Source organism: Halichoerus grypus, chromosome 5 (genome assembly GCF_964656455.1).
Source record: "Halichoerus grypus chromosome 5, mHalGry1.hap1.1, whole genome shotgun sequence".
NCBI classification, from domain to species: Eukaryota; Metazoa; Chordata; class Mammalia; order Carnivora; family Phocidae; genus Halichoerus; species Halichoerus grypus.
In genome coordinates, this window is record NC_135716.1 from 70,378,538 (window position 1) to 70,450,626 (window position 72,089).

General features: G+C 36.5%; 1 pseudogene; it reads right to left on the reverse strand.

Moving 5' to 3' along the window:
• Window positions 1-11,719: 11,719 nt before the first annotated feature.
• LOC118522378 (ragulator complex protein LAMTOR1 pseudogene) lies at window positions 11,720-42,666 on the reverse strand (annotated as a pseudogene).
• Between the last annotated feature and the right edge of the window lie 29,423 nt (window positions 42,667-72,089).

A 72,089-nucleotide genomic window follows, 5' to 3' on the forward strand; every position in this document is an offset into this window, starting at 1 on the left:
GTGTTACCCAAAGCAATCTACAGATCTAATGCAATTCCTGTCAAAATGCTAACAGCATTTTTCACAGAGCTAGAACAAAGAATCCTAAAATTTGTATGGAACCACAAGAGACCCTGAATAGCCAAAGCAACCTTGAAAAAGAAAAGCAAAGCCGGAGGCATCACAGTTCTGGACTTCAAGTTATATTACAAAGCTGTAGTGCTAAAAAGAGTATGATACTAGCACAAAACTAGATACATAGAACAATGGAACAGAATAGAAAGCCCAGAAATGAATCCACACTACATGATCAATTAATCTTCAACAAAACAGGAAAGAATATACAATGGGAAAAAGACAGTTTCTTCAACAAACGGTGTTGGGAAAACTGGACAGCCACATGCAAAAGAATGATAATGGACCACTTTCTTTCACCATACACAAAAATCAACTCAAAATGGGTAAAAGACTAAAATGTGAGACCTGAAACCTTAAAAACCTTGAAGAGAGCATAGGCAGTAACCTCTCTGACGTTGGCCATAGCAGCATTTTTCTAGATATGTCTCCTGAGGCAAACGAAATAAAAACAAAAATAAACTATTGAGACTACATCAAAATAAAATGTTTCTGCACAGTGAAAGATACAATCAACAAAATTAAAAGGCAACCGATGGAACTGAAGAAGATTTTGCAAATGACATATCTGTTAAAGGGTTAGTATCCAAAATATATAAAGAACTGATACAACTCAACACCCAGAAAACAAATAATCCAATTAAAAATCAGCAGAAGACATGAACAGACATTTCTCCAAAGAAGACATACAGATGGCCAACAGACACATGAAAAAAATGCTCAACGTCACTCATGATCAGGGAAATGCAAATCAAAACTACAATGAGATATCACCTCACATTTGTCAGAATGACTAAAATCAAAACCACAAGAAACAATAGGTGTTGGCGAGGATGTGGGGAAAGGGGAGCCCTCTTGCACTGTTGGTAGAAATGCAAACCAGTACAGCCACTGTGGAAAACAGTATGGAGATTCATCGAAAAGTTAAAAATAGAACTACCTTATGATCCAGTAATCACACTACTGGGTATTTACCCCAAAAATACAAAACATTAATTCAAAAGGATACATACACCCTTATGATTATTGCAGCATTATTTACAATAACTGAACTATGGAAGCAGACCAAGTGTCTGTTGATAGATGACTGGATAAAGATGTGGCATATATATACAATGGACTATTATTCAGCCATAAAAAAAGAATAAAATCTTGCCATGGATAGAGCTAGAGAATATAACAATGTTAAGCGAAATCAGTCAAAGAAAGACAAATATATGCTCTCACTCATATGTGAAATTTAAGAAACAAAACAAATGAGCAAAGAAAGAGAGAGAGGGGGAGAGAGAGAGAGAGAGAGAAATCAAGAAACAAGACTCTTAACTATAGAAAACAAATTGATGGTTACCAGAGGGGAGGTGGCTTGGGGGGGATGGGGGAAACAGGGAATGAAGATTAAAGATTACACTTACATGATGGAAAAAAAAAGTAAAGGAAAATAAATACATAAAATAAAAATGTTTTAAATCTATTTTGAATTATTTTTATATATATTATGAGATGGAATTCATTTACCATTTCTTCATGAAACAACTTGTGGCAGTTTATCCTTTCTTTTTAAAGATTTTATTTATTTATTTGAGAGAGAGAGATAGCTAGAGAGAGCAAGAGCAGGGGTGGGGGTGGGTAGGGGCAGAGGGAGAAACAGGCTAAGCAGGGAGCCTGATGCAGGGCTCGATCCCAGGACCATGGAATCATTGACCTGAGCCAAAAGCAGGTGCTTAACCCACTAAGCCACCCAGGTGCCCCAGTTATCCTTTTCTTCCAAATGTTTTTAATATGTGCATTTTTTATGTCAAGGATCTCATTCTGAATTCTGTATTTGCCTGATATATTTATCTGTTCCTATATTAATTCCATATTGCCTTGATGGATATATAGTATCTTCTAATATCTGGTAAGCAAGTATTTCTTCATAATCTTATTATTTTTTTTCTAAGATACTTAACTGTTCACTGTAAATTTTAACCATTTTATGCACTTTCAAATGAGTCTCTTGAATTGCTCATTTGAACTTATATATAACTGTGAGAATATGATATTTTTAAGATATTAGATTTTCCCATTCAAGAACATATGGTTTTTGATTTATTCAGATTCACTTTATGTTTTTTATCTGGCATAGTTTTTCCATGTAGATAGTTATTTTTTTGGGAGATATATTTCTTAATTTTTAGAAGTTTTTTGGTCCCCATTGTAAATAGCATACCATTTTCAATTTTCACTTTTAGGCATTTATTGTTAAAGTGTAGAAAAGCTGTTAATTTTGGATATTTATCTTGTATTTGTTCCCATTATGAAACTGTCCTAAGAATCACAATATTTTCCAGAGGATTTTTTTTATTTTCTAGGTATGCAATAATATCATCAGGAAGAAGAAATAAAACTATCCCTTCTTTTTAAACATGCCATTTATTGTTTTTTTGTTATATTGCATTTCCTAAATCCTCAAAGGCAATGATAATTAGTATTATCTTAATAGGAATTCCAGTATATTTCCTAATTTTAATTAAAATGATTTTGGCAATCACCGTTTTAGATATTTGTCTTTAATTTTTGATTGGTAGCCTTTATTACATATAAATTGTTCTCTTTTATTTCTTTTTACTAAAGTTTTCATTAACAGTAGTGGCAGGATTTAATACATGTATTTTTTTGAAATGCATCTCTTGATATGTTGTATTTTTTCTCTTAATTTATTAATACAATTGATTATATGGATAGATTTCCTGATATCAAACCACCCTTGCATTTTTAAAAATAAACCTTACTTGCTCATAACATATTATTCTTGTAATACATTGTGAGATTCCATTTTCTAAGTGTTACTTAGAATTTTTATAGCTTTATTAATAAATGGGGTTGATATATAGTATCATAGTTGTTTTTCCTTTCCAGATTTTTTTTTAACTTTCAAATATGTGCTATTATTATTATTTTAACTGAAGTGTAGTTGATATATCCAGGTGTGTGTATGTGTGTTTTAAAATTTTTATTTATTTATTTATTTGAGAGACAGAGATAGCAAGAGCCAGGAGGAGAGGGAGAAGCAGGATCCCTGCTGAGCAGGGAACCCGAATGCAGGACTCGATCCAATGACCCTGGGATCATGACCTGAGCTGAAGGCAGATGCTTAACCAAATGAGCCATTCAGGGGCCCCTCCAGGTGTGTTTTTAATGCTGATTTTAGCCACCACAGGGTCTTCCATCTGCAATAATTTGAACAATCTTAGGATCAGTTGTTCCTTAAAGGTTAGATAAAACTCAACTTTGAAACCATCTGTCTTATGACCTTTTCTAAATAATAACTTTAACCACATTTCTAACTTCTGCAGTGGTAATGAGCCTACTCAAATTTTCCATTTGTTGTAACATCACACTTGATACCCTGACAATATGTTGACAGGCAAATGCAATTTCTCCCAAATTTTCATTTCTTTCAATGAGATGTGTTAGTTGTCTCTAATGGCTCTTTGCTTTCTCATTTCCAGTCTTCTATTTTTGCTCTCTATTTTTTCTATTTTCAAGATTGCCAAGATTTAATCTATTTTATTAGTCTTCTCTTTTCTTTTCTCTATGAATACAGGCATTTTAAATTATAGTCTTCCTGATACACCACTTTCACTGTGTTCCATGTTTTTTTTGTTTTTTGTTTTACTGAGTATTCTATCCATCAGGCTTTTTTTTTTAGGATTTTATTTATTTATTTGAGAGAGAGAGAGCATGAGAAAGAGAACATGAGCAGGGGGAGGGGGAGTCTCAGAGGGAGAGGGAGAAGCAGACCCCGGGATCATGACCTGAGCCAAATGCAGATGCTTAACTGACTTGGCCACCCAGGCACCCCTATCCATCAGTTTTTAAATAATGAGTAATTTTTGCATTTATTGTTTCATAGGAAAATGTTTAATTTCTAAGTATTTAATATATTTCAGTCACCTTTTGTATTCATTTTTAAAATTTTTATTCTATTAGGACAGAGAAAGTGTTCTTAAACTTTTACTTCAAAAACTAGTTTTCATGATCAAAAACAGATTTTTCTTTTTTAATTAATTTTAACTTTTATCTTTATTAATCATGATGATATTCTGATATCAGAGATCAAAATATTAGAAAATATGTATTAGAACCAATACTTCATCTATGTGGATTATTTGTTAAAATTATTTTTCTTTACCCGTTTTTTTAACTGACTTGATCATAGTTGCTCTTCATTTCCTTTTAAGCCTTGAAAACTTTTTTTTTCTTATGATTTTATTTATTTATTTAAGAGAGAGAGAGCGTGTGTGAGCACACGAGCAGGGAGAGGTTCAGAGGCAGAAGGAGAGGCAGACTCTCCTGCTGAGCAGGAGCCCCGGGCTCCATTCAAGACCCTGGGATCATGATCTGATCTGACCTGAAGCCACTTAACTGACTGAGCCACCCGGGAGCCCGCCCTTGAAAACTTTTGAAATGATTTTTTAAATAGCTACCCATAGGATAGTGTTATAATGAACTTCTTTCCTATCCTTTTTATAACATAGACTATTTTCCCTTTTATTATTCTTCTCCCCTACTTTTTTCCCTCTTTTCAGTGAGAAATTTGGAAAGGTTTCACCCAGTTTTCTCCCTCATTGCAATTCCTATGTTTGCTAGGACAAATCTGCACTTAATAGAACTTACCTTGATATATGTCTCTTCCATTTCAAAATACATTAAACTCATACATTTCCAGAAAGTCTATACTTATTAAGTCATATATATTCATTGCTCACAACTTTTTCCTCTTCTGAGGATTTGCACTGGTCTTAGGATCCCTGATGTGTGGCCTCATTTGCTGTTTGATTAAAGTCAATTGTTTGTCCTCAGATGGGTAACTTAGCAGTCAAAATTCTTGAATATTTTTAAATATAGATAGATAATAGGTAGATAGAAAGAGTCAATTATTTGATCTTAAATAAGCACTTGGTAGTATAGTCTCAAAGTTCTTGAATAATTTTAAATAGATGATAGTTAAGAGGCATAAATAATTATAGCAGCATTGATACACAGGGAAGCATAGACCTATCATCTATCTATCATCTATCTATCTATCTATCATCTATCAAAATTTACCATTCATCAAAAATCAACCTTTATTTCAGTTAATATACTAAAATTTTTAATTCAACAGTCATAGTTTTTAGACTTAAGAGGTCTTTTTAGTGCTTTTTTAGGTCCCCTTGAGTGCTCTTCTTTTGTTTATTTGTACCTATGTTCTTGCTCTAGTTCTTACAGAAGTTCAATTTCATTAAGTATGACGTATGATTCTTCAACCTACTTCACCTCCACCCACACCACAGCTCTATCCACAAGAATGTGGTCTAGCTCCATGTTCAATAAGACAGCCACACACTGGTTTGATTTCTCTTCATTTTCTAAAGTCTTGGGTTTTTCAATCTCAGATAACATCATATGTGAGACAACATCCCAGGACATAACTGTGCTGCCCATCCTTAATCCACCTTCTTTTTAGTCAGTTATCATAAAGGGTTCAAAACACCAAGGGTTCCAGTTCCAACGGGGTTGCCATACTGTATGAGGGCTAAATGGGACATTTAGAACAATATTTATGAAGGTTTCATCACCATGCCTGGCACAGAAATGTGTGAAGCAAATGTTCTCTCTCTCTCCCAACATTCTTTCCTCTAAAAAAAGATTGATTTTATCAGTAGGTCATGAAATGTTTTAATCTGTGGAATGACTAGCTCAAATTTATTTTTTAAAAGGTTACTCAAGTAGAAGTGTGAAGAGCAAGATTCTGCCTAGGTACCACTCACTTAAAAGGGGGAGAGTGGTAGAGGAGCATGAGGCTGTAGACATAGAGGCCAAAATGTAAGCTACAAATAAATATTACATGTTTTTGAAAATGATTATATAGATAACAAAGAAGTAGTGAAGTTCTTTAAGTTTGGAGGAAAATGATCAAAACTGTGTTTTAAGGGCATGCTGCTAAGTTAATATAAGGAAGATACCAAAGAATTGGAACTAGAGCAGTGAGATGTTAGAATTTAAATGTTTAGGTGATAAATGCTTAAAGCCTGATTTATGTAATGAAATTGGCAGTGATAACAATGGTATTTAGAAGAGTTAACCTTATCGAACACTTGCTCTGTGCCACAATGCCAGGCACTGCTCTAAAAATTCATTTATTTTATTTTAATTTATTTTATATTTTATTTATTTGAGAGAGAGAGAGAGAGAGCACGAGAGAGGTGAGGGGCAGAGGGAGAAGCAGACTCCTCACTGAGCAGGAAGCCCAACGAGAGGCTAGATCCCAGGACCCTGGGATCATGACCTGAGCCAAAGGCAGACGCTTAACCCACTGAGCCACCCTGGTGCCCCTAAATATACATTTAATTTTCACAACAGTACTGAGTACTGCTCTTATCCTCATTTGGCAGAAGTTAAATAATAAAGTTAAATGTCTAAGTTGACAAGTACCAGAGCAGCCAGGCTGGATTCAAATCCAGGCTAGCTCCAAACCCTGTGCTTAGTAACTCTACACCTGGTAAAACATTGCAAAGAGAGAATGACTGACTGGCTGCCAGTGGTCCAAGACCGGGGAAGTGTGACCCAGAGGTTTCTAGTCTAGGGGGAGCTGGAAAGAAGTCCTCAGGATTTTGATTCTTAGAATTATGATACATTCTCCTTCTTCTCTTAGCTTGAGCTTTATTTCTCACAGTATGGACCTTTTAACTTTTCTCTGTACTGTCATAGCACTTCATGTAAAAGATATGTCTTATTTCTTTTAAAATATTCTGATTGAGTTCAGTCTGGCTGAGTCCCTGCACTTGCTGGGGTTTGCGAGAACTCCATTGTCAATCATTTTTGGAACACCCGCTCCTCCACTGCATCATGCAAGTCCCAGGAAAATGAAGAAGGGACCTGTTTTCCAGTCCACAGTGGACTCCTTTGGCCGATCTTTGTGGCTTCCATCCTTAGTCACCATCAATCAGACTCTATTTGATGCTCACAGCCAGCACTGATACTGAAGGCCACCAACGTACCCAAAACAAAAGCATGGAAGAGTAACATGTTTTTATTGTGTCCATACCACTATTCCCACAGAAGTTTTACTTCTGGGTCCCTGAATTTGAGGGGGACCTACTATTCTTCCACTTGGGGAATCTCCAAGTACCCTGTTCTCTTTTCCAGGGAAACTAGTTTTCTTTTCTTTAGCTCTCAGTCTGTGGCCTCCCCATCAGCTTCCTTTCTCTGAGCATGCAGCTTAATCTTCCCACAGGCCTTGGGCAAACAATTAAACACCAGAGTCAACAGGGCAGATCTAGCTCACTGATGTGCTTTGTTGGTCAATAAAGTGCCGACCACCTTGTTATCAATTGCCCACAATTACAAATGTGAATATTTCATATAAAAATCTAGAGCCCATGTTCACAATTAGAAACTCAGACTGGTGATTTCATGGTTATCATTCTTGCATATGGAGTTTGCACAGCCTACACAACCCTCCTTACTGCCCTGACAGGATCAGTCAGTTCTCTTTTTCATCTAATCCCTGAAGATAATCAGTGTATCTTCAGTTCTAAAGCCACTCTGAGTGAATGAAGCTCAGACTGTTAGGATATAAAGCCCCTCCCTAGTCTCTCGAGAAAATATCTCTTATTTTTTTCTAATGAGCTTGCAACTAAGAAAATATAAGCACATTTATTTTCTCATTCAGGTTATTCTGCCATATTAACTTCTTAGTGGAATCCTTCTGCAATGATCATGTTCTGTCATCTCAACCACTGATGCTTATACAATAAACTAGAGTGATGAAGTTGTTACTTACAACACCCCAGTGAGCAAGCATTACATCCCATAGGTCAGAAGAGCTGTCCATCAAGTTGGCTGTGCATTGTCCTCAGAAGACTGACTAGACAGGCATCTGCTCCAAGAGGTAAGATGCTAATGTGATTAATTGGATTCAAATAGAATTCATCATTACTCAGGCAAAGCTGAAATGTCCATATTACTGAGGGAATATTTTTCGTACAGTAATCTCATAACAGGTTCTAAATTGACCACACTATCTCCAGTAGATCTTGAAAATACACTTGAAATACGTTTTCTGATAGGGAACTTATATTTACAATTCAGTAATTGGCGAGAAGGAAAAATAATTGAGAGGAATGAAGCAAGAATGAAGAAGCTTCAGTGGCGACAGCTCTTTGGTATGGGGTTCATGTCCTCTGTAAGGTCCACATGGCCTGTTTCCTATAGTAGAGTAACCGATACTTTGCTATATGAACGCTGGTTTCTCATGTCTTCCAGCTAATTATATTGAGCTCTTCTTGTTTTTGTCAAGTGATGCTTTGAAAGTGGAATCTTGGAAAATTGCAGTATAGATGTTTTAAAAGATAGTAAGTATATCATCATTAGCATTGACTTTATTCAAAGAAGTTGCAGGTTTCTCAACTCATTATGTTACAAAACAGCAACAAATTGAAATATGATCATTATGCCTGCCATGACTAATGATGTCTACATTGGTTGTTCTGAATTTATGGGAGTATGACAAACTCCCTGTAAATCAAAGAATTTTCTTCACCCCCACAATAACATAATTATAATTTTAGTATTCATTGATAGAGAAAATATATAATAATAAGGAGCCATTATTAATTCATTAATATTTGAGATTTTTGTAATTTGTAATTAGGTGTTACCTCATTGGTCAAATAATGTTTGAAAATAAGTCATCAGACACTGTTTGGTGTACATATACACTTTTAGAACTCTCGCAGTAATTTTGTGACATCCTCCCTTTCACCAGGAGTCCCTAAATCATAAATTGGTAGCCAATGACTTACACAAAGCATACTTCGAGAGTTGAACTGTGTAAATGAGTCTTATTACCCAAATCAGAGTATGTGTGTGTGTGGGTGTAACCCTATTACACGATGCCCAACTCTGGAAGAACCCTTCAAGAAGCTAGCCATTACTTGTCAGTTTTGAGCAAATTTGGCAAATTGTCAGTAATCCACCAAAGCTCTCTTCTTGACATATTTCCAATCTGAACAGATTGTGAGTAGAGTTGCTTTAATTCAGCCTGTCACAGGGCTCACTAATGTAAATCAAAGAGATGCACAGCCTGAGATCACACGTGGGGGAAAAAATGACGTACTTTATAAAGGCATGCTGCCTCCAAAATCTATCATATCATTTGTTTTACAGACCTACCACCACCATTACAATCCAGAGGTACTAAAAGCAGGAAACTAACACACAAAAAAATGTCACTGTTTCTATTAGTGTCAAAAGTACATTTATAAAAGTTTCTTGTCAGATCAAGGAGAAGCAGTGGTTGGGTTTTTTTTTAAGAGATTCCTGCCAAACAAACTAATTAACACCCAAAACATCTCTATGTATGTACTTTACTCTCTGATTTTTAGCTGAGGTATTTTTTCTCCTTTTTAAAAAATTGACATATAGTTGACATATTTTGTTACATCAGTTTCAGGTGTACAACATCGTGATTCGACAAGTCTATGTCATGCTATGCTCACCACAAATGTAGCTACCATCTGTCACCATACAGAACTATGATAGTTACATTGACTATATTCCCTGTGCTGTATACCATGACTTATTCATTCCGTAACTGGAAGCCTGTACCTCCCACTCCCCTTCACCCGTTTTGCCCCTCCCTCCACCCTCCTCTCCTCTGGCAATCACCAGTTCATTTTCTGTATTTATGGGTCTGTTTCTGCCTTTTGTATTTGTTGTTCATTTGTTTTGTTAGCTGACATCTTATAATGTTAGTATTTTAAAAATAATTTTATCCTCTTTATTGCAGATTTATAACTTCTCTTCTTAGTTTGGAATTATTAGATTGTGGATCTAGACCTGGGGTAAAAACTTTTAGTAACACACAGAAAGTATCTGGGTTTATTTTATTTTTTAAAGATTTTATTTATTTATTTGACAGAGAGCGAGAGAGCACAAGTAGGAGAAGCAGCAGAAGGAGAGGGAGTAGCAGGCTCCCCACTGAGCAGGGAGCCTGATGGGCGGGGCTTGATCCCAGGATCTCAGGATCGTGACCTGAGCCAAAGGCAGACGCTTAACTGACTGAGCCACCCAGGCACCCCAGTATCTGGGTTTTTAAAAAATTGTTAAGAATACTACTTTATTGTGCACAGCTATTTGATAATTAGATTTATTTTCATTTACATTAAAAATCAGTAGTTGGGTGTAGATTTCAATACACACATAGATTTGCATAACAACAACCACAAACAGGACTGGACAAGTTCCATCACCCCATAAAACTTCATTGTGCTTTCCTCTTGTGGTCAAACCCTCTTGCACCCCAATGCTGGCAACTACTAATCTATTTTCAGTTTCTACAGCTTTTACCTCTCCAGAATGTTATATAAATGGAATCCTACAGGAAGCAAAACTTTCAAGATTGGATTTTTTTCATCTGGCATATGCATTTAACATCCATTCATGTTGTTGCAGGTAGCAGTAGGTCATTCTTTTTCATTGCTAAATAGTATTCCGTTGCATTGATGTACCACATTTATCCGTTCACCCACTGAAGTGCTTTTTGGTTGTTTCTATTTCTAGTGATTATGAATAAGATGCTATAAATATTCACACATAAGATTTAGTGTGAAGATTAATTTTTATTTCTCTAGAGTAATTACCTAGGAATGAGATTGCTATATGCTATGGTAGCATGTTTAACATCCTATGAAACTGCCAAACTGTTTTGCACAGTGACGATAGCATTTTGCAAACTGATAAGCAAAGAATGAGAGTTTCTGCTGCTCTGCATCCTTGCCATCATGTGGTATTGTCACATTTTATTTTTCATTCCCATTTTAGTAAGTGTAGAGTGGTATCTCCTTGTGGTTCTGATTTGCTTTTCCGTAATTGCTAATGATGGTGATCATCTTTGATGTGCTTATTTTCCCTTTGAATAGTTTCTTTGATGAAGAGTCTGTTCTAACTTTTGCCCATTTTTAAAGTGGGTTCTTTGCTTCCTTCTTGTTGCGTTTTCAGAGCATTTTTAATATATTATGGATGGAAGTCCTTTGTCAAATATAAATTTTTTATTTTTTATTTTATTTTATTTTTTTCAGATGAATACACTTCGTTTATCGAGGGCAACAAACCAAAACAAAACCCCCAAACCCCAAACATGTAAAAACCCAGGGTGCTAGAAATACAAACTCAATTCATTCAAAATCAAGCTCATCCAGACTCTGGTCACAAACCCTAGTGAGGTGCATGTGAGCACCAAATAGGAGAGAGGGGGACAGGAGTTGAGACCAAGAGAAAGGGTGGGAAGGGGGCTCCCACAGGCCCCCTAGGGATCACCCTCACAGTGGTACCTCCACCTTTCCAGTGAAGACCTACTAGACCCTAACCTTTTGACCCCCACCCCATCCCTGGCCAGGGCTTTGAAGGCCAGTCCCAAATGGTTCTGCCCTCCCTTGCTCCATCTTCATTTGCTCAGGCTTCCAGCCTCACTCTTCTCTTCCTTCATACTCTTCTCTGTGATTAGTAGCAGGTTAGGGTTCTGTGTGAGCTGTGGCGAGGCTGGGGGTTAGGGGAGGCAAGGTGGAGTCGGGGTGAAGAGAGGAGAAGAAGAGCTGTGCAAGGATCCCTCTTTTCATGGGATCCCAAACTGTACAACCAGCTCCTCTTTTGCATCCACTCAGATCTGAGAAAGTACACTGTGGCATAAGCAGCTATCCTGGAGACATGCTGTAAGTTGGAGAGGGGGATGGACTTGCTGGCCAGCACTTGGTGGGGCTGGCTGGTGAGAGATGGCAGCGGGGGCAGCTTCTTCCAGTAGATCAGGCTGCTGCTCAGCACAGCCGAGCGGGTGCTGTACTGCCTTGCGCAGTCCATGTACTCATGCTGCTCCATGCCCTGGGAGTCTGCAGCTGCAGACACACCAGTGATGTTGCTGGCTGTCTTAGCAAAGCTGGAGGAGAGCAGGGCCTGCTCATCTGTGTGAGTGGGAGGCAGGCTGTGGTAGTTGGGCTCACTCCATTGAGAGCTTTGGTGGGGGTCTGCTAGGGTCCAGCAGCAGCTTCTGTTCCTCTCAGTCCTGGTTCAAGTCCTTGTTCTGGCTGCTGTAGCAGCACCCATGGCCAGGGTGGGGCCGGGCACTGAGGACCTGCCGAGGAGGAACAATGTCTGTGGGGAGCCCTTCTGGTCACATGACCCGTGGCTACATCCAGCAAGCAGTCACTTAACTCAAATATATTATTTTTTAAAATTATTTATTTATTTGAGAGAAAGAGAGAGAGTTGGGGGGAGGGCCAAAAGGAGAGGGAGAGAAACAGACTCCCAGCTGAGTGGGGAGCCCAATTCCCGGCTCAATTTCAAGACCTGGAGGTCATGACCTGAGTGGAAACTAAGAGTCCAACACTAAACCAACTAAGCCATCTGAGCACTCCATCAAATATATAATTTTTGCAAATACTTTTTCCCAGTTGGTGAGAGGGTTGGCTCTTGGTTTTCATAACAATGCCTTTAGCAAAGAAAAATTATTTTAATTTTAATGAAATCCAATTTGTCCTTTTTTACTTTTATGGAATTAGGTATTATTTTTATGAATTTTTGACTATCCTAAATTTCCAAAGATTTTTCTCCCAGATGTTTTATGAATTTTATATATCTTTTACATTTAAGTCAATCACCAGTTGTGACTAAATTTTTATATACACTGTGAAGTATAAGTCTATGTTCAATTTTTGCATCTGAATATCCAACTGTGACTGCACCATTTGTTGAAAAAACTTTCATATCTCCATTGATTTGCCCTTGAATTTGCTTTGTTAAAAAATATCAGTTGATCATATTTGTATAGGTCTATTTCTAAAATTTCTGTTCTCTTCTTTCATCAAGGTGACTTTATTTTTAATCAACATCACCCCCTTGATTACTGGAACTTTATGGTAACTTTTAAATTTTGGTTGTGGGAGTCCCCCCATCTTTTTCTTTTTCCATTTGCTTTGAGTATTCTAGTGTTCTTTCTTTTTTTTTTTTTTTTTTGCCTTTTCATATAAATCATGGAGTCAGCTTATCTATATATATAAATCTCCTACCAGAATTTTGATTTGGAATGTATTGTCTATACTTAAATTGAGGAGATATTAACTATATTGATTATCCCAATAATGAACACAGTATTCTCTCCATTTATTTAGGTCTTCTTTGACGTTTTTAATCAATGTTTTGCACTATATAAATCCCATACATATTTTGTTAGATTTATATGTATTTTTTTTGTTGGTTTGTTTTTTGAAGGAGGGACTATTGTAAAAGGTGCTTTTTCAAGGTTAGGTTTACAATTGTTGTTAGTTTATAGATATACAGTTGATTTTTGTAATTTGACTTTGTACCTTGCAACTTTTCTAACCTCCCTTACTAGTTCAAATAGGCTTCTTTTTGTAGATTTGATGGGGTTTATTGCATAGACAATCATGTTGCTTGCAAATAGGAATAACTTCATTTCTAATTTGTATGGCAGTTATTTCTTTTCCTTACTTTATTTCATTGGCTAAAACTTCTAGTAAAATGTTAAATAAGAGTGGTGAAAATGGACATTCTTGACTTTTTTCCTGATTCTGAGGGGAAAGAATTCAGTTTTTCAAAAGGAAGCCTAATGCTACCTGTAGATTTTTTGTAGATGTCCTTATTCAGACTGACAATGTCTCCTGTCATTCCTAGTTTGCTAACAGTTTGTATAATGAACTGATAATGACTTTTGCCTGATATGTTTTCTACATCTATTGATATGTTCATGTACTTTTTCTGTTAGGTCTTAAGCAGATTGGTAGAAGATGTAAAGAATCTCTTAAATGCACTTCGCAAATGTCAATTCTCTGTAAAATCTGATGGTAGAAAGCCAAAAACAATTCAACAAATATATTTCTATGTAGTTAAGATAATTAGGTTCATATGTGTAAGTCTTCTCATTATCAATTTAATAGATATTTGGCACAGACTATCTATGATAGTTCTAATCTTCTGGACTATAGGCCAAATCTTATCCAAAATGTTTTTGTCTTGGTCTATAAAATATTTCTTAAAAGTTCACTTAGAGTCTGGTATTTAAGCTTCAGAAGATTTCATTTCCTTTTCTGGATTTCTAGTTTCCCTTGGAAGATTTCACAAAACTAGACCTCATTGCTTTATGGCACCATCAGCTGGAGTTGAGTAGCAACTATCCCTGTTTTACAAAGGTGATAAAAGTCTCTATTTTACTATAGTACCCAGAATTCCCTGAACTGTTTTGCTCATTTATGTTATCTGTCTCACAGCTATAGGCTATGGAATTTGCAATTGCTGACTAGAAAACTGGGTAGAAACTGGTTAATTTGTATGTTTTTAATGAAAAATGAGTAGACTCTACAAAGTGAGATACTATTTTGTGCAATAGAATGTCTATTTTTTAAAAAAATGAATATATGTGGGTACCTGGGTAGCTCAGTCGTTAAGCATCTGCCTTCAGCTCAGGTCATGCTCCCAGGGTCCTGGGATCGAGTCCCACATCAGGCTCCCTGCTCGGCAGGAAGCCTGCTTCTCCCTCTCCCTCTCCCCCTGCTTGTGTTCCTGCTCTTGCTATCTCTCTCTCTGTCAAATAAATAAATAAAATCTTTAAAAAAAAATGAATATATGCTATTGAAATTAACAATTCTAAATATTTTGGGAGAGAGTAGAAATTGACATGGGCAGTTGGTGTTATTATGGCCATGTGTATCAAAAATCTTAAAAATATCTTTGAACAATTAGTTCTATTTCTTGAGATTTACCTTAGGGAGATGATTATAGACATATGTAAAATTTTATTAATGATTAAATTAATGACTATCACTGGGACCTAGAAAAAAATGGGGAAATGATGTTATCAGGCTAGCAAAATATCAATGACATAAAATCCTCCTACAAATTCCAGCCATTTTCAAATGCCCAGGAAATGGCCTTTATCACATTGCCAAAGCCTTGATATAAAATAAAACAAAAAATAAAACCTCTTGACCATGCATATTCCTTGAGTAAAACCAAACAATAGGCATAGATGGACACAAAGAAGATGCAAAAACTGCTTCCCATCAGATCACTCTCTGCCCCATGATTCAGGTCATAGGGTCTGTGCTATCCAGGAAACTCAGCACCTGCCCTCTTTGAATGGAATCTATATAGGGAATTAGCAAGAACTGAGGCCCTTTTGTTTCTACCTTCAAACCTATTCCGAGACAATAAATACAGAAGAAAACATGGTTGAATGCATATTTTCAAAAGAAAAAGCATAATGTGCATAACTGGAGATAGGACAAGCCTGGTGAGGAGTGCAGGCCTGTGGTTATACATCCATTATGTGCAAATTTCTGTAGTGGAGAACTCTATATCCTACCTCTCAAGAATAAGGGAAGATCCATAACACCAGAGCCAAAGAACCCAATGAAGTCCAACAGACCCAATCTGGATAAATGTCAGCTGCATACAAGAAATTAAGTTGGGGTTATAGTCATCAACTTCAATTCTGTGTCTAGTTTTGAGAAGGCCAGTTGGAACAATCCTTAAATCTTGTCTTTCAGAAAACCTCAGGCCCAGCTTCCTTTTTAGTCAAAGAAAACTAATCCAAACAGAAAAAGGTAACAGCATGGGGACTATAAAAAATTCTGAACCAGAAAGTAACAGAAAAGCATAGCCTTGAATATTCAAAAGAGCATAATTTTAGAAGTAATTTGCATAACATTTATGTTCAATAATTTTTTTTAATTAACAAAAGTGTTTAGGCCTTTGGAGGTTGTTTTCAAGTTTTTCACATTAGAGATCATTTCTAAATGCTGACATTTCAATCTTGGTTTACTCTTTGACCCAAGAATTGAATAAAGGAAAATTCCTTTTTGTTAGATTATTGTGGCCTTTATTTATTTGTTATTATGTGTTTTTGTTGTTTGTACTGCATTGTGGTCAGATTTGGAGTCTCTAAAATATCTATTTCCTTTTGTCATTTAAACTTTTTTTATGTACTACTACCTGATTCTTTTTCTAAATAATATACAGTTATTTGAAAAACATGCCTTTTTTGCTTAAAAGAAACCAAGTGATAGTGCATTATTTAATCCTCTATATTCATTTTAATGTTTCTACTTATGTCAGTAGTAGTGTATCATACTACAAACACATGAAAATTTCTTACTGTTACTTAATATTCAATCTTTCTGCATCATCTTAATAGTATATCTCCCAGAATTTAATTTCAGCAAATATATGTTGATCACTGATATGCTTGTCTTACCCATTTGACTTTAATGCCTTGTGTTTATTATACTTTCTTATATTTGCCTTCATTTACTTTTCTTATTTTATAATATTGACCAAGTTTTTGTTTACTTTTCATTTCAATGATATGTTACCAGTCATTATTTTTAATTTTATTACATATTTGAACATGTATTTTTCTGAAGTCATAGATAAACATTACGTAAATTCTTTCCCCAAATAAAACAAACCTGTGCTTGTGCCTTTTTTATTTGAAAAATTTAGGTATTTGCCGTATTTCTTCTCTCTTATCCTCTTTCTTTTTTTCCTTCTAAAACTCCTACTATACTTGTCTTAAATATCTTTTTTCTTATTCTTTCTTAGATTTTATCACATAATAGTCATCTCTGTGTTTGCCAATGTTTTTTGAGAGAATTAATTGTTTCTAGTTTATCTAATTACAAATGCAATTTCCATCCTGTTTTTTAAAATTTCTACAATCGTGCTTTTTTAGTTCCAAGAGAATACTCTTTCTTTTTAGGATATTCAGAGCAGCTTGATATATATTTTTTACTTAAATTTTTTTCTTGTCACGTTATTAAGGTTTAATTTACATATAAAATTCACCCTTTAAAAATACATAGTTTGACCAATAACCACCACTACCATCAAGATATTGAATGTTTCCATCACACCAAAAAGTTCCTTCATATCTACGTGCTGTCAAGTCTCTTCCCTCACCAGTTGGCGGGGGCAACCACCAACCCAATTTCTCTCCTCACAGACTGGAGTTCCCAAAATGTCATATAAATTGAGTCAGACAGTATGTAGGCTTTTGTGAAAGGCTTCTTTCCCCTCATATAATGCTTTGAAGAATTATCCATGTTGTTGCATGTGTCAGAAGTTCAGGCCATTTATTGCTGAGTAGTATTCCATTGTATGGAGATACCACAATTTTTTTAATCCATTCACAGGTTATAGGACATCATTTAGAATTTTGTCTAGATTTTGACTATTATCTGTAAAGCTGCTGGTCATGTACTGGTGTTTGTATAAACATAAGTTTTCATTTATCTTGACTAAATTTCTAGGGAGGGATTGCTGGGTTCCGTAGTAAGTATATGACCAACTTTATAAGAAACATGGCTGTAGTATTTTGCATTCCTACTGGAAATATAACTGATTTTGTGTTGCTCTACATATTCATTAGCACTTGCATTGTCAGGGTTTTGTTTTGTTTTTGTTTCATTTTTAGCCATTGCAGTGGATGGTGAGTAATATGTCCTTTTGTTTATAATTCATGTTTTAACAATAACTAATAAACAATGTTAAGCATCTTTTCATGTGTATGTGTGCTATTCATGAAACTACTTTGGTGATGTGTCCTCATGAAAGTCTAATATAAGGTAAGATCAATCCTTCCATCCCATTTGTTGAAAACACTATCTTTTTCATATTGAATAGCCATTGCCCCTTTGTAAAAATCAATTGATAATATTTCTATAGGTCTATTAGTGGATTCTTCATTCTGTTACATTGTTTTAACTATCCTACTCAAAAGCTTACTGTTGTGATTACTATAGTTTTCTTTGGGCCATACTTTCCGGTTTCTTTGTATGCCTTATGATTTTTCATTGAAAACTAGATATTTAAATATTATTATGTGTTAACTCTGGAAATCAGGTTTTCCCCATCCCCCTGGGTTTGCCATTCTTGCTCGTTGAAGGCCGTTATTTGTTTGTTTCATTGTTTTTCCATTACATTCGTTTATTTCAATGGTTTTCCGAACCATCTTTGCAGACTTTTCTCCTACTTGTGTGTAGTCACTGTATTCTTTCCCCCTTTCGCTTGTTTTCAGCTAATGTTTTGACAGAGATTTCCTCGAAAGCTAGGAGCTACAACACACACATGCGCGTGTGCACACACACACATGCATACAAAGAAACACAAGGAAACAAACAAAAACAAAAAAAGTCTCCCAGTCTTTGCAGATTGGCTTTGAGCTGGAACACCATTTTAACACTTAGCCCAGACATTTATAATTCCAACTCAGTCTTTACTTCCTTTTTGCACTGACCCAAGAGATCAGCCAGAAGTGAAAGCTTGTGGTCTTCTCACATCCTTTCTGAGCAAGTGTCTTGCCCTGTACCGGTGTGTGGCATACACAGGGAATGAATACCTTCATTTCCCAAAGAAACTCTTTCCCCAGCTTTTCTTTCTCTCTTTGGCTGATCTACTGTATTTTTAAAAATTTGGTGTTTTATATTTTATTCATGCTTCAAGTTCTCTGAAATTCTTGAATCTGTGGTTTGTTGTCTTTCTTAATTTTGAAAATTTCTTAGCCATTTCCTCTTCAAGTATCTTTCTCTTTTCTTTCTGGGATTTCAATTACACCTATGTTAGACCACTTTATATTTTCCCATGGCTCTTGTGCTGTCTGTTCTAGTTTTTTACTCTTCATCTTTTTGTATTTTAGTAAAGATAATTTCTATTAAAATGAGATTATTTTAAAAGACATATGGTTCTAGGAATCCTTTGAAAGTAGAAGCCAAGGAAGGCACCTGGGTGGCTCAGTTGGTTAAGTGTCTGTCTTTCGCTCAGGTTATGGTCTTGGCTCAGGTCATGATCCCAGAGCTCTGGGATTGAGCCCCGCGTCAGGCTCCTGCTCAGCAGGGAGTCTGCTACTCCCTCTGCCCCTCCCACTGCTCATGCTTTCTCTCTCTCAAATAAATAAATAAAATCTTTAAAAAAAAATAAAGTAGAAGCCATGGAAGAAGGATCACCATATGAATCCTAATTTTAGGAACCACCGCCACAGAATCAATGTAACAATGCAGGGAGGAAGAAGCAAAAAAATGCCTCAACAACTCTCTCCTCTAGCCCTCCAATCTTCTGTCAGTACCTGCTGGTGGCTAAATCCAACTAAAGCCTTATGCAAAAGATGACTGAGTAATGTATGCTACAGATCATGCTCCAGGGATACGGAGCACCACAGAAAAGGATAAGCAGTAGATGGAGGAGAGAATAGAAATTGCCATCATTCTTGTCAATCTGAAGATACAAAATAATGTATCATCATAGTTTAATTTTTAATACTTCTGTTATGCAGGAGGTTGACATCCTATATGTATATGGTCGTATTTACTTACTTTCCTGAGGCTGTTATTTGCCAAGATTTTCTTTGTAGCTGAAACAATGTTCTATTTTTATAAAAATATCTATGATTACTTAGAAAAAATATTGTAATATCTACTTTCACATAAAAATGGGTAGAAGCAGATATGAATATAGATAAAAAAAGAGGGATACACACACACACATTTTTCTAAGTTTGTTGTGGCAAATTACCACATACTTCGTGGCTTAGAGCAACTGAAATTTATTCTCTTGTCATTGCCAATAACCGTTGACATTCCTTGGCTTATAGCTTCATCACAGAGTATCTGCCTTCATCTTCACATGGCCTTATGCTCTGTGTGTTTTTCTAAATAAAGTAACATTAGCAGAGATTTGGTATGAATATCTTTTGGGAACCATTTTTCAGCCTGTCATTTATCATATATACATCTCAAACAGGCCCACCTTAATAATTATGCTATTCAGTTCTTTTATTCCTACCCATATTTTTATCTACTTGATGTATCATAGCATGAGGTAGGTGAATTAAAATCATGTATTTTAATATTTTGCAATTTGTCCTTGAATCTCCTGTAATTTCTGCCTTATGGATATTGCCACTAAGTTATTTGGTGTAGAAAAATGTATAATTATATCTTCATTATGGATTCCACATGTCATTGTTATAAAATGTCCTTCTTATGATTTTTATATAGTGTTCAAATTTCTTATAGTGATATTGTGACTCCCTGCATTATTATTTGAATTTATCTGTTTTATCATTGCCCCATCTTTAATTTTCAAATATTTTGAATCACTTTGTTTTAGATTTAGTTTTTTGACATACAGCATATAATTTTATATTCTGGGCAATTGAAAAAGTTTTCAAGAGGTGAGTGTGAGTTTCATTTATTTATGTAACAGGTAGATTTTATCATAATTATAATATTTTATGTTATATATTTTTTATTTTTTTTTTCAAGTATCAGGCACCTCTCACATAACCTCATATCTTTAAACTCACCTGCCTCTTGCTCTAGCTGCTGCTGTACCTAGGCACAAGCCCATGTGCCTTAGCCCATCTCCAACACTGCACCACTTGCCCGTTACTGCAAAGTTTCACTGCTAATTCCACCATGGGACCTTGCTGGAAACTTATGTGTCAGAAACCTAGAGCCATTTGGTTTCTGTTGATTTTTTAAAAAATATTTCTTAGCATTCACAGTTGTATTGTTAAATATAATTTACCTGGTGTCTTTTTACCTGTGCAACTACTAAAGCTGAGGAAATTATTACATGTGTACCACCTCTCACCTTCTTTTCCATTTTCCTTCATATCTATTTTTAAGGAACTCTTTTCAAAGAAGTCAAAATTTAATATGCCTACTTCCTGTTTTGTCACCATAATCTTCCCTTTCGTTTTGGTCTTGCTTCTACATTTAAGTAGAGTCATTGTTCACAGCCAAGCCCCTCTCTGTAATGTTCAGTCATCTTTACTTTGGCTGAAGGTTGTCCTCAGTAGATTCCCCAAAAGGGGATCAAGAAATGTATTTCTCATGTGTGAATGTTTACAAGTGTATACAGCTTTTACATTTGCATTACAGATTTCATGTTATATAAAATTCTTGAGTCCCTCTTTCCCCTGGGGATTGTGTATGTTTTGCTCTAATATATTTCTGTGAAAGTCTTCATATATATATTTTTCCTTATAAGTCATTTATTCTTTTTGCTTAAATGCTTAAATAATTCACTTAAAATTTCTGATAGCTAGAAATTTTTCCCCTAAAAAGTTTTTTTTTTTTCAAATTTAAGAAACTTTTCTTCAATTGTATGTTCTGTGGGTCTGTTATATTACATCTCCTTTGTTATCCTGTTTCTATAATTATCTCTCTAACTCAGATTAAGGTTTTAGTCATTTCTATTTTATTTTTCCAGGCTTTCCCATTTCTATTCTCTATAGTCCTAAATCTGTATTCTACAGTGATTTTTTTTGGTCTGAGTTCTTTCTATGCTCATCCATGTTTCTTTATGTTTAAGTTTTCCCCACCACATATTTCCTGACCTCTTCCAGTTAGCATTTCATTTCTGCCAATTATTCCACTATTTCCTCTTTGAGCTCTTGTAAATTTTATTTATACTTTCGCTTCATAGAGGCAGTTGACTCACTAAGGGTTTTTGTATTGTTGTTGTTGTTGTTGTTGTTTTAATTCATTGAAAAAATATTAGGTCACAATTTTCTTCTTTGTGACATTTTTTCTGGTATTTTTCTTCTGCTCTCCAGCTTCTCGATTCATTTGAATATGTCCTGTGCTGTTTTATTTTTGATTCCCCATCTTTGAAGAAGAAGAGTTATTTCTGAACCACCTATTTATAGGAGTTTCTGGGGAAAAGGTCTATGGTTGTGTTTCATGCTGGCAGCAATTTTCCTTAAGATGAAGGATTTGGTGCATGAATCCTTTAAACTTTCCCTTTTCCCTATCCAGCGGATATATGAAGCTGTAGATTTGTCTGCATAACAAAGTCTCCTTATCCCCTGCGTCACATAAATTGGCTGCTTCCAGAAAATGTGGCTTACCTGTGTTGGAGTTCCCATACATCCTCACCTCCCCTCCTTTTCAGTCCTGAAATTGATCCAGAGAAGCTTCCTCCTAGGGTCTGCAACTTCAACTCTTTTCTTCTGTGGTAAACACACTTTGTTCAGTGTTTTATAGGCTAAACCAAAATTTATCATTTAAATGTAGACAAGTTTTGATTAATCGAAATTCAAGTGGATGCCAGCACTATCGAGCTGGAAGGTTCTGCTTTGGATCTACCAAGTGCTCCCCATCCTCATTATCCACCAACAAAAGAAACAATACAGCAGTGGAGGGCCAACGAAGGCCACCCTTCAAATCACTGCAGTGTGAACTGCTTAGATGGTGTGAATAATATTTCATTGTGATCCAATCTTCAAATTTTCACCATCTTCCTTCTTCTGTTCAAACTGTTGAGATGTGAGACATAGGACAGAATTAAAAGGCCAGATATTTTCAGTCCTTTGATGAGTAAATGCAGATGAGCTTGTCCACTCTTTATCTTGGTTCACTGTTGTAATACAGAAGGAGAGGCGAAAATATCAACTTGACTGTTGTGAAATCATCAAAAAGGCATGGCATCTCTGGCTGTTTATTTTTTTCTCCCATCACGGTGTAGGAAAATTTCTGTAAATATTATGTTCTAGTAAAATAAAATATGTTATTCTAATATAGAGAATTGGGTGGATTAATGTGTCCTATTCAAGAGGAGGTTAGTGATATGGCATTCTTTAAAAAATGTATAGAAAATTGTGAAGTTAATTTTACTTGTTTAATTGTAAATGGCAAAGGAATAGCAGTCGAATTATAAATGTTCCAATAGGAATAAATGAATTTTTAAGAAATTGTTAAAAAGATGTAATAAATGAATTTATTTGAACCCAACAAATTTTGATAGTTAAAAAGAGAAATTTATAATTATAATCACATGCTTCTTCACTGCTGTTTCAGAAACTTGAAAGAAAGTAAAAAATCAAAGAGAACATAGTGTTAGGGCTAATGACAGTGAAGCAGAATTCAATTGTAATTCTCTATATCACAATTTACACTTAGTAAGACAAAAACTATATTATTTATAATAGCATTTAACCCATAAATTATATGGAAATCAATCTAACAAAAGCTGTGAACTCTACTGAAACACATAAAACTTCATTATGACACACTTACAACAAATAAGTGGAGAAATATCACATTTCTGGATGTAAGGCAAAAAACGTTATAAATATACCAAATCTCCATCAAATTTATTTCAATATTCAATGCCACCATTTTTTTCTCTGGTGGAATTTGACAAAGTAGTTTTTAAATTAAAATGGAAAAATAATAATAAAAATATTTTAAAGAAAAAGAAAATCAAGGTGAGAAGACTTAGTCTCAAGACATTCTGACATTTTTATTATGAAGTTCTAATCATATAGAGATTATGTAACAGAAGTAGGAATAGAAAATATGGCACAAAAGCATCAGAAAACCAAGAAAAAGGCATACATATATGGAATTTTGATATATGACAGAGGGACAAGGTAGATCAATGGAAAATGTGAATATTCCAATAAATGGCACTGAGGAATTGAGTGCCATTTGCAGAATTAAACTGGTTCCTGTCTCACACTTTACAAAAAATCTATTCCAGATAAGTTAAATTATGGAAAAAAAGTATGAAGCTTTTAGAAGATATTATAGAATTATATATTCAAGATCTCAAGATAGTAAATGATTTCTTAAACAAGACACAAATAACAATAGCAATAAAAGAAAATTGATAAATCTATGTAAGACAAATTGTCTTTTAATCAAAGACAGCAAAGGAGGAGTGCAAAAACCAACAGAATACAAGACATTTAAATAAAGGATTAGAATCAATATAATAAAACTCCTTCAAATGAAAAAAAGAGAAAGAAAACAATTGAAAATGCAGCTCTAAGAGGAAAAAGACCTTCACAAAAGTGGATTTCTAAATTGGCGAGAAGAATATGAAAAATAGGGTGCCTGGGTGGCTCAGTCGTTAAGCATCTGCCTTCGGCTCAGGTCATGATCCCAGGGTCCTGGGATCGAGTCCCACATCGGGCTCCCTCCTCGAGGGGAAGCCTGCTTCTCCCTCTCCCACTCCCGCTGCTTGTGTTCTTGCTCTCGCTATCTCTGTCTCTGTCAAATAAATAAATAAAATCTTAAAAAAAAAAAGAATATGAAAAATAGCTTAATGCTCTTGCTCATATCATTGCAAATTAAAATCATGATGAGAGTGCACACTTATCAACTGAAGTTGAAATAGCTGGCAATACCAAGTGTTGGTGAGAATATGGAACAATCCAGCTCTCCTCCACTATGGTGGTGATGTATACCGGTAGAACATTCTAGAAAATAGTCTGTGTCACAGAATGAAATTGAAAAATATACATATGTATAACCCAGAAAATTCACTTCTAGACATCTGTCCAAGGAGGCTTTCACATGTGCTTTGGAAAACATATCCATGAATGTCCATAGTATTACTGTCAACAAAAGTGAGCACAGTGAAATAAATAATAAATAGTGGTATAACCACACAGCATGGATCTCACCAACATAATTTTGAATAAAGAAACAAGATACAAGAAAGACCACATTATTCTATTAATACAAAATTCAAAAGCAGACAAATCTAAATTCTGTGGTTTATAGGTACATAATTATATGGTAAAATTATAAAGAAAAGCTAGGAACTGATTATCACAAAAGTTAAGACAGTGGCCCCTCTAGATAGGGAGGGGGTTATTTTAAACTTTGTAGCAGAAATCATTTTGGAGGAGGGACTTGAGGGCATTTGCTTGAGTGTGAGCAGTATACTATATCTTGTTCATTTTAGTTTATCGTTACTTTGTCCATATGTGTTTTATTTACCCTTTATAGTATATGTTTATATTTCATAAAAATGAAAAAGCAAAATATTCACAACCATTAAAAAGATATGTGGCTGGGTGGCTCAGTTGGTTAAGCGAAGGCCTTCTGCTCAGGTCCTGATCCCAGGGTCCTGGGATCCAGCCCCGTATTGGGCTCCCTGCTCAGTGGGGAGTCTGCTTCTCCTTCTGCTCCCCACCCCTGCTCGTGCTTGCTCTCTCTCTTTCTGTCTCTCAAATAAATAAATAAAATCTTAAAAAAAAAGAAAAGACATGTCATTGAGGACTAACCCTGAAGTTATATATGAATTTATGGAGCAAAATATAAATGTTATTTGGCTTCTCTTTAATGTCCCTTCAGTAAGTGAAGAGCTGGGCCAATTGCCAGGTTGCAAAAGTCAATACAGAAAAGATTTACTTGTCTCACACATAATCTTTAAATTCAAAATAATTCTAACCACAATCTCAAGAGACTTTGCCAGGGAGGTTGACAAACAGGTTCTAAAGTTTACTTGGAAACATCAAATTTTAAGTATAGCCGAAATCATTCTGAAAAGGAACAAATACATTTTGGTACTGAAAATGTTACTTCCATAAGGAACAACTTTTGTTACCTTTAAAATGAAGTCAGAGACACTTCAAGTCCTTTACAGCTCACAGAATGTGAGAGAATACTTTCATTTTCTTTCTTCAAAAGATCTCTGAAGCAGGAAAATATAAAACTTCCTTTAGCATCCCATGACTTTGAGTTTGGGAAGTTATTTTTGAGGCCTGAACTAAATTCCTTATCCTTAAGCTTGTGTCTTATTCTGTCACCATTCTTTGTGTTCTAAGGCTTCAATTTCTTAAAGACTCTTACTAAGTTTTCATTACTTTTTCCCCTCCCAATGGGAAAAAAATAGTGACTCCAAAACTTTCCCTTATTTTCATACCTCTGCCATTTTCCAAAATTTTCCTTCTTTTGATTGTGTTTCTCCCAAACCCGAGGGGGGCAGGAGGGCGGTGAGAGGGTGAAGAGTAGATAGAGGGCAGAGGATATACGGCAGGGGCAGAGGAAATTTGGTTTTGAGGAGGGTGTCCTCGCAATTACTGGTCCTGCAAGTTTGAACAGCATTATAAATAGGAAGGAGTGTTATAATAAACAATAATCTCATTTTCCAAGTTTGCTAAACTCAAGCCAATGGCATGTTTATAGAACATAATGTATGAGTAGCACTATATGATTTCCTGTTTGTTTTCACATACATTATTTCACTTTCTTCTCTCAATAGCTCTTTGAATTGATGACTGGTGTTTGACACCCATTGATGAGGGCACTCAAAGTGTTGACATGATTTGGCCAAGGTCACTAGAGCAGAGCAGAACAAGCTCTAAAACCATGTCTTCTTTTACCTGATACTCTTTCTTTTTCATATATTCAGGTATTCATTTTATATATCAAAGTTCCAGCATCATAGAATCATTTGGATAACCTCCTAGCATTTATGTGATGCATTACATTTTTAGGTCGAGTGATTTCTCTTGTGGAAGAGTGTACTTCCTGCTACCACATTTACTTTACATATACTGTATTTGTAGTAAATACAATAGTGCCCCCTCAAGCCCCCTCCCAAGATATCCACATCTTAATTCTTTCGAACCAGTGAATGTGTTACATTATATGGCAAGAGAAAATTAAAGGGGCAGATGGAATGACAGTTGCCAAACAACTGATTTTTTTTAAAGATTTTATTTATTTATTTGAGAAAGAGAGAGATAGTGACAGAAATAGCAAGAGAGAGCACAAGCGGGGAGGAGAGGGAGAAGCAGGCTCCCATTAAGTGGGGAGCCCAACGTGGAGCTCAATCCCAGGACCCTGAGATCATGACCTGAGCCGAAGGCAGATGCTTAACTGCCTGAGCCACCCAGGTGCCCCCAAACAACTGATCTTAAAATAAGATTACTCTGGATTATCCAGTGGGCTAAGGTAATCACAAAGGTCCTTTAAATGTGGAAGAAGTGGCAGAAAAGGCTGTGTCAACGTGATGTGATGTTAGACAGACCAAACCAGCCATTGCTTGCTTTGAAGATGGAAGGGGCCATGAGGCAAGGGAAGCAGGAAGCCTTAAAATATTGGAAAAGGCAAGAAAATGGATTCTCTCTGAGAAGTTTGTTTCCCGATACCAAATACATGGTGCCTTCACCAATCTCTATGGCATCAACACCAATTCCCCAATTGTCCAACATTAATTGGGTGTCCAACATTTCAATTCAATTCTCACACTAACTCCCAGAGTTAGCACAGATCCCACAGATTAAGGGCTCAGTTCCACAGGACCACCCCACTTCAGACACCAGCCACAAATGGAATGCCCAGGATGCTCACATTTCTGCCTGGCTAACTATAAATTCAGGTGTTACCCTTCAGGTTCAATAATTTGCTAGACCTACTCACAAAATTCAGGAAAATAGGTGACTTACTATGGCCACTTGATTATAAAGGATACAACTCAAGACCAGCCAAATGAAAGAGACGCATAGGACAAGTTATGAGGTAGGGGGACATGCAGAGCTTTTACTCTCCCAGAACCTTGATACGTTCACCAACCCAGAAACTCTCCAAGCTCCATAGTTTAGTGGTTTATAATGGAGATTTCATTACATAAGCATGCTTGGTTAAATCATTGGCCATTAGCAATTGAACTCAATCTCCAGCCCCTCACTCCTCCGTGGAGGTCAGGGGTGGGGTGGAGCCAAAAATCCCAACTCTTTTACCAGGGTTTGGTCTTTCTGGTGACCAGCCACCATCCTGAAGCTATTTAGGAATCCCTCACCCAAGAGTCATCTCATTAGCATACCAAAGACACTCATCACTCAAGAGATTCCACAGGTTTTAAAGGTCTGTGCCAGGAACCAGAGACTTAGTATTTTTTATTATACTCCCCTAGAACCTCCAAAAAAGAGCATAGCTTTGCCAACACACTTTGACTATAGCCCAATGAGACCCATTTTGGACTTCCGATCTCCAGACCAATTAGCCTTGTTTTAAGTCACTAAATTTGGGATGATTTGTTAGAGCAGCAATCAGAGACTAACACACCGTTTTATAAACATTTGCAAGAGATTATCACACTCCTGTAGTGAGGCAGAATTTCAAATATTAAAAACATGGGAAGAGCTTTGATTTTTGTTTAGTTTGTTTTTTAGTTGTTGTATTTATAAAAGATTTTCACAGTGAAATTTTTCCTCTTGTATAGCTGTTTATATCAACGCAATGCAAAGTGACAGCATACTGACATTTGAAGGAAAATACACTATTTTCAGATCAGATATCAGCTGTCAACTTGGATAGAGTGCATTGTTTTCTGATATTTTATAGCCCAGTTCACAAAAATTTTACATGCTTACAATTCAGTTCTGGTGTGAAAAATTTGTTGAAATATGTTGCATACAGAGTGCACAATAAGAACCATTATAGACACAGCCTGAATAGATTCTATTGGGTCTAAATGGGAATGGACAAATGTAAATATGAAATAAAAATGAGAGATTGAAAAATTACTCATTGAAGCCAATGAAATTTGTGAATAATTTACATCAGTAAGTATTCTCAAACTCACAAAATGAGTAAGTATTTTGATTGTGTGTTCACAATTCAAAATTCAGTGTACTTTTTTTTAGCTGGGGCTGAATTTATACAGTAACCAGGAAATCAGGAAACAAAATGTTAATTAAGCACTATTTCTGTTGATTGAATTAAAACATTGTGAATTAACTATGAGAATCTACAAACTGTAGCTATCTGGGAAGAAATCTTCTCAATATTAATATATATGTAGAGGCTGATTATCATGTCTGTTAAAACTTATTTTAAAGTACTTTTATATCACTTTCAAAGTGAAAATACATGCAAATACAAAGTATCAGATTATTGTTTTGATGAAAGGGAATTGATGAATTAGTTATTTCCTTTTCACTCTAAGGTAAATGGAGACGTAAAGAACTTACGTCCATACAGCAAGGTGTTAAGTTGTGATTTAAAAGAAAAAAATCAAATTAAAAAAATTAGAGTTCTTAATCTGATCTAAAGAACCATGGCTTTTGAAAGGGAATAAAATAATTAGGCTTAAATTATATTATTTTTCAAAGCAAACATGACTGTGAACCATCTCTTTTCTTGTTAAGCAAAATTTATTGTTTTTATTAATATTGCTATTATTATTTATATTTATGTAAAATAATTTCTGAATTATTAAAAATATACGATTAACATGTTTTTATTAAAAACGCTTTAGGATTTACATGGCTTTACCTATATTACCTTATTTAGTCTTCACAGTTATTATTTAACATAAAGGAGAAGAGTTTTTCTTTGTAATTTTTTTTTAAACTAGGAAATAAATGTCTGAGCTCTGATTTATTCTTTTCAATTTCAAATTCAGATGCTTAGCTCAGTGCCAGGTACATTGAGAATATCCAATAAATGGTTTTCTAACCTATCTTCACCTTACCATTTCTGTGGGGTCTTTTTCATAATAAATCAAAATAATGTCACCAATTATCTAATTAACAGATTCAAATTATGTTGAAACTTAACTCTAAGTTACGTAATATTAGTCAGGAACAGTTTCACAGTTTTGTTTTGTTTTTTAAGATTTTTATTTATTTATTTGACACAGAGAGACACAGCGAGAGAGGGAACACAACAGGGGGAGTGGGAGAGGGAGAAGCAGGCTTCCCTCTGAGCAGGGAGCCCGATGCGGGTCTCGATCCCAAGACCCTGGGATCATGACCTGAGCCAAAAGCAGATGCTTAATGACTGAGCCACCCAGGCGCCCTCACATTTTCTTTGATAAAGGCTTAGCAGGGCCTCAGGATATGGTTGGCATTTTGTGCCTTACATATGTGTCCCCCATGTCAGGGTGAAGGGGAGCTTGGCTTGGCAAGCAACGTCAGCCAGGAAGAAGAGCTGCTTTCTCCCATCCTCCCAGAAAGGGTGCCATTTTGCAATTTATAAAAGATATAAAGGCCCCATATGTGCGCTGGCTTAGGACAACAAAAATCTCTTGTTAACTTAATTTTTTTTTACCTTATAAATCCAAAATCATAGTTACTAGATTTATCTGTTATCTCTGCCAGAAACATGGGGACTATATAGTTTCATATCTATATCATTAAAATTATTTTCTTTCAGACATGAAGATATTTGTCATGTTTTCTGAAGTATTCTAAAATGATCGGCTCAACAAGTTCCTTTGTAAATAATTTGGCACAGAGATTACACATGTTTTCCACAACATTATAGGAAAAAGAGGCCAAAAGAAGGACCAAAATGGACAGACACCCCATCAAATGGTATCTGCCTTTCTGAGCATCATAAAAAATAAATAAGCCCCTAACCTGACATTTGGAAGGTTGGATTTACAGAAGGTCATATAACCATATCAGCATCATGGAGAGAAAGCCAGAGTTCTTTAATTCTTTAATTCTTCTTTAATTCTAAAGGAGGCTCAGTAACAAATGCTTCCCTGCCCATTTGCTAAAATTTCTTCAATCTCCCATTCTAGTGTCACCGTTTAGGTTCAAGCCATCAGTGTCATTGCAACATCCCCTAACTGTCCTATTGGTTGATTAATTGATGGGTTGAATAAACATTTATATAATCCTTAATATAAGCCCCACATTGTTCTAAGGGTTTTATAAGTGCTGACTCATTTATTTAATCCTCTGAAAGGTGTGGTATACACTATTATTATTCCCATTTTATTGATGAAGATACTGAGCACAGAAAATAACTTTGTCAAGATACCACAGCTAGTAAAGTATCAGAATCAGGCTTCAAAGTGGCTAATCTAGCTTGAATCTATTACTATTTATTAACCACTACTTGTGTTACTTCCAGGCTTCCCTTTCCCTCTCATTGCTTTCCCCCTTCCAATCCATTTCCTATCTGAGACTGGGTTAATCTCTATCTGTTTTGATCATGCATTTATTAAATACACCCGTGTATTTCTGCTTGTACCTGTACAAGTCACCAGAGCCTCAAGAGACTCTCCAAGTCTTCAAGAAACTCACAGCTTAGCAGAGGAGACTGACATCTTGATGAATGGTAGCATGCATGTTACACATTTGATATGCCTGAATCCTATTACTCTATTTCCTTTAGATTTTTGACTCCTGGCATATACATTAAAGAATGGCAAGGGAAATGAAAAATGAGATACAATTTTATTAATCTAGGCAAGCACATCATAACCCCAAAGATGTAGGGATTTTTGTAAACGATGTTGCAGTAAGCAGCTCAAGCCTGAGGCATCTTCAAAATAGATTTTGTCCATCACAGTATAACGCATGCCGAGCAGATATATATAACCCAGGTGCCCACATCTGCAAAGACTACAGGCCTGCTTCGTAGACGTGAGGCAGGAAGAATGAGGATAAAGAGTAGACGCGCATCGTTTTCCAACGTGTCTACTGCTGAGAGGTAGTTGAGTGTCAGATTGACCAAGCTGACCAGCCAGACCTTCTCCTTGGTAAAGGCCTGGAACCACTAGACCTGTCCTATTTATTCTGTGTGTGTTGAAAGCAGAGGAGGTTTTCTCCCTTTTGGGCATGAGAGGAAAGAGAATATGGGTTCTTTCCAGCAGTGGAGTGAGACACACAATCCCAAAGGAGCACTGAGTGCAAAACCACCTGACTCTGACAGAGAAAATCAGACACTTCCCCAAAGAGCAAACTTGTAAGCTAAGACTTGACAAAAATTTAATAAATAAGCCTAAATTTTTACCAATAAGACTATAGAAGAACAACATATTTCTAGCAAACAGAAGCAAGGGAACAAAGCTACACAAGTGGAAAAGAATATGGAGGGTCCAAGAAAATGCCATGGCCAAAGAGGGCTATATTTTCAGGGTAAGACCCCAGGAGATAAGACTAACTGGGAGGTGAGGGTCGGCATGTGAATGAGTTTGAGAAGTGCATTAGGAATCTGGACTGAATCTTAAAAGTCGTTTTCCAAGTATGTACCATGAATTTCTGAAGTTCTGTGGAGGATTTTGAGGTTTCGCAAACATTTTATTCAAATAACATTTAAATTGCATTTCTAAAATATGTGGCCAAAAATGACATATTCTAGAATTTAACCCCCTGAGGATTATCAATATAATAATTACAACCAAGTTTTCTCATTATGGGGTATACCTTTGACTCTTTCTGTGCAATTGTATAACTTCTGAAGAAAAAAAATTGATTAGGAAGTTTGCAGAGTTGTCCTAAGCATGTCTACTTAATTGATATTGGGAAATGCTAAGGTATTGTAAAGCTAGTTTTAGAACTTATGGTAAGATGTGTTTTTATTTTGTACAAGTTTTATATTTATAAATGCTATCTTATGTTTTTGAGGCAAAATAATTATGCATTTCTGCCTAAAACTAGAAAATGTAAAATAATCGAAGGGCTTTTATGTCAAGGAGAAATGACAAATCAACTTTGCTGTCACCTGATCATCCAGCTAGTGTTGGTCATAGTGACAATACAAAATAAAATCAATTTGTTCTGCTTCTACACAAAATCACTCACAGGCAAAAATACTATGATCCTATTCATTTGGTCCTGGGTTTTATCTTTAGTTACATTAAAATATCTCTTACACTCCACCATGTTTTATGCAATGAGTTTTCCAAAAGAGTTTCTATGATTCTTGCTAAGTAATAATATCATTCTGTAATACAGCATAGTGTGCATGGAAATAAAGCTTCAAGCTTCTGTCTGCAGAAATAAATAACTTAATGTTATTTTTAAAAACACAACTTAAAAAATTTGATCATATTCAAATACCTTAAGGTATCACATGTGTTGGAAAAGCTACATTATCAGGATGGAGCTTATTAAACTTTCTGTTACTGATCTTGCACAAATGTCATATGAGTCAGATACTAGAAAATGCAATCTGCTAATTCAATCAAGACAAAAACATTCATTGTTCTTGCTTTGCGTGATATTTTCATAGGGACTTATTATTTTGTGGGATGCTTGACACACATTCAACTGTAGAAAAAAAATCCATAATGTGGTACTGTACTTGGAATTCTTCAGATCTAGCCTGTTGCAGATTAATGATGTTTTCATAGTTTAAATATCTTAATTTCCAAAGAACAAAATGACATATGATGATTTTTTAGTGTAAAGAAAATATGTTTTACATATGTAGTTGCAATTGAATAATATAAAGCAACTGTTAACCTCCAAAATTTCTACATGACCAAAAGAGCTAGAACTCATGAATTACCAAGTGTCTTAGTCAGCTCATGCTGCTGTAACAAAATACCATAGACTAGGGGGTATAAACAACAGACATTTGTTTCTCACAGTTCTGGAGGCTGGAAAACCCAAGATCAAGATGTCAGCAGATTCACTTTCTGGATTGCACATGACCTCCTTCTCGCTGTGTGTTCCCGTGGCCATTCCTCATGCATGCTTGTGGAGGGAGACAGAGATCTCTCTCTCTCTCTTCCTGTTCATATAAGGGCACTGATTCCATCATGAGGGTCCCACCCTTATAATCTAAACCTGATTAACTCCCAGAGCTGCACCTCCAAATACTATCACACTGTGGTTAGGGCTTCAACATATGAATTTTGGAGGGACACAAACATTCAGTCCATAACATAGAAAAGCCACCCAGGCACCCATATGGTCATCTCCAATACAACTCACTGCCCAGTCCATCTCACAGTGATACAATGAGAAAGCAAAAGAAGGGAAAAACTGTTGTTTCCTAGATGTTCCCAAGTGGTTGTTCTACTTTTAATAGGTAGTAATAATGATTAAGATGTTATCTTTCAAAATACATTGTCAATGACACATAAGCTGTCCATTTTGTTAAGGCATGGTCTTTAAATCATGGATCTTTCAATTATTTGTGGTAATTGCAGTAATTTATATGATTTCTATCACTCTATTATTGTTTGTCTTGAGCTAAAGTGCTGATATTAATATTTCAAGGGAAACCAAATCTAGTCACCCTTTATTTTCTAAAACCAAATACCCTTTCTTTAGGGAAAGCAGAGTATCTAAAATTTTATTGTTAGGATGTTTCAGTATTTAAGTGTAACATCCTAATGATAAAGTTTTTCTAAAGGGATTTTTAAAAAGTCTTTTTAAAAATTGCAGTGATAATTGAAAAATGATTTTCTAGGGTTATGGGTTAAAAAAATTGAAATTGCTGCATAGGTAGACTTGGATTAAACATGGGTGGATTAAAAATGGATGATGAATGCTAGGGGCCAGACTTTTCACTGTTGGAGGTGGGATTTACAGAGAAGCAAGAGAGAAATGTGAGAATGAACCATGTGGTACTGCATTAGAATTAGAGACATTAGGATGAGCTTGGGTTCAGTTTATTTCAGATGCAGATAGATGGATTCAGAAAAAAGGAGAGATATTTGTATACACTTCATAGCTCTGTTTGCTAAGAGGGCCTTGAAGCAATCACACTCTTATAGTGTTCTCACCCAGTGCCCAGATCTTGATTTCTAATAATATTTTCAAATAAAGGAATCAGGACTCTTTGGGAAAATGATTCTAGCGCTGGGGCAGCAGATGTACAAGATGACCCTGGAACCTCTTGATATGCCAAAAAGTAAGAAAGTGCTAAAAAACAAAACAGAACAGAACAAGAAAAGAAACCGAAGGATGGGGCATGTCAAGGGAACACACAGGGCCAAACTAAAGTGCTATTAATGGCCAAATTTGAATTTTCAAATGGAAGAGACTCACCAAATGCCAGTTAAAATTATGGCAAAAAGACAGACACGGACGAGGCATAAGCCAGCTGAGTGCTGAACTCCAAAAACAAAGAGAAATCATGTCAAGGTTCTTGAGACGTGAGGACCAACATAGGAAAAGAATAGCTTGTCATCAGATTTCTCCTTTGCAACACTGGAAATCAGAAGACAAGGTTTGTGGAAAGGGACAGTGTCCTTGGAATATTGTGCCTAGCCAAGTGTTTATAAATAAGTAAGGAAGGAGTAAGGGCAATTTCAGATATTTCCAATTCCAAAAGCACATCACTCATCACAATTGGTTCCCCCTCCCCACTCCCACCCCACCCCCCCGCCGGGGCAGAAGGGAAAGGGGGTTGAGGGAGAGTCCAAAATATTATACCCAAATAATAAAAAAATCTCAAAAGGTACTAATAATATCTATAAAACAGGAGTGGGTAAAGAATCGTGTGAAACTTAAGTCAAAATAAATTTTGATAACATGTTTGCAAACTATAAAAGTCTCTGCTAAAAGTAAAGTTTAAAATTATCTAAGAGATTCAATTGCTGACTCCCACCAAAATGCAGAAGAAATATGAGCAGTTAAAGAATAAACAAAATTTACTACTCTTCCTTTCAAGTTTCTAGATCTGTTAAATTATTTAAACCTCAAGATTATAAACTGCTATGTAAAAAGACCTATTCTCATTCATGACTACTTATCTTTGTGATTCAATATTTTTTCTATTCTATACAACCAAAAGTCTGAAATAACTTCTTTCCATGCTGAACTGATACCAGACTTCACTATCATTCCTAGCTGTCTATTTAATATTATCAAAATATATTAAAATTGTTAATATTCTTCAAAACAGTTTCCCTGTTCTTGTGTTCTTGTCTCATAATATAGTATATATTACAAAGTTGAATTTATAAGGTCTATACTACTAAAACAGTGCCTCTTTACTAATTTTAGATGTAGGTGTCTTTTCTTTTAGGGGTTTTCTAATAAATGTTTGAAAGTTGTGACTGTAGATAGATGTTGAGTAGGAAAGTCACATGAACAGAACTGTAGTTTAGAAGAAAATAATTCTGGTGGCAATGGAGTGAACAGCTGGAAGAGGAGAGAAAATATAGGGACATAGTAGGAGACATTTAATATCCTGTTAAGTATTTTGATTATCAGAGCTACAATTTGTTACGCACTTGCTGTGTGCCTGGGATTGTGTGGAGTCCTTCAGGCACACCATCCCGCCTCTGTCATTCTCACAACTAGCCAGGCAGGTGTTATCACCCTCTTGTGAGTAGGCTGCAGTGGGTAAGTGAATTGTCCAATCCAGGCTCTTCATATGCCACGGCGCAGAATTGTTTCCCAGCGATTTCACAGTACTGTGTGTGACTTAAACAAATAGGTAATTCTTTCAGATATGTTATTTACTGCTTATGAAGCACCCTAACACTTAATTCCAGGAAGCAGTGAGTCATTCATAGGTATTTGTGGATAGCTAAAAGAATGCACAAAGATAATCAAATCTCCCAAAATTTCCATGGTGTTTTGGTTATTTTGAACAATAAATATTAACTAACCCGTACGCTTTTTTTTTCTTTTTGTTGTTTCTGTTTGAAATTTGAGTCAAATTATGTTGCAAAACCCACAGTTCAGAAGACTATGGAGGAATTGTCCTTCTCCGTATATTCATAGAGTAGTACTTTCTTCTTAGTAAACTGAAACTTCAAACACACGTTTTGGATTGAAAATTTATCTTAGTTTTTTTGAAGATAGTAAAGTGAAAAAAAAAAAAACCCACACATTTGAATGCAGGAAGCCTTTAAGCATCTCCTCTGCCCTCCCCTCCCCCCATTCTTCCTGTGAAGCATCAGAATAAACATCCCTCGTTTGAACTAAATCACCCACTGTGCGTAGCTGATATCATAAGCACAGACATAGATACCTCATAACCAGAGCTCCCGCACCTTATCAGAACATCCTCATCTGAAACGTGAGGATGCTGGGACCCAGGCTTTTTGCATGTGGTCATATCAATTAGGGGGAAAGAGAAAAAGTGCATGGCGGGAAGAAGGGGGGTTATCCCTGTTTGTTTAGGCTTCACTAGCTTAGGTCTATTAAGGCCTAATTCATTATGTGTGTTACCTGATGGTGAGCAAAGCAGCTGAATGTTGTATTTCTTTGTAATGCTGACATTTCCTTCACACAAGTTAAAATTAAACCTTTTATTAGTTCAGGGAAGGCTGAGGCAGGAAACAATAGAAGCTCAGGGAGAGTAATTATTTCTGTTCCATTGTGTAGGATGTTTGAGCTTTTGATTAGTTGCACTATACAGTACTTAACAGCTAACCAATCTTACCATGATTAACAACACACGAGAAGTTTTTTATCCTAACAGTGTGCTGCACACCCCTGAAATGTTGGCTTTCTAGGTTTCTTGGTGACTTCAATCTTGTTTTAAAAATACCTCTCATTTTCTGGGGTGTTTGAAAACGACCATACTATCAACAGCATGGAGTAGAAAGCAGCAGGCATGGCAAGAGGGGGTCACTATAAAATGGATGCAAAAAGCTGTGGGTTGTACACCATTAAGCATTCTCAGTGTGTTTCTAATGAGCTTATTATGGCCTCACCGAATTACTGTTTCTACTCCAGCCCGGTAAATTACAGTATGCCCAAATTAAATCAGTGGGACTCAATAGAAGCCAGTCTTCATCAGGGTCCACATTTGTAAGAATTAAAAAATCATACTTAATCATATTCAATCATGTCCATTGTCTCCCAAGTATTAGGCTCAATTTCTTCCCCCAAATATTTGGGTCCTAGAGTTGTTTCATGCTCAAAGAGCAATTTTATTTCTTTCCCTATTTTCTACAAGTGCAATTCTTATTCCACGTCTGGTCATTCTAAACCACTTGCAGTGTGAATGCTGAAGATGAATTCCAATTCAATAATCACTATTAAGTAGTAACGGCATCATTATCACATCTGTATACGTTAGTCACTAAATATGTGTGGCTTTCTCTTTGATTTTAAAGTGTTCTAAAAGCTGGGATTTGCTAAATTACATATCATTAGTTAGCAGTGACTTATGTCATTTGGGCTAAAAATGTTTTTTAAAAGCCTTGAGGAGAGACTGCAACACGTGTCATCTGCTGTGTGAATGAACAGAAATGTTGTATAGATAAAATAAGCCACGCCACATAGATCAGCTTTCTAGAATAAAAAATAAAATGCTACCAAGGTTTGAAGTGGGAGAAATAAAATTTACAGAAAAATGGGATAATCACTGCTTTTTTATTATTTCACGTAACTATTATGTCAGGTAATTTCTACTTACAACACTTCTTGTCTAAGGGTTAAAGAAACATCACATGAGCACTTGAGAGGAATGTGTATTCTGCTGTTGTTGGATAGAATATTCTGTATATACCTGTTAGGTCCACTTGGTTTATAATGTTGTTCAAATGCACTGTTTCTTTATTGATTCTTAATCTGGATGATCTATCCATTGTTGAGGGTGAAGTATTAAAGTCCCCAACTATTATTGTATTATTGTTTATTTTTCCTTTTGGCTCTGTTAGTTTTTGCTTTATAACTTAAGTGCTCCAATGTTGGGCACAAAAATACTTACAAGGGTTATGTCTTCATGATGTATTGATTTCAAGCTATACCATAAAGCCATAGTCATCAAAACAGTGTGGTATTGGCATGAAAAAAGAGAAATAGACCAGTGGAGCAGAATTCAGAGCCCAGAAATAAACTCAAGCATAAACGTTCAACTAATATTTGACTAGGGAGCCAAGAATACTCTATGGAGAAGAAACAGTCTTTTTAGTAAATGGTGCTGGGAAAATTGGAGATTCACATGTAAAAGAATGAAACTGAACCCAGATCTTGCACCACTCATAAAAACTTACTCAAAATGAAGTAAAGAATTAAATGTAAGACCTGAAACCATGAAAAGAAGAAAACATAGGAATAAAGGTCCTTGACATGGGTCTTGGTAATAAATTTTTGGATACCATAACTAAAGCACAAGCAACAAAATAAAAAATAAATGAGTGGGGCTATATTAAACTAAAAAGCTCCTGCACAACAAAAGAGAGCTCAACAAAGTGATAAGCTAACCTATGGAATGGGAAAAGAATTGCAAAACATAGTATCTGATAAGGGGTTAATATACAAAATATATACAGAACTCATACAACTCAATGGCAAAAAACAAACATACATGCAACCCAATTAAAAGATGGGCAAAGGATCTTGAAGAGACATTTCTCCCAAAAAAAGATGTACAAAAGGCCAACAGACACATGAAATGATGCTAAACATCACAGTCATCAGGGAAATGTAAATTAAAACCGCAATAAGACATCACCTCAAGCCTGTTAGAATGGCCAAGAGATAACAAATGGTGGCAAGGATATGGAGAAAAGGGAACCCTTGTGCCCTGTTGATGGGAATGTAAATTGGTGCAGCCACTGTGGAAAATAGTATGGAGATTCCTCAAAAACTTAAAAATAGAACTACCCTCTGATCAGCAATTCCACTTCAGGGAATATTATCCAAAGACAATGACAAAAATACTAACTGGAAAAGATATCTGCACCCCCATGTTCATAGCAGCATTATTCATAATAGCCAAGACATGGAAACAACCCAAGTATCCACTGATGGATGAACGGATAAAGTTATGGTATATATATAAATATATATTTATATGCACAGTGGAATACTATTCAGCCACAAAAAATGAGAAATCCTACCATTTGCAACAACATGAAGGGAACTTGAAGACACCATGCCAAGTGAGATGAGTCAGAAAGAGAAGACAAATACTGTATGATTTCCATTTTATGTGGAATCTAGAAACAAAACAAAACAAAAACCCTAAAGTCATGGAAAAAGAGCTCAAACCTGTGGTTACCAGAGACAGAGGATGGGGGACAGGGAATGGGAGGAAGGTGATCAAAAGGTACAAATTTCCAGCTAGGAAATAAGGACTAGCAGGGCACCTGGGTGGCTCAGCCAGTTAAGCATCTGCCTTAGGCTCAGGTCATGATCCCCGAGTCCTGGAATCAAGCCCCAAGTTGGGCTCCCCACTCAGTGGGGAGTCTGCCTCTCACTCTCTGTCTGCCCCTCCCCCTGTTCGTGCTCTCTCTCTCTTCTTTCTCAAACAAATATATAAAATCTTAAAAAAAAGAAAGAAAGAAAGAAGAACTAGGGATGTAATGTAAACCATGATGACTAGAGCTAACAGTGCTGTTTGATATACAGGGAGGTTGTTAAGAGAGTAAATCCTAAGAGTGCTCATCACAAGGAGAAAATGTTTTTCCTTTTTCCTTTTTATTTTTATTGTATCTATACACGAGAAGATGAATGTTAGCTGAACCTATTGTGGTAATCATTTCACAACATACGTAAATCAAACCATTGTGCTGTATGCCTTCAACTTACACAGTGATGTATGTCAATTGTTTCTCAATAAAACTGAAACAAAAAACAGAGATATTTCCCATTGCATTACAGATAATAAAAGGCTGAGCCAGAATTAATACCCAGAAAGAAACAAACAAATAAACAAACAAACATTAAACAATTCAGTTTCACTGTCTTTCTTTTGTAATTCTCATTGGTTTGGGCTACAAAGGAAGAAAAAAAAAAAAAAACGCCCCAAAGAGTATTTAAATGGAATTGACTCGCAGTTTCCATTCTCTAAAACCAGACAGCATAATCCCTGCCCATTAGTGTATTAATTGGTTATCACGTTATTGGTGGAGGGTCAAATTAGGCTATTTAATTTATAGTAGGAAATAAAATTCCTCCCTCCTTTTCCACAGAATCCAGCCATCATCCTGCCCAGCCTCTCCCCATCTGGCTCAAAGCACTCTCTGCTTTTCACAGAGAGCAGCTTAACAACAGGACTTTATACAGTTATAAATAAATAATCCAGGTTCTCATTCCTAAAATGGAACGCAAAGCACAGAGCTGGTTTAGAAGTTGGCATCGTGTGTCCTGCGTATGTGAAGCATCAGCGTTGATTAGCACAGACAGGAGATCGGAAAACCATGAAGCACTTTTGAAACCTTGATAGGAAGTGACTCTCTCTGGATGCAGATTTATTGATACTGACAACGTTGTTTTTTTCTCAATTTTTTAAAAAAGTGAAAGTACCTTGTACATGGAAAAATACAGAAACCAAATGAATAATGAAAAAACAACAGCTCGGTAGAACTAAATGTCCTAGAGCCTGAAAGAACATGTGTGTGTGGTTGGAGGGTGGGGAGAGAGAAAAAGGAAGAGAAAAAAAAAGAAAGGGGGGCAGTAGGCAGGAAGGAAGGAAAGGTTAAATACAAAATGCTTTCAGCAGAGTTTTAAAAAAATAAATATCCTATATAATTTCCAAACGTTTGCAAAACTCCAGTCCTTGGGCTCATCTACTCCTTTAAAAGGAAAGGCCTACGATATTCAGCAACATTAGCCTGAAACCTGGAATCTTGGGAAACACCATCTCACAGTGTATACTCGTATACAGCCAAGGAAAGAGATCGATGTAAAAGTGAATCCCCTCCAAAAAAGCAAGAGAGATAGTAAAAAAAAGAAAAGGGAAAAAAATAGCCTTAAAACACATGGCAATCATCTCAAATGTCAGTCTCTTGATTATTATTATTTTTTTGTTTTTGGTTAAGAAAATAGAGAGAGCTTTTACCAAGCCTTTCCGAATTTATTTGTGGTTAAGTCAAAAATTGCGGTCACTGAATGGCTGAATTACAAGAAAATCCCAGGACTGTAATTCAATCTTCCTCAATATCGTCAGACTACTCACACCACAGGGGAAAGAGCTAGAAATCACACTCAACGTTGGAAGTGAGGATATTTAGTGCAGGGCAGAGAGGCTGTTCTGTTCCATTCCAGGGCTGTGTTCTCAGAGGAGGATACAAACCTTTATCCTCTGTCCAAGGTCCAAGATAGTAAGGTAGCTCTCACATCTGGGAGTGCTCTTTCTGGACCATGTTCCAGACTCCTTAAATAGGCTGTCTGTGCCAGACAAGGTTTTCCTTCGTGCTTTATGACTGTTCTGTCTCAGTAAACACACTCAGAACAAGCAGTCCTTCAACTACATCCTTCCCTTGGGATCAAGTTAACCCCATCCTAATCAGTGCAGTAGACAGTGTAGACCCTTAAAGGAGCTAAACACTGTCTTGGAACCACCATGTTTAATCCAAAGTATGAAACCAAAATCAGGGGCAGGTGGAGGGCCACTCAGTCACTGCAGAAAATATGACACTGCTGGTTGGAGTCTTTGACCCAAGAATGGCCATGGCCATCTGCATAGTACAATCCTTAAGGACAAAGAAACAGGTAAAAAAAAAATGTGGATATGAGAAACATGATCGAAGTACACCATTTCCTGTTCTTCTCCCCCAGCATGTGTGAAATTTCCTTTGGAATTTCTCATGGGTGTAGATTGAGTTCCCTGCACAATATTGATGATCACTTCCATGGCCTCTCATGGAATGTGAGGTTGCCATGGGAGGGAGTATACCACTTACAAAAACTTCAGGCGATCATAAATAGTATTCATCAGGATGTCATCAAAATATTGGAATGGCGAAGGAATAACAATGTAGAAGACAAACAGTATTTTCTGAAAAATGAAAACTCAGTGCAATGAAAAGGGCTTAGCAGTTCCTGCCAAAGACACACATTGAGAAGTGCTATGAGACTTTTGAAGGTATAGTACTTGTTAAACTTGTTATACCTACTGTAACATTTGGGTGAGTTATTGGTCTGAAGCTATGCCTGGACAAGGAGAGAGACTGTAGTTTAATTCATGGTCCAGAGTATCCAGGAAACTGCTTTCCATATGTGAAAGAGGAAACAAGCTGGTGGACATACAAGCCAGGGGACTCTGGTGGCCTGCCCTCCTCACTCACGGCATCTTGATCAGATCCTGAGCTCACTGCCAGGGCCGACATTGTTCTTATTGGAACCTGAACATTCTAAGAGTCTAAGAGCCAGCCAGGCCTTCATTCTTGGGTTCTGCAATGCTTATGCAGTTTAACCCCTTTAGTACCAATAGAAAGCATTCACAGACTTGGTGGGGACAACAGCTTAGACACAGAGAGACAGGGGCACTGATGGATTGGGTACCATAGTAATGACAGGGGGCTAAGCCTAGATTTTACAAAATGGGAAACCAAAAGATCCCATGATGCCTGTCTACCTCATCCTTCCACCTCCCACTGAAGCGGGAGAACTAGGTTCTTGTCTCATGGAGTCGAAGAATAAATCTCTTGGACAACGGAGGAGAGTGAGTAAAGCAACAGAAGTTTATTAAGTGAAAATACAGAAAAAGCTCTCAAGAGTGAGAGGGGTCCTGAAAGGGTTGCCAATGACTGCCTTTAGGGTTGGTCTTTTATAGAAAGTTAACCAGGGAATTTAAATCCTTTTAACATCTCTATTGATAACCACTGAGCAAGGACTAGTGATAACACCTTCAATGGCTTACTTCCTTTTTAGGTTCTGTTTATTCTTTGTTGGTCACAGGTTATTATCATAAAAAAGACACCCACCCCCATGCCTAGGGCAGAGTGGTCCTAGGGCACGGTGGTCTGGTTTGTTCCCTTATCTCTGGTTTTCCCACATTTTGGGATTTCTGTGAGCCTGATCACATATCCCCCTATCTCTCCTTACCTAGCCCCACCTATCCCTTACTCACCACCACCTATGTAAAATATGCTGGGATAAGCTAGGCTTTGAGGGATCTGAAGAAAATGACTTTGTTCTCTGAGTTCAGTTCCCTCATCTATAAAACCTGAAAACATACTTGCCTCATACGGATATTTAAAGCATTAATAAAATAAAGGCATGCAAATATCCTAGTTATGCTTACCCATGGTGGGGTGGCCAGCATTCATTCACCTCTCTCACCTCAAAACAGAGCCCTTACTTAGGAAGAGAAAAAGAAAGCTTGCTATCTATTCAGAGCAAGTTTCTGGCACTTTTCAGAAAATGAATTTGGTAAGTGTGATTTTTTAAAAAAAACTTAGTGGATAACAGTATAAATTTATAAAAGATAAAAAGAGCTCAGCACCACCAGGGGCAATTTAATACTCAATTTCAAAGACAACATGAGTTTGGAACTTTGAAGAAGAGAAACTGGTGATACATAATTTAATCTAGTTCTCAAGTGCTTACATTTTAATTTGGATTGTTTAAACACCACTCATGAGACTACAGGGACTTTAAACCATATCACAAATCACAGAATGAAGCACTTTATTTTTCAGGCAAGTTTATTAAAGGTAGGCAGTTGAATGACAAGTAACTAGAGTAATCATGAAAACATTTTTTCGTGATGAAGATGGATGGTGGTATGCTTGCTTAAATAATACAGTTAGATAGGCAGTTTATACTTTTTAGGAAGACATCATATCTGGAATGTTCCTCCCTCTTCAGATAAGACTAGTTTCTGATTTAGAGAGAGCTTTGAAATCTATCCTATGGTGTGTTTGGTGGTTAAAAACAAAAGTTTTGGACATATTGATGTAGGAAAGATGACATTAGGGTTTGAAGCTGACGGCCAAGAAAAAAATTCTAGAGACGTCTTTGGTGCAAAAAGGTGATTTTATTAAAGTACAGAGACAGGACCAGTGAGCACAAAGAGCTGTACCAGGGTCGTGAGGAATGGCCCATTATATACTTTCAAGTTGGGAGGGGGTTAGGGATAGCATAAGTCTCTAAGGAATTTTGGAAGCAAGGTTCCCAGGAACTTGAGGGGGCTAGCTCTTGTTGGGAAAAGGTCATTTATTACCGTCTTATAAAACCTTAGTCATGAGACCCTTCAGATGTATATCGGTGGGCCATATACTTGGGGATGATTGCCAACACATATTTTGGGGGTTTAGAAATAAATGAAATTTCTAAAGGAATTTTTATATGTTAAAGTAGACTTACAGGATCCTGGAGGGGGTGCAGTTTGGGCTAGATTGCCTTTCGCCCTTAGCAAAGTATTAACTTCGAGGCAGTTGAGTCCCTAAGTCACTCTGCCTGTTTCAAAGACTTGTTAATGGGCTGTAGGTAGTAAGGAAATTTAATAATTTTTCTTCTGCCTTTGTTTCCCACATCACATATCATAAGAAATGTAGATTTTACTTGATGAAACAAAAGAAACAAATCTAACTGCTTAGTAAAATAACTTATTAAAAGGGAAAACAAGCAAACATGTAATCGTCAGTTTTATCTCCATGTAGAAGTATCTCAGAGAGAAGCTAGTTCAATTAATTCAAATTAAATGATCCCAGTGTGAGGCCATTTACGTAAAAAGACACAGATACATGTGACAAAACATTTAAATTTTACACACACGTAGATATATAAATGCCAAGGAAATAGATTATGAAAGAAATATATCAAATGCTTATAGCTTTGGAAGACACTGGCATTTGGTGTTGGGAAAGGAGGAAGAGGACTATAGGGAAATAATGGCTGGACTCAACTGCGATGAGGTAGGGGTTTATATCTGAAAGCCAGCAATAGGTAAAATTGCTTTTCTTAACTTTTAGGTATAAAATAAACCAACCAAAGAATTTCAAATATCTTAGCAAAGAAGTTAAGAAGCTTTCATTTCAGAAATCAAAATTATACACAAAGCTGGAAAAAGCAGATTCAGTATTGCACTGTGAACCTACCTTATCTATTTAGTAAGAATGAGATTGCTTATATTGCAATATATGACTAGTCTAATAAGCTAATAGTTTTTGATAAAGAAGAGCATCGGTAGAGTAGAATTTGCAAAATAGTGAAGGATTTGTAAGAAAGTTTGTTTTTCTAATCTGTAATAATATAAGAACAACATAGGCAATGTAGTGAGTTTTTCATAAATTTATTTCCTTAAAGTGCTGTTCTTTATCCTCAGAATATTTTCTATTTGTGTTATAAAAGCTCTTTCTTTATAAAATGGATGGTGATAGAAGATGGTAATCTATTTTTCCCCAATAGTCTTGCTTGATGAAACAGAACTTGAGCAAACTTTTATTAGTACTTTTATTAGCTGTCTGTGAACTAAGAATTGTTCCAGGTGAATTGTTCTATCATTATGCAATGTCTCTCTTCACCTGTAGCAATGATGCTAGCCTAACCATCCACTTTGTATGCTTAGGATAGCTATATTAGTTTAGTGTTAGCCTACTATGTCTTTTCCCATTCTTTTCCTTTCAACTTTCCTGTGTTCTTAATTTTAAGGTGTGTCTCTAGTAACACCATATATTTGGATTTTTTAAAAATCACTATGGCAGTACCTATCTTTTGATTGGAATATTAATTATATTTACATTTGATATATTTACTGAAATATGTGGGTTGAAATCTACATCATCCTACTTGGTTTCTAGTTTTCTATCTCCTTTTGGTTCTCTTTTTTTCCTTTTCTGTGCCTTCTTTTTTATTTTTCTTAATTTTTTATTGTTATGTTAATCACCATACATTACATCATTAGTTTTTGATGTAGTGTTCCATGATTCATTGTTTGTGTATAACACCCAGTGCTCCATGCAGAACGTGCCCTCTTTAATACCCATTACCAGGCTAATCCACCCCCACCCCCCCCCAGAACCCTCAGTTTGTTTTTCAGAGTCCATCATCTCTCATGGTTCATCTCCCCCTCCGATTTCCCTCCCTTCATTCTTCCCCACCTGCTATCTTCTTCTTCTTCTTTTTTTTTTTTTTTTAACACATATTGTATTATTTGTTTCAGAGGTACAGATCTGTGATTCAACAGTCTTGCACAATTCACAGTGCTCACCATAGTACATACCCTCCCCAATGTCTATCACCCAGCCACCCCATCCCTCCCACCCCCCACCACTCCAGCAACCCTCAGTTTGTTTCCTGAGATTAAGAATTCCTCATATCAGTGAGGTCATATGATACATGTCTTTCTCTGATTGACTTATTTTGCTCAGCATAACACCCTCCAGTTCCATCCACATCATTGCAAATGGCAAGATCTCATTCCTTTTGATGGCTGCATAATATTCCATTGTATATATACACCACATCTTTATCTATTCATCTGTTGATGGACATCTTGGCTCTTTCCACAGTTTGGCTATTGTGGACATTGCTGCTATAAACATCGGGGTGCAAGTACCCCTTCAGATCCCTACATTTGTATCTTTGGGGTAAATACCCAGTAGTGCAATTGCTGGATCATATGGTAGCTCTATTTTCAACTTTTGGAGGAACCTCCATACTGTTTTCCAGAGTGGTTGCACCAGCTTGCATTCCCACCAACAGTGTAGGAGGGTTCCCCTTTCTCCGCATCCCTGCCAACATCTGTCGTTTCCTGACTTGTTAATTTTAGCCATTCTGACTGGTGTGAGGTGGTATCTCACTGAGGTTTTGATTTGGATTTCCCCGATGCCGAGCAATGTGGAGCACTTTTTCATGTGTCTGTTGGCCATTTGGATGTCTTCTTTGGAAAAATGTCTGTTCATGTCTTCTGCCCATTTTTTGATTGGATTATTTGTTCTTTGGGTGTTGCGTTTGATAGGTTCTTTATAGATTTTGGATACTAGCCCTTTATCTGATATGTCACTTGCAAATATCTTCTCCCATTCTATCGGTTGTCTTTTGGTTTTGTTGACTGTTTCCTCTGCTGTGCAAAAGCTTTTTATCTTGATGAAGTCCCAATAGTTCATTTTTGCCCTTGCTTCCCTTGTCTTTGGCGATGTTTCTAGGAAGAAGTTGCTGCGGCTGAGGTCGAAGAGGTTGCTGCTTGTGTTTTCCTTTAGGATTTTGATGGACTCCTGTCTCACATTTAGGTCTTTCAACCATTTGGAGTCTATTTTTGTGTGTGGTGTAAGGAAATGGTCCAGTTTCATTCTTCTGCATGTGGCTTTCCAATTTTCCCAACACCATTTGCACCATTTGTTGAAGAGACTGTCTTTTTTCCATTGGACATTCTTTCCTGCTTTGTCAAAGATTAGTTGACCATAGAGTTGAGGGTCCATTTCTGGGCTCTCTATTCCGTTCCATTGATCTATGTGTCTGTTTTTCTGCCAGTACCATACTGTCTTGATGATGACAGCTTTGTAATAGAGCTGGAAGTCCAGAATTGTGATGCCGCCAGCTTTGCTTTTCTTTTTCAACATTCCTCTGGCTATTCGGGGTCTTTTCTGGTTCCATACAAATTTTAGGATTATTTGTTCCATTTCTTTGAAAAAAGTGGATGGTATTTTGATGGGGATTGCATTGAATGTGTAGATTGCTCTAGGTAGCATTGACATCTTCACAATATTTGTTCTTCCAATCCATGAGCATGGAATGTTTTTCCATTTCTTTGTGTCTTCCTCAATTTCTTTCATGAGTATTTTATAGTTTTCTGAGTACAGATCCTTTGCCTCTTTGGTTAGATTTATTCCTAGGTATCTTATGGTTTTGGGTGCAATTGTAAACGGGATCGACTCCTTCATTTCTCTTTCTTCTGTCTTGTTGTTGGTGTATAGGAATACCACTGATTTCTGTGCATTGATTTTATATCCTGCCACTTGACTGAATTCCTGTATGAGTTCTAGCAGTTTTGGGGTGGAGTCTTTTGGGTTTTCCACATAAAGTATCATATCATCTGCAAAGAGTGAGAGTTTGACTTCTTCTTTGCCAATTCAGATGCCTTTGATTTCTTTTTGTTGTCTGATTGCTGTGGCTAGGACTTCTAGTACTATGTTGAATAGCAGTGGTGCTAGTGGACATCCCTGCTGTGTTCCTGACCTTAGGGGGAAAGCTCTCAGTTTTTCCCCATTGAGAATGATATTCGCTGTGGGTTTTTCACAGATGGCTTTTATGATATTGAGGTATGTACCCTCTATCCCTATACTCTGAAGAGTTTTGATCAAGAAAGGATGCTGTACTTTGTCAAATGCTTTTTCTGCATCTATTGAGAGGATCACATGATTCTTGTTCTTTCTGTTGTTAATGTATTGTATCACATTGATTGATTTGTGGATGTTGGACCAACCTTGCAGCCCAGGGATAAATCCCACTTGGTTGTGGTGAATAATCCTTTTAATACACTGTTGGATCCTATTGGCTAGTATTTTGGTGAGAATTTTTGCATCCATGTTCATCAAGCATATTGGTCTGTAATTCTCCTTTTTGATGGGGTCTTTGTCTGGTTTTGGGATCAAGATAATGATGGCCTCACAAAACGAGCTTGGAAGTTTTCCTTCCATTTCTATTTTTGGGAACAGTTTCAGAAGAAAAGAATTAATTTTTCTTTATATGTTTGGTAGAATTCCCCTGGGAAGCCATCTGGCCCTGGGCTTTTGTTTGTTGGGAGATTTTTGATGACTGCTTCAATTTCCTTAGTGGTTATAGGTCTGTTCAGGTTTTCTATTTCTTCCTGGTTCAGTTTTGGTAGTTGATACATCTCCAGGATTGCGTCCATTTCTTCCAGGTTATCTAATTTGCTGGCATAAAGTTGCTTATAATATGTTCTTATAATTGTTTGTATTTCTTTGGTGTTGGTTATGATCTCTCCTCTTTCATTCATGATTTTGTTGATTTGGGTCATTTCTCTTTTCTTTTTGATAAGTCTGGCCAGGGGTTTATCAATCTTGTTAATTCTTTCAAAGAAGCAGCTCCTAGTTTTGTTGATCTGTTCTACTGTTCTTTTGGTTTCGATTTCATTGATTTCTGCTCTGATCATTATTATTTCTCTTCTCGTGCTGGGTTTAGGCTTTATTTGCTGTTCTTTGTCCAGCTCCTTTGGTTTAGGGCTAAGTTGTGTATTTGAGACCTTTCTTGTTTCTTGAGAAAGGCTTGTATTGCTATATACTTTCCTCTTGGGACTGCCTTTGCTGCATCCCAAAGATTTTGAACAGTTGTGTTTTCATTTTCATTGGTTTCCATGAATTTTTTTTAATTCTTCTTTAATTTCCTGGTTGACCCATTCATTTTTCAGTAGGATGCTCTTTAGCCTCCATGTATTTGAGTTCTTTCCAACTTTCCTCTTGTGATTGAGTTCTGGTTTCAAAGCATTGTGGTCTGAAAATACGCAGGGAATGATCCCAATCTTTTGGTACCGAGTGAGACTTGATTTGTGACCTAGGATGTGAGCGATTCTGGAGAATGTTCCATGGGCACTAGAGAAGAATGTGTATTCCATTGCTTTGGGATGGAATGTTCTGAATATGTCTATGAAGTCCATTTGGTCTAGTATGTCATTTAAAGTCTTTATTTCCTTGTTGATCTTTTGCTTAGATGATCTGTCCATTTCAGTGAGGGGGGTGTTAAAGTCCCCCACTATTATTGTATTGTTGTCAATGTGTTTCTTTGCTTTTGTTATTAATTGCCTTATATAATTGGCTACTCCCATGTTAGGGGCATAGATATTGACAATTGTTAGATCTTCTTGTTGGATAGACCCTTTAAGTAGGATATAGTGTCCTTCCTCATCTCTTATTACAGTCTTTGGTTTAAAATCTAATTTGTCTGATATAAGGATTGCCACCCCAGCTTTCTTTTGGTGTCCATTAGCATGGTAAATGGTTTTCCACCCCCTCACTTTCAATCTGGGGGTGTCTTTGGGTCTAAAATGAGTCTCTTGCAGGTAGCATATTGATGGGTCTTGTTTTTTAATCCAATCTGATAGCCTGTGTCTTTTGATTGGGGCATTGAGCCCATTTACATTCAGGGTAACTATTGAAAGATATGAATTTAGTGCCATTGTATAGCCTGTAAGGTGACTGTTACTGTATATTGTCTGTGTTCCTTTCTGGTCTATGTTTCTTTTAGGCTCTCTCTTTACTTAGAGGGCCCTTTTCAATATTTCTTGTAGGGCTGGTTTCGTGTTTGCAAATTCCTTTAGTTTTTGTTTGTCCTGGAAGCTTTTTATCTCTCCTTCTATTTTCAATGACAGCCTAGCTGGATGTAGTATTCTTGGCTGCATACTTTCCTCATTTAGTGCTCTGAATATATCATGCCAGTCCTTTCTGGCCTGCCAGGTCTCTGTGGATAAGTCTGTTGCCAATCTAATGTTTCTACCATTGTCGGTTACATATCTCTTGTCTCGAGCTGCTTTCAGGATTTTCTCTTTGTCTCTGAGATTTGTAAGTTTTATTATTAGATGTAGGGGTGTTGACCTATTTTTATTGATTTTGAGAGGGGTTCTCTGTGCTTCCTGGATTTTGATGCCTGTTTCCTTCCCAAATTAGGGAAGTTCTCTGCTATAATTTGCTCCAATATACCTTCTGCCCCTCTCTCTCTTTCTTCTTCTGGGATCCCAATTATTCTAATGTTGTTTCGTCTTATGGTATCACTTATCTCTCGAATTCTGCCCTCGTGGTCCAGTAGTTGTTTATCTCTCTTTTTTCTCAGCTTCTTTTTTTTCCATCATTTGGTCTTCTATATCACCGATTCTCTCTTCTGCCTCATTTATCCTAGCAGTTAGTGCCCCCATTTTTTATTGCACCTCATTAATAGTCTTTTTGATTTTGACTTGGTTAGATTTTAGTTCTTTTATTTCTCCAGAAAGGGTTTCTCTAATAACTTCCATGCTTTTTTCAAGCCCAGCTAGTATCTTTAAAGTGATGATTCTGAAGTCTAGTTCCGACATTGTACTAATGTCCATATTGAGTAGGTCCCTGGCAGTCGGTACTACCTCTTGTTCTTTTAGTTGAGATGATTTTTTCTGTCTTGTCATTTTGTCCAAAGGAGAATAGATGAATGAGAGAACAAAATGCTAACAGGGTAACAATGTCCCCCGAAAATATACTCTAAACAAATCAGAAAAGACCTGAAACTGGGGGAAAAGAAAGGCAAAGAAAGAAGAAAGAAAAAGAAAAAGAAAAAGATAAAAACAAACAAAAACAGAACAAAACAAAACAAAAAAAACAAAATATGATCAAATATGATCAGGCTGGTGCATAGATCTGTGCCACACACTAGAGTTTGAATGTATTTTGGTCTGTTAGAAGAAAGTGCCTCCCAAAATTTTAAAGAAAGAAAAACTTATATATGTACAAAAATAAGGGTTGATATGATGAAGGGATGGAATATGACTGTAAAGATGAAAATTATAAAAAATTGAGAGAATGTGATCAGGCAGGAGAGTAGAACAAAACCATGCACTAGAGATTTAGGGTATATTTTGATCTGTTAGAAGAAACTATCTCAAAATTTTAAAGAGAGAACAACTTACATATATATGTCAAAAATAAGGGTAACTACTATGAAGGGATAGAATATGACTCTAAAAATGAAAAATAAAAATGTTTTTTTAAAAAAGGGATTGATAAGATGTTGGTTGAAAAAGGGAAAAATAAAAATAAAAAAAACAGTTAAAAAAAATTAACTTTGAAAGACTAAAAAATCATGGTAAGAAAGCCATGGATTCTATGTGCATTATTCCCTGAGTGCTGGAGTTTTGCCGTTCTCATTGATCGATAAACTTGGTCTTGACTGGCTGTTCTCGCTGATCTTCTGGGGGAGGGGCCTGTTGCCATGGTTCCCAAATGTCTTTGCCGAATTGCCCTGTCCTTGCCAGGTCCAGGCTAAGTAATCTGCTCCAGTTTGCTCTCAGGAGCTTTTGTTCCCTGCAAGCTTTCTGCACAGCTTTGGAGGACGAGAGTGAAAATGGCGGCCTCCCAATCTCCGCCCCGGAGGAGCCAAGAACTCGGGGCCCTGCTCCTCAGTGAGCTCCCAGAGAAAAGCAGTCAATCTTTCCCATCTCTCTAGAGGGTCTCCGGCCGCATTCCGTGCTTACCCGGCCTGTGACCTAGCGTTTCTATCTCTGGCACCCGACCCCATGTGGATTCTCCCAACCCAGCAGATCTGTGCGGTGCGCTCCCACGGCGCTCCTCCCGGGGGAGGAAGGGGAGTCTCCCCGGATCTGCTGCTTGTTGGGTCCCTGCTGGAAGAGCAGTGGCCTGACTGTGCTGCGGATCACGATTTATGGCAACCCTGAGCTGAGAGCCCACGCCTCGGCTCTGTCTCTGCAGCCGGCTTCCCTGCTCCAATACGTGGGAGCTCTGCCGCACTCAGGCACCCCTGGTCTTTCTGTGACCCTGAGGGTCCTGAGACCACACTGTCCCACGAGGGTTCCACCCCCCGCTTAGCCACTGGAGCGATGTCCCTCAGTGGAGCTGACTTCTAAAAGTTCTGATTTTGTGCTCCGCAGCTCTATCACTTGCCAGAAGTGGCCGATGGAGGCCCCCTCCCCCGCCGTCTATCCTCCCGAATATCGCCTCGGATTCACTTCCCCGCACGTCCTACCTTCCAGAAAGTGGTCGTTTTTCTGTTCAGAGAGTTGTTGCTATTCTTTTCTTCGATCTCCTGTTGAGTTCATAGGTGGTCAGAATGGTTTGATCCCTATCCAGCTGAATTCCTGAGACCAGAAGAAATCCAAGTCTCCTACTCCTCTGCCATCTTGCTCCACCCATTTCTGTCTATGACCTAATTTTGTCTTATAACGTTAGCAGCCATTTTGGATTAGGGCCCGCCATAGGACTTCATTTTACTTTAATTACCTTTTTAAAGGCCTTATCTCCAAATATAGGCACATTCTGAGGTACAGGAGTTTAGAACTTCAACATTTGAATTTGGGGGATCACAATTCAGCACTAAACAGGTAGTTTTCCCAAAACACAAATCTCATCTTTTTTATTCTTTTAAAAATGTATCTGAGACATCTTTGATCTCAAGATACATGAAGTTCTAATTCTTTTTGATAACATGCTTTATTAAATAAAGCGACAGAATAATCTTAACCATTCCTTTAGTGATCAAAGTAAGTTTCTTTCAAATTTTTGCAATATCAAAAGGTAATTCAATGTGTAATTAAGCATAAATTATTTTAAACATGTATGGATACATATGTAGGATAAATTCCCAATAACAGAGCAAAGGATGATCACCATTTTTGAAACTTTTTTCCACCTAGTACTAAATTGTCTTCCATATCGTACCAACTTATACTTCTAGCAAGAAGTATGAAAGTGCCTCTGTGTTATCATATTTTATAATATTTACCAATATGTATAAGTGAAAACTGTATCTTGCAAAATTATAATTTTATATTTTCTTTATTATAAATGAGATCGAGTGTCTTTTGATATGTTTAAGAGTCAAATATTTGTATTTCATTTTCAGTAATCTGCTTTTTCATGTGATTTGCAAATTTGCAGCTGTTTTGGAATATTTTCTTATTAATTGGTAGAAATGTTTCTACATTAAGAAAACTAATAATTTGTGATATAAGTTGAAATTTTTTCCCATTTGTCACTTGCCTTTTGATTTTGTTTATTTTTTCTTCAAGCAGAAATACTATATTTTATATAGTTGAATTTACCAACATGTTATTTCAAGGCTTCTAGAATTGTGTGCAATGGTTAAGAGGCCTTCACCATTCTGAGGTGATAAAAGAATTCTGTGTGCTTGAGTTCTTTCCCACTACTACTTTATGATTAATTTTCCATTTATAATTCTTTGATCTATCTGGAGTTTATTGTGTGTGAGGCAGAAATCCAAATTTATGTACTTTTTCTTCAAAATGGCTTACTTTTGACTCAGTTTAATTCGCTTAGTAACTCATATTTTTTACTTAAATTGAAATGCTCTCTTTATCAAATGAAAAGAATGCCTTTGGATTTAGATGGATTTTCTATCCTATTTTATCTAGTTATAAGCACATACCACTCTGTTTTCATGTAGTTAGCTTTATAATGTGGTTTAATAAATTACAAAGGCAGTCCAATTTATTATGTTTTTTCCTAGAATTTTTGTGTATATTTGGCCAACCAATTGATAAGATTAATATTGGGAGCTTTGACTTCATTATGTTGTTGGTTTTTTCTATTCAAGAATATGGCAAAACTTTCCATTTGTTTAAATGAAAATCTTCTTTTTGTGTCATTCACTATTTTAAAGTTATCTTCTTATAGATGGTGTCTATTACTTGTTAAGCTTGTCTTTAGTACTTCAGCTATTTTGTTGCTACTATCAAAGTTTTTTTTTTCTCCCATTATGTCTTATAACTGGTTTTTACTGGTATATACTAGACTTTAAAGCAGTACTCCATATATTTTATTATGGTTTTTAAAGCACTGTGGTATTTTTTGTAATATATGTGTGCTTATACATACATATATTCACATATAGATAGATTCCATCTCACTGTTTTTGCTATAGCACTTAGCATAATGCTGTGTCAGTGCATTCATTTATAACTGATATTTATAATCCTACCTAGTTATGCTTCAGAATTAAAAATAATGGCTGTATCATAAAAATACCTGATGCTTTTTACAAAGCATCTACTATTTAAATTCCATTTCTTAGTGTTTTTTTTTTTTTTTTTAAAGCATATCATTGATGTACTACTATTGCTAGTTTTCTTTGGAGTAAAATCATAAGTAAATATGAAAATAAAGTGTGTAATCTTAAAAATGACTTAAGATAATTGAGTCATTTGATATTTTTGTCCAAAACAACAAAACAGAATGTCAGCACAAGAAATTGTCCAGTTTCCTTGTGAAAAGTGTCAGGAACAAACTAATTTCACATAGTATTTGCATAAAAATACAAATAATTCTATTAGTAAATGTTCCTAATCTGTTCTTTACTTGAGAATGGTAACCTCATAAAAAGAGAATTTGTTCCTAGAGCTTTTTCATTGACTAGAATATTCTCTGTGTGGACATGCATGTATGGTTTCTCTTTCTGGGACTTGTAATTGTGATTATGATGGATTATAAGAATAAACATGTTGCATAAATTAGTTCTTTTCCTCTGAGGATATCATAAAATATATGAGACTAACTAATCTTAGTAGAAATTTTGGTTGCAAATAACCAAATAACTTTATCACAGTAATGGCCCTAACAACTCATTAGATACTGTCTCTGTGAATCTTTTTTATATTATTATTCCTTTACACTTATTATCTATGTGATGTAATTCACATTTCTTTGTTCACTGATTTCTTATACTTGTTAGTCTTTTCTGACCAACTTGGTTATAAACTCACTGGTAATAGGGACTATTTATCATATACCTACTTTTTTGCTCACTGCTACCTTCCCCATTTACAGCTCTTAGTGCCTAGAATAGCTCTGAGCACAGAGGAACAAACAATTAATATACCTTTTAAAACTTTAGCTTTAATTGAAATAATTAAATTGTTACTTAATTGATTAAAAGAGATCATTACCTGGGGCATTTTAGTAATTTGGGGGAAGGTAAAAAAAAGGTGGATTTTACACTCATAAGTTGCTGAGGCTTATACATGTTTTCCTCCTTATTATTTCCACCTTCATAAAAAATATGGCATCTACACTTAGGGTATTACCAATTATGGGGAAACAAAATCTCCAGAGACTTGCAACATGTACTGCTGGTGTTATTCACTAAGACCACACAATAAATTAGAATTTCCACCTTAACAGAATAATCTGGCTTCTGGCTGTGAGAGAATGGCTTGCTTTAAACCAATAATCCCATCAAAAACAAACAGATAGAAACTGGAGAAACACAAACAAGCAAATAGGTATTTTAAGAGTAAGCAAACAATTTTATACAACAAAGCTTTAAGGGTCCAAGCTTCCAGTGAAAAGAGAAAGGCTTTAAAGTGAGCCCTACAGTATTCTCTGCTTCTCTTCTCCTTCTGGCACTTTCTGATTCCTAAACTGCCTCAAATGAGAAATTGGAAAGATAGGCAGAAACCTTCAATTTAGAAATTTCAGCAGACTTTTCAACATTTTCAATAATCAGATGAAGAGGAAAGAAAAACTGAAATTCAAGGCCCATTAAAAAGGAAAATAGCCCAGGATTCCAGTCAAGCCCTATGATAAGCTACACCTTAGGAATCAAAGCAGAGAGTCTACAGTGGTTCTGACACAGACCAAAAATCTTGACTGAATGAAGGAGATCAGTGTTTATTCTAACTGCTTCTCAGAAGAAAAACAAATCCTCTCTGGAGGAAGATAGCATAACCCAGAGCTTCACACAATGGTAGGACCAAATGAATGAAAGTAAAGAGGAAAAATGAACAACAGAAACAGATCAACACACGGTGCCAATATTGGAGGTAGAAACAGGCTGGAGCATAACAGTTTAATAAGCTACAGTTCTCTGGTAAAATTCATCTAGTCATCTGAATTTTACCAGAAAATTGGAATTAATAAAAAAATCAAATGCACACTTTGGTACAGAAAAATACACTAACTGACATTGAGAATGTAATAAACAGTTGAAGCAGCATGAAAAGCCATCTGTGAAAAACCCACAGCAAATATCATTCTCAATGGGGAAAAACTGAGAGCTTTCCCCCTAAGGTCAGGAACACAGCAGGGATGTCCACTAGCACCACTGCTATTCAACATAGTACTAGAAGTCCTAGCCACAGCAATCAGACAACAAAAAGAAATCAAAGGCATCTGAATTGGCAAAGAAGAAGTCAAACTCTCACTCTTTGCAGATGATATGATACTTTATGTGGAAAACCCAAAAGACTCCACCCCAAAACTGCTAGAACTCATACAGGAATTCAGTCAAGTGGCAGGATATAAAATCAATGCACAGAAATCAGTGGTATTCCTATACACCAACAACAAGACAGAAGAAAGAGAAATGAAGGAGTCGATCCCGTTTACAATTGCACCCAAAACCATAAGATACCTAGGAATAAATCTAACCAAAGAGGCAAAGGATCTGTACTCAGAAAACTATAAAATACTCATGAAAGAAATTGAGGAAGACACAAAGAAATGGAAAATCATTCCATGCTCATGGATTGGAAGAACAAATATTGTGAAGATGTCAATGCTACCTAGAGCAATCTACACATTCAATGCAATCCCCATCAAAATACCATCCACTTTTTTCAAAGAAATGGAACAAATAATCCTAAAATTTGTATGGAACCAGAAAAGACCCCGAATAGCCAGAGGAATGTTGAAAAAGAAAAGCAAAGCTGGCGGTATCACAATTCTGGACTTCCAGCTCTATTACAAAGCTGTCATCATCAAGACAGTATGGTACTGGCAGAAAAACAGACACATAGATCAATGGAACGGAATAGAGAGCCCAGAAATGGACCCTCAACTCTATGGTCAACTAATCTTTGACAAAGCAGGAAAGAATGTCCAATGGAAAAAAGACAGTCTCTTCAACAAATGGTGTTGGGAAAATTGGAAAGCCACATGCAGAAGAATGAAACTGGACCATTTCCTTACACCACACACAAAAATAGACTCCAAATGGTTGAAAGACCTAAATGTGAGACAGGAGTCCATCAAAATCCTAAAGGAAAACACAAGCAGCAACCTCTTCAACCTCAGCCACAGCAACTTCTTCCTAGAAACATCGCCAAAGGCAAGGGAGCAAGGGCAAAAATGAACTATTGGGACTTCATCAAGATAAAAAGCTTTTGCACAGCAGAGGAAACAGTCAACAAAACCAAAAGACAACCGATAGAATGGGAGAAGATATTTGCAAGTGACATATCAGATAAAGGGCTAGTATCCAAAATCTATAAAGAACCTATCAAACGCAACACCCAAAGAACAAATAATCCAATCAAAAAATGGGCAGAAGACACGAACAGACATTTTTCCAAAGAAGACATCCAAATGGCCAACAGACACATGAAAAAGTGCTCCACATTGCTCGGCATCAGGGAAATCCAAATCAAAACCTCAGTGAGATACCACCTCACACCAGTCAGAATGGCTAAAATTAACAAGTCAGGAAATGACAGATGTTGGCGGGGATGTGGAGAAAGGGGAACCCTCCTACACTGTTGGTGGGAATGCAAGCTGGTGCAACCACTCTGGAAAACAGTATGGAGGTTCCTCCAAAAGTTGAAAATAGAGCTACCATATGATCCAGCAATTGCACTACTGGGTATTTACCCCAAAGATAAAAATGTAGGGATCCGAAGGAGTACATGCACCCCGATGTTTATAGCAGCAATGTCCACAATAGCCAAACTGTGGAAAGAGCCAAGATGTCCTTCGACAGATGAATGGATAAAGAAGAGGTGATATATATATACAATGGAATATTACGCAGCCATCAAAAGGAATGAGATCTTGCCATTTGCAATGATGTGGATAGAACTGGAGGGTATTATGCTGAGCAAAATAAGTCAATCAGAGAAAGACATGTATCATATGACCTCACTGATATGAGGAATTCTTAATCTCAGGAAACAAACTGAGTGTTGCTGGAGTTGGGGGTGGGGTGGGAGGGATGGGGTGGCTGGGTAATAGACATTGGGGAGGGTATGTGCTATGGTGAGTGCTGTGAATTGTGCAAGACTTTTGAATCACAGATCTGTACCTCTGAAACAAATAATGCAATATATGTTAAGAAAAAAAAAAGAAGATAGCAGAGGGGAAGAATGAAGGGGGGGAAATCTGAGGGAGAGACGAACCATGAGAAACGATGGACTCTGAAAAACAAACTGAGGGTTCTGGGGGGGGGGTGGGAGGATGGGTTAGCCTGATGATGGGTATTAAAGAGGGCACGTTCTGCATGGAGCACTGGGTGTTATACACAAACAATGAATCATGGAACACTACATCAAAAACTAATGATGTAATGTATGGTGATTAACATAACAGTAAAAAAATAAAAAAATAATTAGGGCATAGACAAAACACATAGACCCAGGGGCAACCATGTGAAGACACAGTGAGAAGGCAACCACTTGCAAACCAAGGAAAGAGGATTCAGAAGAAACAAATCTGCCAACATTCTGATCTTAGACTTCTAACTTCTAGAACTGATGTTTACATGTCTGTTGCTTAAGCCACCCTGTCTGTGGTGTTTTATTATAGCAACCTGAGCAGACTAATTTACTACCATTTGTGTAAAAATAATCTATATTTATGTACATATGTATTTGCTTGTATATGTATAGAAAATATCTTGAAGGATAGACAAGCTGGTTGCAGTGTTTTCTTTGGGAAAAGTAACTGTGTTATCAATGAGAAGGTATGAGAAAGAGACTTCTGGAAAGAGGAATGGAACCAGAGGAAAAGTTTGAGTAGCAGCTCCTGTCCATTTAATTAGCATGGAAATTCATTTAGCCATACAGACATCTGTAAAATAGGGTGCAATATGACCACTAACTGACTTCGTAGTTTCTACAAATGAACATATAATTAATGTTATATCATCTGAGAAGTTTTTATCCACTTAGGAATAAGTGACAACTGAGGACAAAGAAATATGTGAATAGTGAGTATCTAACCAAAGGATTAGTACTATGTGTCACGGAAGACTGAAGTTCAGAAGAAGTTGAGGATGAAAACATGTGTTAGTTCCATCCTGAGCAAGGAAAAAAAAAAGCTAAGAAATAATCCTATTGATTATGGGCGGAATGTATAAAGTTAGCAGAAGAAAGAAAGGAAATAGGAACCCCTATTTTATTTCTTTCCTCCCTGTCAAAGAGAATGATTTTCAGCCTGGAAAGGCTGAAAATATATTGGGTCCGGGGAAATTGAAACTGAAAGATAAGTGAACAGATTGTAAGAGAGCATCCAGCTTCTCAAAATGAATCCGCTTTTCTGGAACCAGATGAACTGTTCCAAGGCACCGAGAGAACTTGTCGCAGACAGCCCTTGGCTACCATCAATAATCATTAAGGAGATAGTAGAGAAGAATAAATGTTATCCTGGTCTTAAAAAGTTTCAGAAGGTGCCTTCCACAAACCACAGAAGTGTCATCTTTTTCCTCTTCTTTATTTCTCAAACTTGTTATGTAGTTATAGAATGAAGGCAAGTTTCTGGAGCAAGTGGTTAATTATTTCAGATATGAGCTTGTGGAAAGTAAATTTGTAATCTCTAGAAACCAGACTAGGTACACACAAAGAATAAATAAATTGTGGTGGACCAACTGCTTTTTTTGTTCTTGCAAATTACTTTTCTCATATCTCTATTATGGCCCATGTGATGTTGTGAAGTATTTGCTTACATACATGTTTCCCTAAATATACTGTGAGTTCCTCAGGATATGGATGATGTTCTATTTTAGACTCTGAGCTTTTAACATCCTATTCATTTTTTTGGAGGCTTAGGAGCAATATCAGCTGATACATGTGGGTTTCATCAGGGCATTTGACAAAATTTCTAATAATGGATGTGTGGTCACAGTGGAGAAAATCTCTACAATTAATATTCGTAGCTTGTGGAATTGCATTATCCAAGGGGTGTTGGTGAATGGGTATTAACTAGGGGGAGATCTCTATTTATTCACTATAAACTCTTATCTTCAGTCCAGCTTTGTTTGGAGTCATAGAAGTCATAGTACACTTGGAAAATTTATGAATCATATAATACTTTATTGAGTACTGTACTGTGCTAGGCTTATATCAAGGATAAAACAGTAGGTGGGGGGCAGGGGGGTTTAGTCCTTGCCATTGGAACATTTGTAGCATGAGAGAAGGAACAGATACATTTAAGGAGAACACAAGAATTGTCAGAGGAAACTCCAAAAGTTTTCTATAGGATGAGTTTCTTTATTTTTTAAAGGTTTTATTTATTTGAGACAGAAAGAGAGAGAGCACAAGCAGGGGGAGCAGCAGGCAGAGGGAGAAGCAGACTCCCCGCTGAGCAAGGAGCCTGATGTGGGACTCGATCCCAGGACCCCAAGATCATGACCTGAACCAAAGGCATTCACTCAACCAACCAGCCACCCAGGTGCCCCCAGGATGAGTTTAATGTTGGCAATCTGGCTGAAGGTGGTGCCCATGAGGCTTGTCTGGAAGCTGTATCTTCACAGTAAGGACTGATTTTACTTAACTACATACTTATTTGAGGATGTTTGGGGTGAGGAATATTCTGGAAGATTATGAGAATGTGGGTTGAAGATGAAGCTTCTAGGCAGTGCTATGTCAGAGAAAGTACAGAGAGCTATGGGGTTACATAGTAGTGGAATCTCACCTAATCCATACCCATCAGGCATATGACCTAATTTAGTGGAAGTGATGTTCTGCCTGAGTCATGAAAGTAAGTAAAAGGAATCAGTGGAGAAAAAGACAAATGTTGAAGATAGAAAGAGCAATACCTACTAAGTTATAAAGGCAGGATCATGACATCTTAGAATATCTAGAAATGTAGTATGATTAGAACACAGACTGAGATTGAGGGAATATAACATGACGAGCCACAAAGAATAGCCTTGTTACAAAGGTAGAGTCTGTATTATCCTTGGAATGATGGAAGCAAATGTAGGTATTTAACACTAGAGTGTAACATACTCAGTGTGTTTTTAGGAAGGTTCCTTGGGCTGAAGAACAGATTGTAGATGTACATCTGGAGGCAGGGAGCCCACTTAGAAAGCTGTTACAGGAACAGGAGATATTGGTGGCTTTCCTGGGGAAGTAGAGGAGTAGAGGAATAATGACATGGTGACATGGTAGCATCGATAGAAATGTGGGATCTATTGCCTGGGTTGCATGGGGTGAAGGGGAGGGGTCATATTAAATTACAATGTTTCCAGCTTGGGCCCCTGTGACATTCACTGAGTTAGGACACAAGATGAAATGTACGCTTGGAATTTGAAGGGTAGGTGAAGATTCAGTGTAGTAGATGGTGAGAAGAAGAGAGACTACCATAAAGATACTGATGATTTTATTGCAGCATTATTCACAATGGCCAAGATATGGAAGTAACCTAAGTGTCCACTGATAGATGAATGGATAAAAAGGATGTGATATATATATTTATCCTATATTCCTACACACACACACACACACACACACACACACACACACACATATATTGGACTATTATTCAGCCATAAAAAAGAATGAGATCTTGCCATTTGTGACAAGAATGGAACTAGAGTGTATTATGCTAAGTGAAATAAGTCAGACAGAGAGAGACAAATACCATATGGTTTCACTCATATGTGGAATTTAAGAAACAAAACAAATGAACAAACAGAAAAAAAAAGGACAAACGAAAAAACAGATTCTTAAATATGGAGAACAAACTGGTGGTTGCCAGAGGGGAGGTGGAGGAGGGGATGAGGGAAATAGATGAAGGGGATTAAGAAGACACTTATCTTGAGCCCTGAGAAATGTATAGAATAGTTGAATCACTATACTGTACACCTGAAACTAATATAACACTGGATATTAACTATACTCGAATAAAAAAAAGATGATATGAGAAACAACAGTATATAGATCAATTTTTTTATTATTATTATTATTATTATTATTATTATTATTATTATTATATTTTGTCATCCTTGCCTTTAAGAACCTGATGAATGCTATGGTGCAAAACAAATATATGCATAGCAATGTTTATGACCCCCTTAAAGCCCTTCTTTGGATTCTAGATTGAGAACCCTTGTTAAGGGAATGAATGGGATCACCTAGAAGGAGTGTGTATGTTGAAATGGAAGAAGTCTTATCATGGGACCCTGAGGAATGATAGAGAATAATAAACTTATAGGATGACTAAGGAAGAGAAGTCAAAGAGTAAAGAGTAAAACCAGGAATGTGTGTCATGGAAACCAACTGAAAATATTTTAAGTATGAGAAATTTGCTAACTGTTGTAAACGATGGATTTGCTAATACATCGAATGAACAAATGTGGACATATACATATTTCAAGCAGCTAGAGTGATACAACAAATCCCAGAAGAAGAAATTTAAATATTCATAATGCAAAATCTTATACTTGGTCCAAATAGCCAGCTGAAAAATGATAGAAAAGCAACATTTTTATTTAACTGAAATACATGAAAGGCTTTAGGACTGGTATATATCAGTAGAACAATCTTTGTTTACAGTAATGTACATAGAGTGGGAAGAATAAGTAATAGTCCCATTCTTAGTACTAAGTAGCATTAAATAGTTTAAAATCTTCCTTTGTAGGACACAGATCGGTTAGAAACATTAGTGTCTTAGAAACTATAAGTGGATGCTATGAATAGGGAGGATGATTTTGATTCATCAATTCAGGTAAGAATTCCTAGTAATTATTTGTGTCTAGAAGTGGCTGCTCCTTAAATAGGTATGTTCGGCAACATTGTGGAAGGAGTTTAGGCAGAGGTTAGATGATCAATGTCTGCAAAATTCAAGAGACTAATCAGACAATAATTAGAGGTTGGGGTTGGATGACCTTTAAGTTTTATTCTAATTTTACTATTTTAGGATTTGAATATTTCTACCAAGCATTTAAAATATAAGCATTAGTAAATCTAGAGAAAACTATGTGTTCTCCCAATCATTTTATTATTATATACACTATATGCTTATAATACATTTTATTATTGTATCCTCTAGGTTTAGTCTTTCTTGGACTGTAGTGATTTTATAACCCCAACAAATTTTACTAAAAAGTTATATTATGAGCATTCAAGTGTTAAATTTTCTCTTACAGGTTAACCATTTGGATGCTATAAAATAAAAAGTAGTTGCTAAAGCAGTTGTTAATTATGCAAAAAAAAAAAAAAAATAGTGAGTATGTCAGGTTGTCCCCAGAACATACAAGTCACAGAGAGGTGCTTATTAAAGTAATATTTAAAAAGAAAAAACTTTCCACTTCCAGAATTATATGATACAAGTGACTTTCATCAAACTCTTAATACTTTGACTTAATCATTGCTTTGAAAATCTTAATGAAAATGGAGACACAACAATTTTCATTAATAAAGAGAAAGGAAAGTTTCTATAAAAGCTGAGGCAAACAGTTTTTTGAACAGTAATAACACCAAGAACTTTCCCCCTTGTTCTGACAATATTATAACACCACTGAGAAAAGTGGTTTGAAAATGAAAATAAACAAACTTCTAATCAAAAGCAGAATTTGTACAAAGCAATCTGTATTCAATGTGTGATGTTATTCATACATGGTTGTAGAAAGCGTGCTCCAGTCCTGTCTCTTTCCCCCAGTTGCTAGAGAAAGGAAGGCTGTACCTGCATTGGAACTTGCCTCAGAATGTCTACCCACAAGATCTTATTCCAGCCAGACTTCTAGTGCCTTGTGATTTTGCCAAGAAATAAGGGGAAAAAAGATTCCTAAGATGGCTATTTCAATGCAGCAAAGAGAAAGAGAGGCTGTATGTTTTCTATGGCCCTGTGTAATTCAGATCCAGGATGACTCACTCCTCTTAAGTGAGAATAAGCTTAAAAAATTAGCCCATTTTCCTCTCCTTCGGGCTTTAGTGTCCACACCAGCCAAACCAAGCAAAGAGTTTACTTTGAAAGAAATCTCACAGCAGACAGCAAAGCTGGACCACAAAAGACTCGTTTGTGAAGAGATTATCACCAAGGCAGCTTGTGGTTATGATTTGGGACAAAATAGATTCATAGGAGTCATAGCACTTTTAAACACATTTTTAAACTTGGACCATATGAAAATTGGTATCCAATCTCTTACCAAAAAGAAGTGTATGCAGAATATCTTCAAATAAACTCATTGATATGCAAGCAAGTAATTAAATATAAATATCATGAACTGTAATTAATATCATTATCATTAAAAAAATGATGTTTTATATATACAAAGGCATGTGTTACATTAAGCATGCAGACTGTGGTCTCTAATACATCACCACTAAAGGGAATCGGCTCTACAGATCAATGGGTAGTCCCAAGGCTGGGCATAAACTTTTGATGTCAGAAAGTAAAGAACTATTTAAAAAATGATAGGGGTATATGACAAACACATAGGAGCCAAGTCGAGGGGGCTCCCACTGCCCAAATACAGAAAAATTTGAGCACCAAAATAATTAGGAACAGTAAAGAATGTTAAACCAGAAAGAAGAATCTATCAGTTCATACCAATAACAAAAAGATTATTGATGAATAGACAGATGATAGATCAGATAGATAGATGATGATAGATAGATGATAGATAGATAGATAGATAGATAGATAGATAGATAGATAGATAGATAGATATAGATGGATGATAGATAGATGATAGATAGATGATAAACACAGATAGATAGATAGATAGATAGATATAGATAGATAGATAGATGATAGATAGATAGATATAGATAGATGATAGATAGTAGATAGATAGATGATAGATAGATAAGCAAATAATGATAGAAGGGAGAGTCAAAAACTAAATGTGGAAGGAGGGTTAAACTTAAAAAATCATGATTTTGTATCCATCATCTTAAAAATTAGATCAAGCAAGAATTAAAAATGGATGATCAATGTAAGAGGAAATTCATATGAAGAGCAGGATATTTACATAGTCATAAAGAATCTCCCCACAGATTGCTGATTGGTAATAATATGGTGCAGAGATTGGACAACATATTGGCATCGTGATCAAAATTAACATCACCAACGGGAGGCAGATGGACATCGTGTGCCTCCAGATGTGATAATGCTGAGGGAGGCACCACATCACTTACGCATCATTCCAGCCGTGATCATAAGAAAACATTGACAAAGTCAAAATGAGGAATGGTCTATTTAAAAGTAAAGCAAGTTTATTCTTCAAAAATGTTAATGTTGAAGAAAAAAAGAGACACAGAGGAAATGTTCCAGATGAAAGGGAACTGAAAAAACATAATAACTAAATGAAACTGATCCTAAAGTGGGCTGTGTAAGGAGGGAAAAATATACCAGTAAGCAGATTGTTGGGTCAATTGGCAAAATTGAAATACAAACAGTAGATTATACAGAAGCATCTTATCAAATTGATCATCCTACTGTGGTTAGGTAATAGAATCTCTACATTCTTAGGAAATATGCATTGAAGTCTTGAAGGGTAAGGTATATGCAGCTTATTTTCAATTGAGTCAGAAGATAAAACACACATGAAACAGCAAAAGGGGTAAGTTGTCAATAATATTTTGGGTACAAATTGAATTTGAGTAAAAGGCGTATGGGAGTTCATTGTACTGTTGATATTTTTTCATTTTTGTACTACATTTTTTGCAAATTGTCTGTAAGTGTAAAATTATTTTTAAATAATCATTTTTTTAAAAGTTCATGCTAGATCTTTGAGGATAAAGAGGTACAATATGCAATCATGTCGTCCTGGAATCCAAGTCCTAATTGGGGTGGGAGATCTAACACATGTATGAAAAGCTAGTACTAAGGAACGTACATGACAAAATAATTTCCATAAAATACTTACTTTTCTTTTTCCTTTTTGAGTATAAACTCCTTTTGACGCTGTAAGCTTTCAAAATAAAACAGATATAACTTTGATGGTATGTAAGTTAGTGTCTTTCCATTAAATGGTTTTATAGTTAATTTGTTTGACCCTGATGTTAAACATGCATTAAAAAAAAAAATCAAAATCAGAGAAATGCCTCGCTTCAATGATAATCTCAGGTATCATAATGTACTTTAGTACATTCATAATGTATTCAGGTATTTAGAATGTACTTGAGAGCATAAACGTGGAAAATTCCAAAACCATTCCTCGCCAAAGCCAAATGTGAAGAGTGGAGGCTGGGAAACAGCAGACATTAGCCCATATATATATATATATATATATACACATATTTTTAAAGATTTTATTTATTTATTTGACAAAGAGAGAGATAGCAAGAGCAGGAACACAAGCAGGGGGAGTGGGAGAGGGAGAAGCAGGCTTCCTGCCAAGCAGGGAGCCCGATGTGGGACTGGATCCCAGGACCCTGGGATCATGACCTGAGCCGAAGGCAGACGCTTAACGACTGAGCCACCCGGCGCCCGACATTAACCCATACATTGATTAGGTTGCAAGGACCAAAATTTAACATTTACTCAGCAGCCTTACTTTATTTTTGAAGAACTACATGTTATTATGGTGGCAATCCACATAAAAGCAGCAAGTAGTCCTACGGAACAATGCTGGAGAAAAGGAAAGATATGGAGCAAACTTCTTGCACTGAGTCTTTTACCACCTGGCTCTGTTTATTTTCTCCATTACTACTGGGGTCATCATTCAGGACAACTTCCACATCCCAGACAACCCACTTGATAAGTTAAACTTTAGGTCCCTTGACGTTTTCATGTCTACTGGTAATTCCACAGGCCAGCTCTACAATCACCCTCAGACTACTTTCAACGTGGTGCCCCTTCCTTCTTCCAAAATGTTGCTAGAGAAAAATATACAACTCTGCTGTCTGGTTTCATTTTAATCTGTGACTCCAGAGCTCAAGTGGGTCCTGAGTACTTCTCTGCTGTCTTAACTACTGTTCCCTAATCAATTGACTCTCCCATCTGCCAAATGCCTCTTTCTTGATACCTCTCTCTCTCTGTATACTCATCATCCTTTCTTCCAGACTCACTATCTTCTTCTTTTAACTGAGAAAATATAGGTAATTAGAAGAGGTCTAAGTAACACCAAATTTGCCATTGTTTCTGCATCTGCCTTCCTTCTGATTTCAATGGGTTTACTGGTCCTGACCTTCTCTAATGTAACCCCTCCACTTATGCACAGAACACATAATCTACACAAGGACTTTGCTCATGCCATTATCCCTCTCTCTCTTTTAGCAGTAAATTTATCCTCTCTACGACCACCTAATCATCCCCACCCTGCATCTGTCTTTCATCTCAATCCACCTCTGCATACGTCCCTTTCTATTTAATCACTTTCAGCCCCCGAATTCCATATTTATATTTGACAGCAAACATTTGACACTCTATTTGTATTTCTTATGGACATTTCATGCTGTCAAAATAGATATTTTGATCCAACCCTCCCCAAATTGCTTTCCCCTGTTATTTTCTTTCCCAGTAAATGGTACCATCATTTCATATAGTTGCAAAGGATAAAAGTCTGGAAAGCTGGATTGTTTCTTTACTGCCCCCAATCCATCCAATCTGGCCACTTTTAACTAATTTCTACAGTTACCACCATAGTCTAAGCTACCATCATGTCTTGATGGATATACTTAAAGATGGGCACAATTATCATCACCAAAAACATTTTTGATGCCTATTTCATGCAATAAATTAACTCATGACAGATCACAGGCATACAAGATGTCAGGGAGACATGTGTGATGCCTCCTTGGCTTTGGCTGGGAACTGGCTGGCACACTCTCACTTCTGTCCCATTCCACGGCTAAAACAAGTTACATGGCCAACCCCACAGTGGGAGGCACTGTAGAATTCTAGGGCAAACTGGGAGGAATGATGAAGAGGGGACACTAATCTACAGGCCATATACAGCATTTAAGGTATTCGAGAAGATCCTTAGAAAAAGCAATCATGACATAGGATAGAGGTGGAGCTTGAAAGAGAGACTAGAATCCAAGAGATCGGACAAGAAATTACTGTAACAGTTGTGGAGGAGGTGACAAGATCCTTGGCTAATGCAACTTCAGTAGGAAAAAGAAAGAAATTAGAAGAGAAAAATACAGCACGATAGCAAGGAAGAGTCAGCAGGACTGGGTGACAGCCTAGACATTGGGAAGGAAGTAAACCCAGCATGACTCCAAGGATCTGTTGGCAGAAAGTTTAAAAAAGGGAAATAAAGTGCTGAATATGGAGGAAAGATGATGAATTTGGTTTCTTGTTTTGTAATGAGTTCTGGTGCCATCTTAGAACTAACCCATGCCCCCTCCATAAAAGGATTAACATAGAAAATGGGAAAGGTTTCTCTACTTCCACCGCAGGGCAAAAACCCAGGCTGTCCTGACATGCTTTGCATTTGGCCCATGGCAGGACTTTATTGTGTTTATATCAACCTTACCTCTAGAGATTGTGGACATGAAATGTGTGGTACATGGTAAATACTCCTGTGTGCTCCCGGGGCTCTCTGTGCTCACACTTCCCCATCATGGCGCTCACCACACTGCCTTTAGTGGCCAGTCTCCAAGTGCCTCTCAACGATACCATTTCTTTATTCACTTTGTATACCTGGTGCCTCCAAAGGAGGCTGGCGTTTCAGGATTACATTTTCCAGCTTCTACCATAGAGGAGGGCAGGGAGAAGGGAGGTTTAATGGGCGCTAAGTGAACTAGCTCACTTGCCACATTCAATAGTAACTGCTACAATTTATTGCTAAGAATGTAAAACTGAGTTGATTTTCATTGTTTTATTTTTTAATGTCTGACAAATACAGCGAAGTGGCTGGGCTTGCAAAAAAAAAAATTCTGAAAATCGAAAATCAGATATTTAATATTTAAATTGGAAAAAGTGTCAGCTCGAGATCCAGCACTGTAAAGAATGAAAACAATTTTCAAAGAGAGTGAAAAGAACCTGCCTGTATGGCTACCAATCACCAGGAGAAAGGAAGAGAGACGGTAAAGAGAATGGCAAGAAAGCTAGGTTTATTTTTAGTGTATCTTTTCTGCAGAAGGAAATGAGGACATTTTTTATAACAAAGGCCACTTTATAAGAGATTGGATTGTGTCCTTCCTAAAGTTATAGAATCACTTGAGAAAAATAAAGTGTTGGAAGTCACCAAGAAAGTATAACACTCAGTGAAGATTTTTTGAAATAAAATGCGAAAAAAGTAAAGATACATATATTAAAATTTCTTTGAAGAATTCTCTGAGGAAAAACAATTTAAGTCCCCATTACAGATAACATTAATGCTTATGCATGCTGATCCTAGAATATCATCTTAAAGCGTTATCTTAAAAACTGAGTACAAGCATACAGATGTATGCATTTTTTAAATATATCAGAATATTTTTTTGGAATATGTTTAGTTTGCATGCTTAAGAGAGTAAAAAGTAAAACCATTTACTGTAATTAACATTTATTTTTCTTAAATTAGTAATTAATTTTTAATATCCTCCAAAGTATTCTTGCTAATGAACATTTTATAATTTTTTCCCCCTTATTCTGTATTGTATTTTTAGCTGACAGAGGAGAAAAACAATTTGACATGTGGATCAAAAGCAGAAAATAAGTAAGGCTCCTTCCTTATTTCTTGTATTTTCTTTATCATCCTGAGCCTATGCTCTAAGTTATCTTTATTGGAAATGTGTGTAAAATGCCTTCATAAGAAACCATTGAATTACTAATTAAATAGACATATTATGCTATTTTAACTAAAAGAGGTGAATAATAAACCTGGCTACTTTTACAATGAATGTGAAACTAAATAGATGGAATTTCCTGCTTAGGTAAAGGTTTGTGGGACACGTAGAAATGAACAATTGAAGTGTTGTAAATTTTGTCTCTAAAACACTGAAATCTGAAGACATTCCATTTTCTTATCTTGATCCATGCCTAATAGCACTTGGCTTTCTGCCAGATGACCATGGCATTATTTCCATCACTGAGACTTTGGCAAGTCTGTGTGGGACTTACCACTTTTTCCCAGACTCCTGTTTTTTCCAATTTGCTGCTACTTGGTGACTGGGTGCTTTTTCAAAATTTTAGCAGCTTGGTTGTGTGTCCAAGGATGGCAAAACTAAGGATAAAAACCATGCACAATTCTGATCCCACAGCCATACCCACATGACTTAGGATATTCCTTCAGCAATTAATAAAGTGCGATTTAAAAAAAATCTTTTTAAAGATTTTATTTATTTATTTGACAGAGAGAGAGAGACAGTGAGAGAGGGAACACAAGCAGGGGGAGTGGGTGAGGGAAAAGCAGGCTTCCTGCGGAGCAGGGAGCCTGACCCAGGGCTCGATCCCAGGACCCCAGGATCACGACCTGACGTGATGGCAGACGCTTAATGACTGAGCCACCCAGGCACCCCAATAAAGTGCTATTTATTACTTTTTTCTTTTCGTGCTATATAAATATATTTCATTTATTCAAGAATAAATAAAGAACTCAAACAACCTGAGGTATAGAGAAAATGTATAAAACATTAAGGGTACTATACTCATGCTTCTTTCTTTCATTTGTAAAGTTTAGGTTCAATTGGTTTAAACCAATTTCTCAGGGTTTTCTGGGACAAAGTCCCAGTGTTCATAGAATCTTAATAATGCTTTTCTTCATGATTGATTAAGAATTATAAAGTCCTCAGTGACCATAGTACACTTCTTTGCTTTTAAAGCAATCCATCACTTTGTTTTAAACTAGCCTGAATGGATTATTCCTTTTGAAGAAAAACCTACATTATGGAACAAAACCTTCTTTTGGAAAGCATGGGGGTAGAGGGCAAAACTAAGGACAGTGTCAGACCAACCCGAATACAAATCCTGATTTTACCTATTACTTGTGTGATCTTCAGAAAGAAAGTTCATCTGCCTGAACTTCATTTTCTTTCTTCATTTGTCAAATTGGGATAATAACTCCACTTGAAAGTTTATTACTGGACTTAACGACCTTCGTGAAGTACCTTCCATATTGTATGTTCCCAATGATACTGTTTTTTCTCTTCTATTTTGTTCTTATAAAAAAAAAGTCACTCCAGATAACAAGGTTGCCCTTCTGCCCATGTGGTACTATGTCTTTCTCACACGATTCCAGTGGAAATCCTCAGTCTATGACTGTGTAA